This window comes from Vigna unguiculata, chromosome 5 (genome assembly GCF_004118075.2).
Source record: "Vigna unguiculata cultivar IT97K-499-35 chromosome 5, ASM411807v1, whole genome shotgun sequence".
Classification (NCBI taxonomy): Eukaryota; Viridiplantae; Streptophyta; class Magnoliopsida; order Fabales; family Fabaceae; genus Vigna; species Vigna unguiculata.
The window spans coordinates 12181370-12253458 of NC_040283.1; the positions used below are offsets into that span (position 1 = coordinate 12181370).

The window sequence follows — 72089 nt, forward strand, 5'->3', positions numbered from 1 at the left end:
TAAAATTCTACCTTATTTTACGTAATTACTCATTCTTCATTTTTGTTTGGTTATTCATATTGAATGTTATATTAAAAAAAATTTAACCAGATTTTATTCACAAAATTAAAAATATAGGTGTAGTAAAATTTATAAGTATTGATATTGATTATTTGTACATTTACATAAAAGATTTCATTGATATTACTTTTTATAGATTTTTACTCATAAAAATAAATATATAATATTGTCATTAGGCATTAATATTGGTTTTTTATGAATTATCTTTTAAAAAACAAATAATAGACTATTTTGAGGGAAGAATTTGTAGTTAACGAGTAATTTTTTAGTAGTGTGAAATTTTTTTGGTTCATAATTTTTTCCTTTATTTTCCATCGTTTTTTAAAATTAGAATAGATATCTAGTTGTCATGTTACGGGGAGTGGGCGTAAACATTAGAGACAAGACAACAAATTTAGCAACAAAAGAAGCAAACTCGTTCGAAGTTAACTTGAAATTGATAAACTGAACTTCATAATGAAATACATAACACTTAAAATATTGTACTTCAAACAATACTAATAATTGATGAGTTGTGGAGCTTCTGACAAACCAAATTGATGCGGAGATCTGTGTTTGGGGCAGTTTTTTATTTTATTTTATTTTATACCGGTAATAATCTTTTACATAACAGATTAAATTGTGTAACCCCAATCGATAGTTATAATTTGTCCAGTGATGTATGAAGCAGCTGGAAGGCAAAGGAAAGCAACCACGGTTGATACGTCCTTAGGTTCTCCAAGGCGACCAACTGGTGTTTGAGATATCATAGCTTCAACAATTTTATTCCCTCCCTCAACAGATTCCTGTAACAATTTACACATATTGGTCATGGTTGCTAAATTAACCACGCAAACGATACTATTATATCTCGTTGGAATGAGTGGTAAGAGAAATTTCGCTGAAAGTAGTAAGGTTTGTTAGGTAAATTTAAATGTCGGTAGTTGGAAGTTACTATATTAATTGTCTAGGAGATCGTAAAAAGTTGAAAGTGGGTCTAGTTATGATTAAGCATGCAATAGAGTTCATTAATTGTGAGTTAGGTAGTAGTTATATTTAATAAATATAGTTGAAGAGTCATGTCCAAAAGTCTATAAAAGGATCATGGAATGCTTCATTTTAACAAAAACAACAAATCTGAATATAATGAGTGTTTATGTAAAGAGACGTGATTGTCAACCAGGTTTTTCAGTTAACATACCACTGCAGAATCCAGAAGTTTTGTCTTAATACATCCAGGTGCTACAGAATTTGCACGAATATTATCCTTTGCCCATTCCAATGCTACGTTCTTGGTGAATATATCAATAGCGCCTGAATTATATTTATATACAGATATTAATTATCTTCTGAAACTCTAATTTGTTTTTAAGATAAAAGGATTGAAAGAGGGAAAAATACCGTGAGAGGATGCATACACAGCACTATAAGGCAAAGCTTTAAAACCTGCAGTGGAGGATATGAATACTATGCTCCCATATCCAGATGCTTTGAGAAGGGGATGTGCTAGTTGACATAGGTGGAAACTAGACTCAAAATTAGTTCCCATTAGGTTGCTTACATCTTCTGCAGTATAATCTATGATGTTCTTAGATGTAGTTGTTCCAGCATTGTTTATCTACACAAAACCATTTACCAAGTAATTCTAGCTGGAGGAAAATTCATACCAGAAAAAAGAAAAAGGAATTGAGGTACTGTATATCATACCAGAATGTTGAGTTTTCCGTTAAAGATGGAAGAAACATTTTTCATTAAATTTTCGCGTTGGTCACGGAATAATACATCACATGGCGATCCTGTTACACGAAAACCTTTTCTTTTCCATTCTTCTAAGCATTTCTCAATATCTTTCGGATTACGAGCACATATATGCACAGATGCTCCAAATTCTGCTAGTTCTTCAGCTATAGCGTATCTAAATGTGGCAACAGAATACAAAATTGTAGCAGTAACAGAGAAAAGAATGTTAAAATAAGAAATGTAGCAGACATTATAGAAGTGAACAAACCCTATGCCTCGGGTGCCTCCTGTAACTAGAGCTGTCATGCCATGGAGGGACCATTTTTGGTCTTTGAAGCCGCTCAACTTTGTTTCTGCCATTTCTCTGCTTACTGGTTTGTGATATTGTTTTGGCTTTGTCTTTTGCAGAAATGATTCCGACAGTTTTAGTGGTTATCGCTCTCTTTCACTTTCACATATTTATAAGGGGTGATATGCTAAAATGAGTGTTACAAAAGTTCAAAACCTGTCATAGTGGGTTCCCGTAACTACCCCATTCAATTATAACCTTATCAACTTTCATTTTCCTTTCATGTCATGACCCCGGTATTATAATTGCTGAATTTTATGTAATTTCAAAAAGATAAGATTTTCAATTAATTAATTTTATAAAGTTCTTTCATAACCGTATAATTATTTGTATTCTAAACGAATATGAGCTATATATATATATATATATATATATATATATATATATATATATATATATATATATATATATATATATATATATATATGTATATATGAGATGGAGAATTTGATTTTGTTAAGATTATTATTAAATATCTGGAAAAAAAAATCTCTCATCTTGTATATTTGTCTTTCTAATTTTATTCATCTTAATTTTTTTTATTTTAAAAAATGGTTAGATTAAAACCTAAATAATTTTTAATTGTTTCAGTGATTTAAGGTCTTATATTCCGTATTAATTTTGTAAAAATCAGTAGAGATCCTCTTTTAGTATTTAAAAGACTTTGTATTATGGAAAATTTTTCAAATCTCTTTTATTATTTCTTTTCAAGATTCTTCATTTAAAAATTTATATTATTCATTTTATATCTATATAAAGATAGGTAAATGTCAAAATATGAAAATATGACAATATACTTTTCTAGTATTTGTCAATTGGGTGACAAAATACTAAGCATAAGTCATATCCATATATACTTGTGTGAAAATTAAATAATTCAAATATAATTTATAAAATAAAAGAATTTGAATAATATGATAACCAGAAAAATCATTAAAGTAACCAATGTGCTTTTATTAAAAATCAAGATTTTAGCGATGACCAATCATCTTACCTTGTCCATAGCTATAGAAATAATTGTTTATCTTTTCCAGAATATAACTCAAAATAATTTCACTTCACAGTTTCAATTATATAAAATAGTAGAAATGATTTAATTTATAAGAAAAACAATCATGAACTAAATGAATAATAACAAGCATAAAACTACTTAAATCATATCTAATTACTTTAAATTCCAACGAAAAAACTCAACTAATCATAACCATGTGTGAATAATCCACTTATGAAATTTTTTTAAGCACATGTAATTGCTAGTTAGATTAATTAGAATTAATCGTTCTAGTTAGGGATGGTAACAGGTCGGGTCGAGCATAGAAAGTACCTACTCGCAATCCGACCGGTGACAAAAACATTCATCCACTACCCACGCGAGTATCCATTTAAAAAATATTCGCGGGTATTTTAAAAAGGTACCCGTAGATACCCACAAATATTAAAAATAATATATTTTATAAACATTTAAAATTAAATTAAAATAAAATTACAAACAAAATGTAAAATAAAATATAAATTATATTAAATATACATTAAATTTAAATTTAAATTTAATTTAATCCAATAAAATATAAATTAAAATTTAATTTTCATAAATTTAACTTAATAAAACATAAATTTATTTTAATTTTAATTTTTTTACTGGTAATGGGTACCCGCAGATACGGATAGTATGATATTGAACCCAACCTATTTATAAACGCATATTAAAATACTCGCTACCCATGAGTAATAAATACCCGCAGATACCAAATATTCATCACGGATTTTATCCGCGGATACCCATGATCACGGGTATTTTTGTCGTCCCCAATTCTAATCTAAGCTTTATTGAAGTCATCCTAATTTAGTTCCACTTATATTATTTTAATAATTACTTACATCAATATCATTTAATTAAAATCTATGTTTTCTTTCTTTCAAAGCTTCGAGTTTGATTACAAAGGTCATTAATAAATCAATTTTTAATTTTATGATTATTGGAAATTATTGATTACGTAACTAATTTCATTAAATTATTTTAGCCACTCCTTTCAATATTATTCTAAAAGAAAATCATTTCAATTTATAAATGTAATAATTTAGTAAAATATGTTGAATATTTAATATGTTATTAAAAATATAACTAATTAATTTAAGTTATTAAATACCAGTGAAACACATGCATTTCGCATTCACTTGTTCTGTAACAATAAAAAATAATAAAATTATTATTATTATAATTATAAAAATAAATATAAATAATTTTTACAATTTTATTATGAATAATTTGTATTTATAATTTGTATTTATTTGGTAAGTTTTTTATTATAAAGAATTCTTTTACTTTTAAAAAATGATAAGATTTAAAAAAACGATCAAATAAGAAAACTGTTTAAATTCAAAAAAAAATAATAATCTTCAAATATAAAAATGTGTAAACCAAAATAAGGAATTCTCATTTATATAATACTAGATAAAATTAGGGTTAAAAATGTTTTTTAAGTCTTGATGTTAGGTGGAAATTGGAAATGGTTCATCCTCGAAACTTTAAACTAATTTAGTCTTTTAACTTTGGAAATGTATGTATTTAGTTTTTTTAACTAAATTTTTTTAAATTTATTTAACGTTTGAAATGCATTTCATGATAGTATTTGAATTGTTTACATCGTTTAACTCATTTTCGCTTCAATGTTTACTTAGAAACGCGTTTAAAACGTCAAATAAACTTAATAACTTAACAAAATTTGATTAAAATGACTAAATTCACCCATTTATTAAAGATGAGAGACTAAATTAGTTTAAAGATTCGAAGAGGGACTAATTCCAATTTTCACTAAAAGTTAAGGGACCACAAATATATTTAACCCATCATTATAGTTATTAAAACAAATATAGATAATTTTTATTTATTTCGTAAGTAAATTTTTTATTATAAAAGTTATTTTAGTTTTAGAAAATGATTAGATTAAAAAAAACCGTAAAATTAGAAAAAACAGTCAAATTAAAAGAAAAATGCTAAAATTGGAAATAAAATCTAAACACCAAAGTGAGGAATCTCATTATATAATAATATATAAGTTTATATTTATATCACCTCTTATATTATGTATATATATATGTGTTGAGAAAAGATGTTAAAAATGTTTAAAAATAATAAATAATTAATGAAATTATAGAAAAAAAATACAAATTTTAAGAGCTACAAAATTATAACACATAAAGTTAGATAAAATTTGGTACCTATATAAAATAGTTTTTTAATATTTTTGTACCTATTTGAATGTAAAAGTTTTACATTAAAAAATAAGTAAATTATAAAGGTCCAAAAATTTGTGAGTTACGCTAATATTACCAAATGAAATATAAAAAAGAGATGCTAAAAATATTTAAAAATAATGAATAATTAATTAAATTATTAGAGAAAAAAATACAAATTGTTGAAGTTACAAAATTATGAAGTCATAAAAATAAAATAGAAAAAAGTTATTAAAAATATTTAAAAAAAGTGAATATTATTAGGGAAAAAATAAATTTTTTTAGAGATACAAAATTATAAACACATGAAAATAGATGTAATTTTGTAGCTAAATGTTTTGTAAATAGTTTTTACCTGTTTCAATGTTGGTTAAGTTTTAAATTACTAAATGTAACTAAATTATATTACTAAGGATAAAATAGGAAAATGAAATGTGTATACCAATATTATAAGAAAAAAAATATTATTAACAGTCAAAATTTATCAATTAATCAAAATTATCAAAAGTTTATCGATAGTCAAAAACTCGTTAATAACATCTCATTGGTAAATTTTAGTGATTGATAAGGAATTATTTTAGTAATTATCAATGATAAAATTTGTCGATAAAATTCGTTAGTAAAATCTGTTGGTAAATATCACAATCTAATTCATCTTTTTCATCCTGCCTCCTCCTACTCCTTCCTTTTAGCTTTCAATTTTTTTCTTCTTCTAGTACTTCCTCCTTTTTCTTTAATGTCGCCACCACCATCCTTCACCACTGTCCAATCATCGCCTCTTCCTTCTCCTCCTCCCCTTCTCTCACTTTTTCTTCTCTCCTCCTCTTTCACTTTCTCCTCCTCCATCATTGTTGCATTACGCGCCACTGTAGCACTATCGCTGCTCTACCATGCCATTGCCATGCCTACATCGCGTCGTCGTTATGCCTTTGACATCTCCTCCATCTCTTTCTCCTTCTCTTATTTTTATTTTTCTTCTTCTCACCCATCCACTTAATTTATCGTATATTTATTGATGAACTCTTTTCACCAAAGGTTTTATCGATGAATTTTAAGGTATGTAATCAAAATCTATTGGTAATAAAATTTTGAAATTATCAACAAATTTTAAAGTATGTAATTTTCGATGGATTTTATCAATGAAGGCAAAATCTATTGATAATTGAAAATTGAAAATTTGTTAATAATATTTGTCGTTAATTCAATTTTTCTAACAAAATTATTTTTGTCGATAATTCCAAGAATTTTTATAGTGCAAAGAGGTGTATTCTCTTTAAAGTATTAGAGAAAAAAAAGTTTAAGCTACAAACAAATGAACACATGTGATTGAATTAGAGAAAAAAATTCAATGGCAAATAGGTATATTTCCCTCCATTGTATTTAATGTAAAGTTTAATTAATAATGTTACAGTTACTATGCAGAAAATGAATTTTAAAAAGGGTCAGGATTTTGTTGCTGAATTTAAGAAAAATGATTTAGGTGGAAGTTATAACTCCTACTAAATATCGGATAATTTATTCTTTAAATTAATTTATAGATGATTAGAACCCACTTTAATCTATAATCTATAATAATAATATATAAAGGGGATTCTCCTTTTTGTGTCCACTTTTCAAAATACTAATTTTATCCTTTAAATATAACAATTTATTAAATTTTTAAAAATTGACCGTTATTTTTACAAACTTTTTATAAAATCAAATGTCTCTACTTCTTCTCTTCTTCTTTATTTATCAATGATTATTCTTTTATTTGTTCTGATATATTTCACTTTATTTTTAATAAATATAATTTTAATATATATATATATATTAACTTAATAACATTATAATATTATCACCTACTAATATAATATCACGCATATTTAAAAAATGCATAAACACAGGCGCGATAGCGCCTGTGTTACACTAGTAATTTTAATGGTGATTATTATAGCGGTTGTATAAAATTGACGTTATTATTCCCTTATGGCGATAAATTCGGTACCAGAGATTAAATGATGAAATAAAAATAATAATGGTTAAAATCACGACTAAACGACAAACTTAACTCAAAATCAATTCTTTAATAGTGGGTTAAAACTGAAAGATAACTAATTATGAAGTAATTAATTTATAAAATTAAAAATTATATTTAGATTTATTTTAGTATTAACGTTCCATAAAATTCCATGAATTTGTAAAAATAAATTTTTAATAAATTTTTTATATTTATTCTTTTTTTTTAATTGAGTTTCTATTTTTTCTAAAATGGACACAAATCTGACCTTTCGTTAAATTGACATTAATGTCCTCTTTGTAAGTGTTATGTGTTGGTTCATAGTATTTTTGTTCTTTTATTTATTTTTATGTTTTTTTGTTTTGCTTTTGTATTGTTTTTTTTTCAAGTGTTAGTTTCAATATTGTGTTACATGATAATGTTAGTGTCACTTGTTAGTGTCTTCTATTTAATTTAATTCCAATATTTAATTTTTGACTCATTTAAGTTTTAATTTTGTTTTAAATCCGACAATGTTGTCTTTGTCTAAAATAAAAACCTTGTTTAATTTGTTCAAGTCCATCGTGTAATAACTTACTTAGAAATTAGTTGAATTCACTTTACTTATAAAAAAATAATTAAATTATAAAACTTGTTCTAGTTTATGAAAAATTGTAAAAAAAATATTTTATTTTAAAATATTGGTGTAAGTTTACAAATTAAGTTAAGAGATGTAAATTATATTAACAACATAGTTCAAATTTCATGTGAATATTTTTTTTAGAGGAATTAAATTTATAAATAAGCAAAGAAAGAAAATTAATTTTTTTTAACTTTTTAAATATTAAAATTTAAAAATTACAATAAGAACTTTACATTTATATTTTTAATATTTTGTTTCTTTTTCCTTTAGAGTGTGACTTAGTTGTCGTAATCAATAGTCAACTTGATTACCACATTACACAAGATGGACATAGAACTTTTATAAAATATTTTATAAATTTTATAAATTTAAAATAAATATATTTAAATTTAAATTCAAAAATAGAATTAATTTCAATATACAGGTGGAGTGATTTGATATATAAATTATAGAAAATTATTTTAATTTAGATATATAAATTATAATCAAACTTAATTACTACTTTAGTTCAATTTTGGATAGAGATAAGAATGTTCAATTTTATACAAAATTGGAATTCAATTGATTGATATACTAGATTAAAAAATATGTTTTAATAGAATTATTAGTGAGATTACCATTTTGTCCTTATTTTACTAAGTAGTATGAATTGATATTTGTATGAATAAATTACATAGAGAACGAATCCTAAGCAGCATATCCGATCCAATGAGATGTGGATCGAATCCTATGTCCCATATCTGATCCTTTGAAATGGGATTGAATCCCTTGCCACAGATTTGATCCACTGCAACGGGATCGAATCCCTTCTTCTTCTCCATGTTCACCTGCCACATACCATGAGTGATGGGTTTCAACTTTGCATCACAAGTTTCGCAAATTGGGAGGGGTTAAAATTGTCATTAAATTTATCAATCCACGCAAATCAACGCATAAATGGTGAGATAGGTAATCTTCTGCATCCCGCTAATCATTAGTGTATTTTCTTCTTAAAAACTCATAAACAAATAGATAAAAAATCTATCAATCTATCTTCAATAAATCACTTTCTCCAAATAAACACAGCGTAAATGTTTAGGACTTCAATTATCATAGAAGAGTGTGAAAGACGAGTTTCAATTTGTAATAATTTTGATTGTTATTACTTTATTTTATATATTATAAAGTATTTAATATTGGATCTTTCAAAGATAATTTTAATATGTGAGTGTAATACTATTATAGAGAGAGAGGCAGAAGAAATCCCAGATAACCGATTATTGAATTCTAAAGAAACGATTATGGTTGGAGACAGAGGCGGAGCTCTGTGGGGGCAGGGAGGGGCCCCGGCCCCCCCAAAATTTTGATTTTTTTTTATTTACATATATATATATATATATATATATATATATATATATATATATATATATATATATATATATATAATATAAAAATATATTTAAAATTTATTAAAATTTTTAAATTGAAGATAATATATATTTGAAATTAATAAAAATTAAATTTTTTAATTCTTTTATTTAAACATAACATTTAATGTAAATATATAATAAAATATAAAATTAAATATAATAAAAAATAAAAATAGTTTAATTTTTCTTTTGGTTTCTGTTTTTATTTAAAAATTAACACTGGGATTAGGTTAATTACACCAACAAAGCAAATCATTCCTATTAAGAATCTCAATTTTAATAAAAAGATCATTGATCTGTTTCGAGAAATTTAACGAAACTTATCGTAAAAGACCGAATTACATCCGTTTTTCAAAAATCGAGACCAAATTGAGACTAAAAAGAATTGGAGGACCAACTTAACATTTTTAAATGAAAACATGAATAAAAAGAGTAATTAAACCAAATATTTATTAACATAATTTTTATTTTCCTTTTCATTGTCTTTTTAGTTTTTTCACAAATTGTAATAATCTCTCACTCTCATATGTCTTCTTTTTGTTTTTAAAGAAAAAAAGTTAGAGATAAACTCATTATATTTCTCATTTATCCTCTTTTTTTCCCGTCTTTTGTCTTACTTGATAATGAAAACGTTATTTTTTTTACTCTCATGAGCTTTTTGTATATTCTTTTTTTTATGAATATGGAAAAAAATAATAGTGTATTATGTATTAATAATAATGAATATATATATATTTTTTTAATAATTATGTGTCTTAATTTTTTATTAGATTATGATCAATTATTTTTTGGTATTATTTACAAGAAAGGTATATTGATAAAGAATGAAAGAATAAATTAATCGTTTAAGAATGATGAAAAAGAAATTAATTATTGACTAAAACAAGATATATTCAACTTCACATATTTTAAAGCATTATACTAATGATAAAAAATGTTCAGTTAAAGAAATTATCTTTTGAAGCATTATACTAATGATTGAATCTAATGATCTCAAAATTATATTACTTTGGCCCCTCCTACGTTTTTGTCAAGATCCGCCACTAGTTGGAGAGAACTAATTCTTCTCTCGTTCCATTGTGTTGGAACTTCATAAGGTTCTTCAATGGTAATAATAAGAATTATAATAGTAATATTAGTTTTAACTAACTGTATTTTATTTTGCATTAACTTTAACTGATTATATTTTATTTTATATTAATTTTAATTATATAAACATAATTTTACGTTTTAATTTATTATAATATTTACCTTATATCTTCCAAATTATTCATAAATTTTCAAAAACTTTTATTTAAATTTTTTATTTTAATCTCTTAAAAAACACTACTTTTCTGCGTCTTTCTTTTCGTACCATCCATTTATTTTCCATCAAATCGTCGCCTAAAAACAAACAAAAGTATCGATCAAATTGAAAGAAAGAAAGAGACATACGATGACCATAAAATCAACTCTGTGTCCTTTTGATTCGGGTGAGAAGAGCTGTCAGTCAGGTGTTACCATTTATTATCCTTTTCAATGCTCGCTATAATAAATGTTAAGAGAGAGAGAGAGAGTTGGAATATGTAAAATTTAATCAAAAGATTATGTTGAAAATTCAGGTGAAAGATCAAATCAAATTATGTTTGATTTTATTTTTTCTCAAACAATACCATTTCGTTCTGGAGCGTTGAGAACCACAAGACTCGGACCAAAATTAATACCTTATATTATTTATTATTTATTCGATTGTCTAATATTTATTAGTCCACTGAAAGACCGATGAACCAGACAAAACTTGTATCTTTATCAACTTTTCTGAGTGGACAAGTCCTCCTTCAGTAATTCTTATTTGTCCTTTGAGTTATAAAAAATTAAGTTAAACATGCCATAGTAAATAAGTTCAATAATTTCTATAATTTTAGAATGGATATAATAAATGGTCATCTTTTTATATTGAAAAAATTGCAAGCTGAACTTTATAGTGCGTAATAATTCTTTTTTCAAAAGACTGTTTTTAAACAGAATAATAATAATAATAATAATAATAATAAATATTATAAATGAGATATTAATTTTAATAATTATAAACAAAAGATAATTTTATTAATAGTTAACAAATATTATAATCATCATACTTTATATTCTATTTGTGATGATGACAGGTTAATGGGTGTAGAGCTTCTGAGAGGAAGAAAACTCTAGAAAAGAAATGATGAATATTATTTGATGATCATGGTGTTAGGTTTATTGTGGATTGATTTGAAGTCCAGATATTGATTAGTGTAGTAGTTTGAAGACACTTTATCTAGTCTCTAGTTTTTTTAGAAAACTAAGGTTAGAGGGTTATTGTCCTACTCGTGACCAAGGTAATCTACAAGATACACAGTTTAATCAAGTACATATGTCGGTCCTTCAAGACAATGTGTACTAGAATTGCATCAAGAGATCAATTTAAATAATTATCACCCATAATAATTAAATTCAAAGTTAACTATTTTAATTTAATTATCAGATAATTAGGTCAGTTAAACTAAAGTTCAATTAGAGAAGAAACATGTTTTACGAAATATATTAATTTTGTAATCATTCATATTATCAGAATGTATTTTGTAGGTATCTTTTTCAGTTTGTAATTTTAGAGGATGAATATCTCTTGGAACCGAATTCATGACCCTTTAAAAAATTTTAGAATAATTTGTATATTATACTTTAATCTTATAATTTATTGAAGAAGATTAATGAATTCAAGCAAAAATTTTAAAATAATAATAGATTTATGAATTTTTTTTATGAGATGTTTACTTTTTTATTTTTATAATATTTAAATTTTTCAAAAAAAAAAGTACACACACAAGAAGATAATTTTAAAAGAAGGAAAAGACAGTGATGTTTTCGGTTTTACTTCGTCTTACAGAAAAAAATATCAACGACAATGAGACTAGAATATTCGAGATTCATGTTCTAGTGAACTCGGATTTTATAGAATTTTTTACTGTTTTTAAATCTTTGATAAGCAATGTTATTCATCCAAACTATTTTACCATCGTAATAAACACAACTGTTTGTTGACTACTGCGAGCGCTTCACCAATTTTTGTTGTTAATTAATTACCTTTAAAGGAAAGTCATTTGTGGAAAATTTATAAATTATTTTAATCTTATCGCCAAATACAGTGCGGCACTGCTGGCAGTGCCAATTTTTCCTTTTCATCAGATTCAAGCACGTGGTTCTGCCTACACGAGACATTCATTATTCTGACAATGATGATCTTATTTATTTTATTAAATAATTTTCTTATATTAAAATTTTGAGAGAAAATATATTAGAAAGATAAAATAATAAATTTAAGAATTTCTAAAGGTTATTTGTTAACCTTTTTATTGGTGAAGGTTGAGATCTAATATATCCATGAAGGATATTTAAAAAATATTTTAAATGTTAAAATTGATCAAATCTTTAAAAGTATAAAATATGTTAAATTTTAAATGAATAATTTTTATTTATATATTCAGTTATTTATATGAAAAAAAATTTGGAAAATAAATGCGAGAAATGTCCAATTTTAATTGTTTTGTCAAATTATTGTAGTAGCATAGTATGCTGTTGACGCCTACTCAAATTCTATTTTTTTTCTAAGAATGTTGCTCAAATGTTGTTCGAAGGTCCTTATGATATATATTTTATGCCTAATGTCCAAGGGAGTCTTAACTTTTGTACGTGAAAGTTTTATCGTTGTTTTGAGAGGTTTTGAACTACATCTTTTTTGTAAATGGGTTAGAACACCCCTCAAGAATTCTATTATTAATTTAATTTAATTCTTTGCCGATAAAAAAAATGCGAAAAATGTCGTGGGATTGGTGCAGGGGTGGGTGGTGCATCATAATTCTGTATGCACCGACATATTTTCAACCAGAGTTTTGGAGTGAAAAAAATTTGGTTAAATTAATTTTTTTTAAAATGTCAAGTTGGTTCTCTAATTATTTTGTCTTAATATTTTTTTCTGATTTTTAAAAATTTAAGCAATTTGATTGTTTATGTTAAATTTTTTGAAGTGGAGCAAAGATTTTTTATCAAAATTGACACTAAGATTATGTCAATTATACCAACAAAACAAACCATCCTTATTCACAACTTTAATTTTGATGAAAAAACCTTGATCTGATTCAAGAAATTCAACGAAAAATAACCAAAGTACATCATTTTCTAAAAAATCAGGACTAAATTGAGACAAAAAAAATCATTATAAGATCAACTTGATATTTTTGAAAAAAATAGGAATTGAAAGAGTATATCCAAATTTTGTTATATAAACAAGTAAAATTATTGTATTTACTTTTTTTATGATAATAAAATAAATTAATTATAATTTTTGTTATTATTATAATTATAAAATTAAATATAAATAATTTTTATAATTTTATAATAATTAATTTTCATTTATAATGATTAAGCTTAGAAAAATAGTCAAATAAAAAATTGTTAAATTAAACAAATGATACTTAAAAGATAATATTAATAAAATAATTATTTTTATTTAAAAAATATTTAAAAGGTAAAATTGAAGAATATAATGTGGACAACAACACGTATTATCGTCATTGTCACATCATACTGTTACTGTCATTGTCACGTGATATGACGTCAACTTGACACATGACACATTTTTTAATTTAAAAAAGAAGTAAATAAATCAAAAAATGAGAAAAATCCAAGAACTTACACATTTCACCTCTTTAACATTGTTATTACACCACTAACGAAAATGATATGATTGTATCAAATTTCTCAAAATAAAGATCAATTGATATAAAATAAAAATAGAGAGATCAAATCGATATTTTACTAAGAAAATGGGAAAAAATATAATTTAACCTTATAATTATTATAAAAGCTAGATTATAACTGGAGTATTTGGATAAATTATTAAATAATTGATGTAATAAAAAAATGGGTAAATTTGGAATTACATCTCATTTCTCAATTTAATAGATGTAAAGTCCTTTTTAATATAGTGTTATTTTGAAACGTAACCTTTTTCTCCATAAAATTTGATAACGATTTTTTATTTTAGTTATGTATTTTTTTTAAATTATTTTTGTTATTAAAGTACAGTACAAGAAAATTCTTGAATAGTGATAATTGTATAGAAAAGTTAATTAGTTACTACAATGACAAATTTGACAAATTTAGATATCAATTTATAAATTAAAAATTATTAATTAACAAAATATTTTCAAAAAATTATAATTGTCTACAAATTAATAACTAAAATAATTTTTATTATAAATTAGTTACTAACATTAGCTACTAAGATTTTAACTAAAAAAAAAAGTTGATTTCTAGTTAGAAAATAATTTAAAGATCAATTTTCTAATTTAGAGATCCATTTTCTAAACATGTTTAGAAAATAATTGCCACCTATACAAAAAATATGCTTAGAAAATAATTTGGTGATAAATTTTCTAATTGGGTAAATTAGCTTAACTTCTAATTTAGAGACATTTAACACCCTATTTAATTTAATAAACGAAATTAAAGGAAGCCTCACACTAAATAATATCTTAGCGCAGTCTCGGAGTTTAAACACCCCTCCTTACAACCCAAGGCACACCACGATGCCCAAAAAGAAACAAGTTATAAGGTTTAATAGAATCATATAGAAATCTAAAAGACAAACTAGTACATGGGCCATAGCCCTAAAGAAAAACCCAATAAGAACATGAAGTCTAGTCTAAGTAGACTATGCAGCAGAATCATCTCTCCCTTGTTGACCACGAGTACCTCTCGCATCTGCTCCCATCAATAAATTGATGATCATCGCAAGAGTAGAAGAACAACATACAGAGCAATCAAGCAAGCAAAGGGTAAGCTAGAGCCATAAAGATTTTATCATGCAATCAGATATACTTTCACAGTCCAATATACATATATCATCCAAGCATGTTATGACTTTCCAATCAATACACTAGGACTCGACTCGACTCATCCAGATACATATAATCTGGTCGGATTCAGCGGATATTTGCACTTGTGGTGGATTACTCTGCTCACCCCCGAGCTATGTGTTACAAGTGTTACAATGATTCAATCCCCCACACACAAGGTTAGCCCTTAATGAGTTTCAGGCCTCCTACTACCCTCACCACAAGAGTCAGTCCGCTCTAAGTGAGACTAATTGACTCCTTAAAGTGTCAGGATACAACCTTACCTTGAATCCTTACCAAATTATATAGATGGGGCACCACCATGGACACCCACTAGTAGGGGCCATGGAATTACGTCCCGACCACTAAAGCACTACCCTGAAATCTCACCTAGAGATTTTAAGGAATTACGCACTGACACAGACCAAACATACTCGATCAATAAAGTAATACATATCATACACATAACCTCATGCAAACCATCTTCAACCCATCCTCATTCGTTTCCAAACATTGAATCATACCAACTCATCTTTAGTATTTCATATCAATACCATGTCTCTTTGATACCATCCTTCTCATTTAAATTACATGCTAAGTCCATACCAAACCCATCATTCACCATCCATGAATCACAACACTCACACATAACCATTCATCTCATATTTTTAACATAACAATTACACCCAAGCAAGTGCCAATCATCCAAGAACAAAGAAACAACCAAACACCACACTGCCCTCGCCCAACTCCTCGCTCAGGCTGAAGGGTCTCGCTCAAGCGAGAGACTCTCGCTCAGGCGATCCCCCTTCGCCTAGGCGAGGGATCGAAAAGGGGGAATAGTAACTTCACGCGTGATCTCGCTTAGGCGAGAACCCTCTCGCTTGAGCGAGACGTTCACTCGCTAAAAAAGAACGTGGGTCGCATGAGCGACTACTTGCGTGAAGTAGTTTGGGCGAGCCTCTATTAATCTCGCCAAGGAGAGACATGCTCGCTTGGGCGAGAAAACCAATGCTCACCACTGTTGTCTCGTGCACAAACACACAACAGATCACCAATAGTTCAATAATGCCATTCATAGGTTCATATCAACACATCAAGCATGTTATAACGATAAAACAATAGCACAAGCAGAACACACACGATAAAAAGGGTGAACCCTAGCTTCCCGTACTTGGAAAAGGGCTAGTAGTTGGGTTCTTGGGTACGAACAGAGAAGCACAACAGCTCCTAGAGCAGTTTAGCGAGCTGGAAACATAAAGAACAATATGAAACGAAGCTACCCAGAACGACCTTAGTTGGGACTCGAAGCAACAGTGCTAAACAAAAGAGGTATGGGATGGGAGGCAACTTACGTGAAACAGAATTGGCTCGAACAAGTGCGACGGAGGCCAAAGACTGAACCGTAGCGGAGAGGGGGACGACTACAGCTCTAAGGTTTTTTGAAAGAGTAGAATGAGTGAGTTAGGGCAGACTTAGGGTTGGGTTTTATCCTTTGGGCCAGCCCTAGGCCCATCTGATTGGAAAAGCCCTTTAAAATAAGTCATAAAAATAAGTCATAAATATAAGTGGGCCTTACAAACATCTTACATAACATTACGAGTAGGATTTGCTTAACGGGGCATTATGTTGATTCAAATTGGAAGTTGAGTACCAAAATTCTCAACTTTTGCCATTTTCCTCCATCTCACATTGGATTTGAGTTGTCCAAGAAGATAAATGAATGTTTGCATATCAATGAGGAATTGAAAAGAAAATTTTTTTTATCATCTTGGATAATGCTTCTACCAATGATGTATTGGTGAAAAGTTTAAAAAGTCAGTTGGTTTTTCAAAATTCATTGATTTGTGGTGGAGAGTTCTTTCATGTGCATTATTGTGCATATATTTCAAATTTGATTGTACAAGAAAGGTTGAAGGTACTTGGTGATGCTCTAGATCAAATTAGAGAGAACATCAAGTAGATTAGGGGTTATGAAGGTAGAATGATTAAATTTAAAGAATGCCTTCAACAAATAGGGGATATTGATGCATCATGTGGATTGTGTCTAGATGTTTCTACAAGGTGAAACTCAACTTATTTGATGCTTTAAAATGTTGTTAGATACCAACGAGTTTTTGCAAATTCATGCCTAGTTGATGAGAACTGCAAGTATTACCCATCAAAGGAGGCATGAAAAAGAGTAGAAAAAATAATTGTTTTCTTATTGACCTTTTTTGAAATTATAAATTTGATTCTGGCTCAAGATATCCTACATCCAATTTGTACTTTTTCCAAGTTTGGAAAATTCAATGCCTTTTAATGGAAAATGTATAAGATGGAGATGAAGTTATAAGAAATATGGCTGAAAAGATGGTGGTGAAATTTGACAAATATTGAGATGAATATAGTATTATTCTTGCATTTGGGGAAATTTTAGACCCACGAATGAAATTAGTTACATTGGATTTCTGCTTTAAAAAGGTTGATCCTCTTTGTTGGGAACAAAAGGTGGGGAAGATAAAGGAAAACCTCTACATGCTATTCTCTCAATATTCTTCAAAGACTTCAACTTCAAATGCTCTTAAGCGTAACATAAGTGATGTCTTTTCCTCATCTTCTATGCAACCAAACCTATTTGATGGAAGTTATTTACTGTCTTCTAATTAGTTAATTATTATTATTCATATAAATATACGTTTTTTTTTTGGTTTATCATGTTAGGAACTATGACAACATAAACTTCAACTAGTAACTAAAATGGGAAAGAATCAACTCAATACATATTTGGATGAGCCTACATTGGATGTTCATTTTTCAATAGCTATAGATGTTCTTAAATGGTGGAAAAGTACCAATGATCGTTTTCTAGGTCTTGCATTGATGGCTAAGGACTTGCTAAGATCCCCATTGCTATAGTCGCATCTGAATCAACATTCAACATTGGTTTCAAGATTTTTAACAAGTATAGAAATTGTTTATTGTCAACAAGTGTGGAAGCAATTATTTATACTTCTAGTTGGAAGCATGATTTTTGTGATGATAAATTGTCTACTATAGATGTCATTAATTTCTTTTTATTCTTGTACACAAATTTTTATATCCTAATTTTTTCTTCATTTTATTTAAAAATGATGAAGACAATGACTAAGATAAAAAAAGTAGAGGAGATTTGTTCTAATGCTGCCTCTAACGATCCTGAAAATGATAAAGAATGACATTTGGTATTTGTTTAGGTGGTGGAAGATTCTACAAAAGAATGGGTTGGATGAAACTCAAGAAGAAATTCATTAACTTTTCTATTTGATATAATAAACTTTTAGTAACTTGTGGTATTTTTCTGTTTGGCATTTTTCTTGTTTGAGAAGCTGCTACGTGGAGGCTTTCCAATTGAGACAATGAGATAATTAGAAGCAGAAAAATTGATGTACTCCATATTATGATATATTATTTCGTAGAATTGTTTTAACAGGTTATATAGTAGTAGACATTGGTGTCACTTATATATGTTTGATGACAAAACAACATGACCGGCACTATAAGAAAATGTCTTATTAGTGACCAATTTTAGTGATAAAAAATAATCAATTATTATAGTGATCAATTTAGATACTAATTTATTAACTAAAAATTATTAGTAACTAAAAAGTTTTTAATTGGTCACTATAGTGAATTAGTATCTAATTAAATTGGTCACTAACATTAGCTATCAAAATTTTAGCTACTAAGAAAATTGGTTTCTAAATTTGTATCTAAATTGGTCACTAATGAAACAAATTTAGAAACCAATTTTTTTGGTAATTAAAATCTTGGTAGTTAATGTTAGTAACCAATTTATGGACCAATTCACTATAGTGACCAATTTAGAAACTATTTTAGTTACCAATAATTTTTAGTTTATAAATTAACATCTAAATTGGTCACTATAGAGTGATTAATTCTTTTTTTATCCTTAATATGAGATTTTCTTGTAGTTCAAATTGTACTTGTGTGAAAAAGAAACTTGTCCTTTTCAAAAAGACAACCCATACGGACTGGCCTGTTAGCATGTTAGTCTATCACGGGATGAGATGAGTTAAAGTTTTTGGCCCGTGTTTTGTAAACAGGCTGGCCAGTCTAAACATGTTCTCAACGGGTAAAAAATGAACAGACCAACACGAACACCTTATATTTTTTGTTAATAAAGTTGATCATTGTTTAAGAATTTTCTTATAATATATTAATAAAATTTTATTTTATAAATTATTTTGACTAATATAACATCTATGTTAACATGTCAATATTATAGTTTTTTAATTGATAATGAGAGAAATTATTCTTTTTTAATACTATTACAATTATTTTTTCATTAATATAAATCAATATTAGTCAAAGATACTTTGTCTAAATGTAAAAACTGTATCTTAAATTTAAAAAAACAAAAGAAAACCTTATTTAATGTTAATAAAAATAATTATAACATTAATTAAAGATAAGTTTGATCAACATTAATAAAAAGATTTACTCATTGACATGAATTTTAAAAGCATTGCAACTTTGAAAAAAAAAGAACAACTTTATTTAATATCGATATATTAAAATTAAAATTTAATAAATTTATATTAATTTATTAAAATAAAATTATTCGAAAATTAAGGTTTAAATTTAATGTATTTTAATTTCTTAAAAGCTATGGAATTTATTTTGGAACCACGATTTCCGAGTTAAGTGTAGATTCAAACAAAAGGTTCCCGGTTAGTAAATTGTCTGTTCAGAATCATGTTGTAAATAATTTTTTTTAAGCGAAAACATATATACAAATAAATAGAGTATAGTATAAAATTTAATTAAAAATACATAAAAATTTTAAAGTAATTCGAGCACCTCAAAATCTAATTTCTTGTATACTTCATAAAAATATGATTATTTAACATGATTTTTTTTTTAACAAAAGATTACAAACCTTCACATAATGTTTTTGATAAAAACTATATACCTTCTCATACCATTTTTTTTTTTTGAAAATTGCAAATCTTACCAAAATATATATATATATATATATATATATATATATATATATATATATATATATATATATATATATATATATATATATATTTAAATTACAAATCCTCCATTCACCAACTAGACTTACTAAATTGCAATACCAACACTTAAATCCACTTTTCATGTTGATAGTATCTTCTTCCTTTGTTTTGTTTTTCTTCTTTTTATTATTCCATGTGAAAATTTAGTGAATGCTCATTTGATAACCAAAATTATCGTTGAGTAAAGACCTATTATTGAGCCACTAGTGCAAAAACTTAAAATAATGATAAAGATAGGTAATGGTTTTATTTAAACATGTCATCTATTATTAGCGAATAATAGACTATGGTTAAATTATAATGTCGCCAATAGCAATTCAGACAACAATTTCTTGAAGGAAGTGTCCCTTATACTGAGATAAACAACGATTTTAATTTAACCGTTACCTATTCTTAACTGAACAGGTTTTACTACTGAGATAAACCTTATTCAAGCTCAAAATGAAGTACAAGAAAGAGTTTCTTCTATGTGAATTATTGTCAAACACCTTGCATGCATTGCAATATTGTCAAACACCTTACACTGGTAGCTTCCTTCTCTGCGACCTCCTATTCTAGGTAAAACATAAATTTGCTAAATCTAGGTTCTACATGATTTTAAGATTTACGATAGATTGTGGATGCATAATGATTGCGTGCATATTAGACATTTGACAAAGTACTAAATATATGTTTAGATTGATTGTGTTATAAAGAATATTATACTCTTTTAGGTTGATGAATGATGAGACGATGAGTTTAAGAAAGGGAGGGAAAAAGGGAACATATGATTTTAAATATTATGTTGAGTTGTTTTAGAAATTGAATAAGTATGGTTAATGTTATAATTTTTGGAAATGCTTCAAAACTTTTCATTTTCAAATTCTACACCATGATCACTTTAGATGACAACAATTGAGAAACCTTTTTTTTTTTTTGAGTGTTTTTAAAGAATTTACATAAAACTTTGAAAGTCTCATCCTTTGCTTCAAGAATTTCACTCATGTGTTCTTCTAATGTAATTATTTGCTATGAGTAAACCATATTGATAACCACCTATAAGCAAAGTAGGATTTATTTTGGACATTCCACTAAAACAACTTTCTCAATAGGAGGTAAATGTTTCATATTTATTAGACCAACTCCAATTTTCTTTTGTGTTGGTTTTCTCTAAATATGACCTTAATTACCTATAAGAGCATGACCATCAAGATCAAAGTCCCCTTGCTGCCACTAAGAATATATATAAGAGGAATTATTTTTACGTGTCCATAGAATGATGGGTCCTTTCTTATTAGTAAGTCTTTTTGGTTCCATTTAGGATTCCCTTTGGATGATGTAGCATTACTAACTCTATTGATGCAATATATGAATACATAGGAGTTTTATTAAGATTTTCCTTCGTATCCTATCTCAAATTTATCATGGGACCTTGATTTTATTTTTCAGAACTTCCAAAGTTTTTTTTACCTAAATGGTAAATTTGAATAGGAACTTTCTCTGTGAAGCATTTTTAGGGAGTGGATCATTTAAGGTCACACTTTCTTCATTTACTTTAGGTCATGAAATAGTCCTTAATACATTCTTTAATGTTGTATTTGGATTGAAGTGTGGATCGGAGGGAGTGAATTTGTGTTAATTTGAGCTGATTTGTAAGTAAAGATGAGGTTGTTTGGATTAATGTTGTGTTTGGATCAGCATGAGTACCGTTTATGTAGATGAAAAGTGAGTTGCATACATATTTGGTTCTATTGATTTGCATTAATTTAAGATGATGAGTTTGCACATGAGTTACATATTTTAATACTCTCTAGAACGAAGAGGAATACAAGAAAAGACAACTCATGACATTAAAATTACTTCATTGTCCATGTATTTAACAATTTAATTTACTTATATTTGTTACTTTCTTTTGTATATATATATATATAATAATTATAGATATATATATATATATATATTTAATTACTATTTTTTAAATATTAATAATAATAATAATATTTATTATTATAACAATTAGTATTATATAATAATAATAATATTATTATTATTTCAATAAACATTTTTTTAATGAATTAATTATATAAAATAAAATAAATTTAAATAAATGAGAAGTTATAAATTAAATAGTCTATATTATAAATTATTTTAAGTTATCATTGAGAATAGTAATAATTTATTTTATATTATTAATGATAATATCAATAAATTATATTTTTCTAATTTTAAATAACATTTTTAATCTTATTTTAACATCATTTCTTCTATTTACATTAAAGGATAAAAGAATAATCATACAATTTACTTTATTAAAAATTATAATTTATTTAATTTTATCCATTATACACAAAATTTCATCAACTTTTTACTCATGTACACTCAAATCATATCATCTTTTTCTTAATCCAAACATTCAGATCAACATAAATTCAATCTCTCAAATTCACGACCCCAATATCTTCTATGTTCACGTTCGAAGCACCCCAGTCATGGCCAGACATTCTTTTCTCCCATCGGTGCCGCCTCAATTACAGACATTGTCGACAGCGGCACCACCTCCTTTCTCCTCTTCAATTCTTTTCTCTTAAACGCTGGAAAGAGAGTTGCGAGATAAGGACTTCGATTCTTTTCTCCTGAACGCCTGAAAGGAAGTTGCGAGATAGGACTCCGATTCTTTTCTCCTCTATACATTATTTTGGTACATAAATTCTTCGAGCCTCTAGAAATTAGAGAGCATGTGCGCAAACAACCATACCCAACGTCGGCGCCAACCGTTGACAATGGTCGCTTGAGCGAGGCGGCAAGTGGAGCTAGGATTGTGACTAATATATGAAGTCACATACTGATTGTAACTTTAACCAATATAAAAAATGAAAACTTTCTATGTTATGTAAAGTTTTTTTATTCGGTATAAAAAGTTTCCGGTGTACTCTTCATTTTGGTGACAATATTGACGGCAGAAATACTAGAAGGAGGAAGTGTTGTTCTATTAATTACCAATGATAACATGTGGGAGAAGGTACCTTGTTAAATGGAAAAAAAAAACAAAAAACAGATGAACAAAATGATACACATGGATATGTTTAAGACCAGGACCCAAATACAAGCAATAGTACATATCATATCAACCATGATTGGGTTATTGGAGACATGACTTGTGGAGCAATTACTAGACTGTGTAACCCCCATCTGCAACTATAACCTGTCCAGTGATGTACGATGCAGCCGGAAGGCAAAGAAAAGCTACCAATGCTGATATCTCCTTTGGCTCACCCATACGACCAACAAATGTTCGAGACGCTGCCTCGGTAACAATCTTGTACCCTTCATCCGAAGAATCCTGTTGGACCGACCAATCATTGTTAATTCCACATAGCCCATGTCTTATTATTATTATATTTTATCAAAACTAATGATTTTCTTAGAAGATTAAGAGAAAATAGTTAAAACAAGTTTCGTAAATTGTTAATCAACCTTGATTATATGCCTACTGGATAAGAAACTTGAATGCAAAAAACGAATATATATACCATGAGAGACTTCGAAAGAACAGTCATCACAGGACCAGGTGCCACAGCATTGGCACGGATATTATCCTTTGCCCATTCCAATGCCAAGTTTCTGGTGAATTGATTCATGGCTCCTGGGCAAAATGAATACATGGTCTCATTCTCAAATTGCATTCAATGGAAAATTAAGAAAATGAAAAGATACCTTTAGAAGCTGCATAAATAGAAAGAACGGGAACAGCTTTTACACCTGCAACGGACGAAATAAACACTACGCTCCCGTACCCAGATTGCTTTAGAAAAGGGTGTGCAAGTTGACACAAATGATAAGAGGACTCAAAGTTGGTGCCCATTACGGTTGATATATCTTCTGCAGTGTAATCTATTATTTTCTTTGATATACTTATGGCAGCATTGTTCACCTGAAACACAAGAAGAACAAATTAAGAGTAATATAGTAACTTTATATTTCCTTCACAAGAGAAACAGATTAAGTATAGAATCTTACAAGAATATTGAGTTTTCCGTGAAAGATGGAGGCAACAGTTTCCATCAATCTTTTACGTTGGTCAGGATATAGCAAATCACATACTGAACCAGTTACATTAAGTCCCTTGCTTTTCCACTGCTCCAAACATTTATCAATGTCTTCTTGGCTACGAGCACACACATGAACAGCTGCTCCAAATTCGGCCAATTCTTCAACAATGGCGTGTCTAAAATGAAAAAGAAAAAAGAAGAATTAGTGGAGTTAGTGAAAGCTGATTAAACCACATATACTCCATTTAACTAGAAATATGGTTGATGTAAGAGCTATAAGAAACAAAACCCAAGGCCTCGAGTTCCTCCTGTGACTAGAGCAGTCATCGCATGCAGTGACCATTTTTTTTCTTTTAAGCTCAACTTTGTTTCCGCCATTACTTTTGTTGTAATGAGCTCCAGAAGAAAAGGTAGAACGACTTCTGATAAATATGACAACACAAGAGTACAAAACCTTCTTTTATCTTCCACCGTGGCGGAATAATGTATTTTAACCGTTGGATCAATATACTTTGATGTAGATGGATGATTTTGTTTCTCAGTTATTTTTTTCATAATGATACCTGATTATTAAATTTTAATAATTTTTTCATAAGATATCATCTTTTAAATAGTTTTTAAATATTAAAAATAAAAAATCACTTAAAATATATTATCTTTTAAATAGTTTTAAAATATTAAAAATAAAAAACATAAAAATAAAAAATCACTTAAAATATAACACATAAAATTGTAAAAGAAAATTTTCAAAATTTAATAATAAAAGAATATTTTTCCTTTTTTATTCATTATTGGTCTCCCTACCACGTTCAATAATTCTGTCCTTTAAGAGGAAAAAAGAAAGATCTTTTCTAAAAGGAAAATAATTCCTTTCTAAAAACAGAATCATAACAAATATCTCTCTTACTTTTAAATAGTTAAGTTTCTTTTTCAACAAAGAATTATTAAATATAATAATATTCGATTTGAGTTAAGTTTTCTTTAAAATGATATTAAAGTCTATCAAATGATTAATATATAATCTTTGCAGGAGATATCACTGGAACCCACGAAACCCATCATCACCGCCGACACACCTGGTATCATCGCAAAAGACCACGAATTTCACCATTAAACACTATTGTGAAAGGCACTGCAAGCGGCCATGAGAATTCAACTCAACCCATTACAAAGTACCACCACGGAACTATGAAGCACAAAGACGACTCTGCAATGGCATGTAACACCCACTCGTATACCACACATTGGATAAGTGTCACACACCACATTAAAATGTTCGACTAAACCATTACATACGCTGACGTACCATTTGGAATTGTCGGGTGTCAGAGATCTGAACGCGTGATAAAAAACATCAGCCACACATGTTCTATCATAATAATTTTGATAATATATATATAAAATAAATAATTAAATGGGTTAAAGTTACCGTATTTTATTAGCTAATTTATTAAAATATTTGATTAATTAGATATATTTATTATGAAAATATTAACTATGATAATGTTATAATATTTTAATTTGATGAAAAAGAAAAATTAGAAATATTATCTTTAAAAAATATTAACGAATTATCTTAAAATGGTTATAATCTCCATCTGATAGTATGTTCAAATTTATTTTATTTATTTTTCTTTTTTGTTACAGAAGAGTGCATCAAAAGAAAATTTAGAGGGCTGTATAGTTGAAAGATAAGATATCAAAATTATCACCATTCCAGTTAATCTAAGTACTTCCACTTTTCGTTCTTTAAAATATAGGAACTATTTAATTATTTTTAGGATTTATTGCTTTCAGAAACTAATACTCTTAAGAGCTGAATTTTCAAAAAGTATTTAAAAATGAAAAATTTATTATACAAAACTTGTTATGTCCGGTTATTTGATTGTGAACGACCTTCGACTGTTTCTTCTACCTTAGCAGGCACCGATTTCCATTTCGCATCAAGATGGGATAGAGGCCGGTGAAGGAAAGAAAGAGAAAATTTTGATACCAAAACATTATTAAGATGCAGAGGGGTTAAAGGAGTTAACATGGATTAACTATTTAATCAAAGTTACAAAAATTTATGACAGTTAAATAAAATTAACAGAAATAAAAATATTTCAGACAGTTTATTTTACTGGTACAGAAATTCATTTTTACCTCGTCCTATATGTCTCGGTTGTCCAGGAACCGAAGTATATAATGGCGCTGTGGCATTTTTGCAATTTCAGACAACTTTTATAGATCGGTTCAGCTTAACCCAAAGCAAAAGAGGCTCATATGCTTCGGTTCGCCAAAAACCGGTGCCAAAGGAGGCTCATATGCTTTGGTTACACAGACCTGAAGTTAAAAACCCACTAGTCGTTACCTCTTTGGCCTCGGGTGGGTCTGAACCGGTGCCAAATAGGGCTATATGCCTCGGTTCAATTAATAACCGAGGCCATATGGTTTAATTAGGGCACCAAATTCGCGAGCCCCCTTTCTCTTCTTCTTTCCTGCGCCCCTCTCTGCAACAACACTTTTTCTCTTCTCCCTCTGGCATGGCTATTCCAGGCGCGGTGGTGATGTCGTCGACGTTCCAGATGTAGCAATGGTGGCTCTAGTGGCGCAGATTCGCTGCTGCTCCGATCTGTTCGAAGGTGGTGGTGGCGTTGCGTTGTTGCAGTGGTGGTTCGCTGCCTTCGTTCGCGGTGGCGCAGCCTTCATTCGCGGTGGCGCTGCTCTCTGCATCTGGTGTGTCGTTCATGGTGGCGTGATGATGGTGGTCCGCATCTGGATGTGTGTTCGCGTTTCGCGCAGGTTGTGGATCTGTGTTTCTATTGGCTGTAGGTTGTGGATCTGTGTTTTTGTTGGCTGCAGGTTTTCGCACAATGGTGCATTGCAGAGAAGAAGACGAAACTGTGGTACGGTGCGTTGCTTCCGACAAGGGTGGCGGCTGCCATGGTGATGGAAAGAGATGATGAAAATTAGGGTTGCTCGAGCATGGTGTAGATGCATGGAAGAAGATGGTCGTGGTTGTTGCGTTTCGCCGACGAGGATGATTGGCTTCGGTTCTATTTTGACCTGAGGCAAAAATGGAACTATATGGCTTCGGGTAACAACCGAGGCCAAAAGGGGTGCCTTTTGGTCTCACCCCAATATGCCTCGGTTCTAGACCCGAAGCAAAATGAGGAAAATAACCGGGGCAAAAAGCCTTTACTGTAGTAGTGTTTAACTGTTACACAATAATTGTTACTAAAATATTGTTTTTAATACTTGAACCCCTTATGTGCTCGTTTATTAATTATTTCAAATATTAATTAAATTATCTTACAAAAGAAAGTAAACATCACAACAGATAAAACATAATATTATTAATTATTTAATGTAAAAAAAATACATATTTTTTATATCAAATGTAAAAAAAAATCTAATTATAAAAATACCAAATATGAGTATTAAATAACAATTGAATAAATATTAAAATAATTATAAGAAAAATTTAGGAAGGATAAAATAAGCACCCTAGAATAAGTCATAAAAATTAAGGACTAACAAAAGGTTAATATCTTAGATTTCTTGTTTTAATAATTTAAAATTGTTGGTGTATGGTCGGGAACGTTCTGGTCTCGGCCTAGTAAGGGAAAAATGGTCGGGATCATCCCGGCCCGAGTGTGGGGAGCTCTCGCGCTCTGGCCCAATTGTTGGGACATTTCTCCAGTATGACGCAAACGGCCCATTAAGAGTGATAGCTGGGTATATCCCGACCCTTTTGGCCGGCCGTGTATATCCCAGCCCAATGGAGTGACATATGGAAAATAGGATTATGGCGCAGAGGTGCAGAGGAGCAGCGCGCAATCTCAGCCAAGAAGGAAAGAGTTGATATTTGGGGGTACAGATAGACAAATTTCAGCCAAGAAGGAAAGAATTGATATTTGGAGGGGTACAGACGGACAAATCTCAGTCAAAAAGGAAAGAGTTGATATTTGGAGAAGTACAGACGAGCGAATCTCAGCCAAAAAGGAAAGAGCTGATTAGTGACAAAGTGGCAACATGCAATCTCAGCCAGTAAGAAAAGAACCAACGCGTATAAACTTAGTTAGAAAGGAAAGAATGGATCCTCGAACACAAACAACCCACAAATAACAATAATAGATCCGTTAAGAGACTAGTATAAATTAAGACCTAGTGAACATGTAAATGTATGCTTTTCTCACTTTACCATTTACACCTCATATCGAATCACTATTTGACTTGAGCATCGGAGTGCCTGCAGGTACCCCCGCCCTCGGAGTGCAGACAATAAGGAGATGCAGAAGGAGTCCAAAGAGGAACAAAAGGAGGTTCGACACAGACAGTTCTTGAGATCGTCTAGTTTCGCACTAAAATAGTATCGATCAAGTACACTTGGCGCCCACCGTGGGGCCAGACTATTCTCAAGAAAGATGGTGTCGACAAGAGCAGCAGTCGATCAAAGTACAATGGCAGTGGAGATGCAGCGAGAAATGAATCGTCAGTTGAAGGAATTGAGACGCAAGAACAAGGAAGAACTAAATGCCCTAAGAGAGGAGAACCAACGGATGTGAAGGCAAATTGAGCGAAATTCCCAACAAAGGGAAGAATCCCATAGTAATGAAGATGGAGAGGATGACACGGGGCGAGACGAGTCCCGAGTACAGACCATCACCAACCAAACAGGCGCGAGACCTATAACAGCCAAACGCCATCCCTTCATGGACGGGATCATGGAGGTGGAAGTTCTCGCACGTTGGAAGGGGTTGACTATGAGCCAGTACGATGGCACTACTGAACCGGAGGAGTACATGGACGTCTTCACCACCCAAACAGGGTTGTATACTTCACATGACGCAATCCTCTATCGTGTTTTCCCAACATCCTTGAAGGGGCCTACACTCAACTGGTTCACACGATTACCACCCAACTCCATCGATTGTTTCGATACATTGGCTACCCGTTTTGGCATTTAGTTTGCCACTAGTAAGCCACATCATCTCACTTCTCTGGCATTGGTGAATATACGAAAGGAAAAAGGAGAGTCTCTACGGAAATTTATGGAGCGATTTGGGAAGATATCCTTGAATATCTCTAATCTAAATCCTAAGGTTGCATTGCACCACCTTATAACAGCATTGAAGCCTGGCCCCTTCGTTGACAGTCTATGCAAGAAACTCGTGAGCAATCTAGACGAGCTTCAGACCAAGGCAACGACATTTATGCAGATGAAGGAACTGAAAGAGTTTCGTAGTACAACTTTACCAGACACTCAGGAAAAGAGGCACAATGATAGGGAAAGGATGCTAGCGCCCCGACCTGGCAATAGGTTCAAAGACTCCAGGTAGCCAAAATACAGCAGATACACACCCTTCATGTCCAACAGAGCCAGAATTCTATAGGAAGCCCTGAACACTGACCTAATAACAGTCCCTCGAAGGGTTCTGACTCCTCCAAATGCAGATTCCACTAAGCATTGTCGGTATCATCGAAATTATGGGCACACAACGAAAGATTGCTTTACATTGAAAGACAAAATCGAGGAACTTATACAAGTGAGACACCTAAGAAGATTTGTGAAGTGAGAAGGAGGGGGATTCTCTTCCAGGGGAGAGCGAGAGAGGCGTTATGGGAAGCAACCATGAAGGGCATCAGGATACCGGGAGAGGGAAGGAGAAGGTACCCGAAGTAGGATGGAACCCAATAAAGATGATGAGTGAGATACAAAAGAAAAACTGCTAAGAGAGGTAATCAATTATATTTCAAGAGGCTTTACAGGAGGTGGAGCCAATATGTCCGCAAGAAAGATGTACGTACAAGCCATCCAAAGTGTTAGTGTCGTATCCGTATGTCCCAGGCGGCACATGCCACCCAACACGTTTCGAGACGATGATTTCCAAGCTTGATCTCCAGCAAAATGACCCAATGGTGATATCAGTAAAAATTGAGGACTTTGTAGTAAGGAAAACCTTGGCAGACCCAGGCAGTTCGGTGGACATCTTGTACTGGGGCACATTCAGAAAACTAAAAATTCTAGATGAAGAAATCCAACAGTACTCAAAGTCGATCGTAGGCTTTTTAGGAGAGCGAGTGCATACGAAGGGCTACATTGATTTGTTCACCAAGTTTGGGACATGGGGCATGACACGAACAATAAATATTCGATACCTTATTATTGACGCTTACACCTCTTATAATATTTTGCTAGGGATACCCTCGTTGAATACGCTTGGTGCGGTGATATTCACATATCACTTGACCATGAAGTTTCCGTCAGCTTCAGGAGACATAATCACTATGCATGTAGACCAGTCGACTGAGTGCGGATGCTATGCAGATAGCTTGAAAGAAAGACGCAGGTTGCCTCCCCGACGAATAGTGAATAATGTCGAGAAAGTCCCAGGGGAAGAGGGAGTAGACTTGACATGCGAAGTCCGACCAACATCAAGGATATATTGAGATTGGTGGGAAGGTTGACTACATTATCACGTTTCATGGCTAAGTTAGCTGAAAGAATCCATCCAATGCTTAGGCTCATGAAGAAAGCACAAAAGTTTGTATGGGATGAAGTTTGCGAGCAATCTTTTCAAGCGTTGAAGGAATACCTGTCTTCTCCCCCGGTATTGCAGAAGCCTAGCAAGGGAAAATCCCTCTTAGTATATCTAGCCATTTCCACCAATGCTATTAGTGGAGCCATTGTACAAGATCAGGAGGGGTACCAGCGACCTGTGTATTTTATTAGCAAGGTGATCCTGACAATAGAAAAGGTGATCCTGACACTCGTAATAACAACTACACTTGATCGCCCCATTGTAACTTTAATGGATATCAATACTACCGAGGTAGTCGTACCAGAGGACGAGAAATGGATGGCTACCATTATGCTATACAGCATGGCGATAGAAGTGGAGAAGACAACCCTATCATGCATAAAAAGGCTTCTCAATTCATGTTGATTGGCGAAGAATTGTATAGACGAGGCTTTTCCAACCCTTTATTAAAATACGTGACAAACCGTCAAGCTCAGTATATTATGATGGAGTTGCACACGAGAATTTGTGGCTTACATTCGGGATCTCGAACCATGGCAGCCCGGGTACTACGAACGGGATACTATTGGTCAACTGTAAAAGAGGTCTGCGAGAAGTACGTTAGGAAGTGTGCCCAATGCCAACAACATGGTAACATGATACACCTCCAGTCAGAGGAATTACATGGCATTACCTCTCATTGGCCATTCGTTAAGTGGGGCATGGATATCCTAGGGCCTTTTTGCCCAGGGAAAGGTCAGGTGAAATTTTTGCTGGTGGCCATAGACTACTTCACCAAGTGGGTTGAGGTAGAGCGACTTGCCCTTATCACGGCCCAACAAGTGCAGAAGTTTGTCTGGAAGAATGTAGTGTGCAGTTTTGGTGTACCAAGCATCATCATAGCAGATAATGGTAGACAATTTGTCGACAAGGGGCTAGCCGAGTTTTATAAGGGACTCCATATCCAGCATATTACCAGCTCGGTCGAGCATCCACAAACAAATGGGCAAGTCGAAGCAGCAAACAAAGTCATATTGCGAGAGCTTAAGAAAAGGTTGGGATATGCCAAAGGTAGGTGGGCTAACGAATTATTAGAGGTTTTGTTGGCATATCGTTGCACCCCATAGTCTACAACGCAAAAGACACCCTATAGCCTAGCCTATGGAGTAGACGCGATGATCCCAGTCGAGATTGGGGAACCCTCTTTGGAAGCATTTGTTCAATACACACCTTAACGAAGAAAGTATGTTGACAAGACTAAACCTGGTTCAAGAACTTCGAGATCAAGTACGCATTCGGGAGGAGGCATCCAAGCTCAGATCCTAGTGCCGCTACAATACCAAAGTCAAACCGTGATCCTTCCACCAGAGAGATCTAGTGTGGCACATGGCAAGTGTTGTCCGAAAGTATGAGGGGAAGTTTTCACGCAATTGGGAAGGGCGATTCTGAATCAAAGAAGCTGTGGGAAACATCGCATACAGATTGGAGCACCTACCAGGTGCCCCTGTCCCAGCCACCTAGAACACCTCACATCTCAAGTTTTATTATAGTTAGTTTGAACAATTTGTGAGTTGATTGCGTAATAAATGATGTACTCTTTCCTACCTTGATCTTTTTTTCCTAAGGAAGGTTTTTGATCAAGAAGGTTTTAACGAGGCATCATAGCAATAAATAAAGCATAATTATTTCATTATTATTATTATCCTATGATTACATTATCTATTACCAAAGCACTCATACATTTCAATCAAGCACAACAATTAGTTAGTATTTTGCACTCTTCTATGGGAAAGGAAGCTTCATCAATTTAGATGATCCTTGTAACATCCCTAAGGAATATTACATGAAAATAAATAAATAAAAACGGAAATACAATAACGTCCACATTTAATACAAACCATTTCCCAAAACCACGGGAAATTTAATTTCCAATCCATAAATCCAGGAGTTCATAATTCATAAACCAAATAAAAAACTCAAAAACTCCCAAAGGGATTACATAATTTTATCAAAGCTAAAAATGTACAATTATATACATATACAATATTATTCCCCGGCTAGGCCTCGCTCCGCGTCTAAGTGTCACCTGACCCACCTGTCACATCATCTGCTCCCGAATAACAAGTTATCCGATCATCGCCACACACACACACAGAAAGGGTGAGCTATGCACAAAATACATATACAAAACATGATATAAATATGTTTCCCAACCCAAAATAACATAACTAGATTTATAATTTCCAAATCACCCAACCATGACCTCATAGTCCTTCATGAGTCATATGCATGAACTAGGTCTTGGGACTTCCCTGTGCTCCCACGAAATTAACTCAATCGTGGTCCAACCCTATGAGCCTATCCTGCTCATAGTCCTGCCCTACAGACTCCTCGCCTGTAGTATAAACATCCAAGTCTCACACTTGGACCCTGGCACGCACGCAATCACCATACTATGGATTCCTCGCCCAATAGTAGCCGACGGGAACATCGCAGTTCCTTGCCCATCGTGCGCCCGACACATGCAATCACCATACTAAGGACTCCTTGTCCATTAGTAGCCGACGGGAACTCAACCAGTTCCATGCCCATCATGTGTCCAACCACTGAGCACATCCCAAACCCCTAATGGACTTAGTTCTTCAAGCCTAATCATCACACCACATGCATATACAATTTATCCTCATGCTGGACAACCAAAACACACACTCACAAGCACAAGAAACATAGTAACTCGCATAAACTCGCTTAAGCTATGGACCTCTCGCCCAAGCTAAACTCCCAGCCTCGCTGAGGCTAGCCCACCTCGCCTGAGCGAGCTTAAAACAACAACAACACCAAGTTATCTCGCTTAGGCGAGTTCATCTCTCGCCCAAAAACACAATTCAACTCACCTGAGCTGAAAAACACGCGAAACACCAAACATGACCAAGACATCTCACTTAGGCGAGGCCATCTCGCTTGGGCGAGACCCTGGTTCGCTCAAAAACCACAAACCCTCACCTAGACGAGAAGTCGCGCTCAACACGTGCAACTTCCACACTATCTCGCTTAGGCGAACTTATCTCGCCTGAGCGAGCGTACATATCGCTCAAACCCAATCCTCGTTGCCTGAGCGAGACGCTCGTGTGGCAATAGAGTTTACATCTCTGCTAATCTCACCTAGGCGAGCCTGGCTCGTCTGAGCGAGAATAGCAGGTCTCTACACTGATTATGCACACAACAGTAGTGACACAAACATCAATTTACATTCCAATTCATACCAATTTAGTTTACCCGTATTTCAACAACACATATACGTATTTTAGACTACCTTTAGTTCCCAAAACTCCAAGCACACTCAATTACATCATATCCAATGCATAATCTCATTATATTCATACAATTGAGTCATAATTCCATTACAACAGTACCAAACCCACAATCCCAAAATTCATCTGATATCAGCACGAAATTCATCACACAAAATCTGAACGATCAACAATCATGACCTAACACATACAATTTCAGGTTCAGCTCCCCTAACCTGGAATTAGTGACCAAAATTGAAAAAGTAGAAGCCTTGATTCGTAGTCCCCGCTTGGTCCAACCCTTGCACACTCACAACTCCACTCTCTCTCTCTCAAATTCGTTCTCCTCTCTATAGGCACAATAACCAATTGCAGAAACCCTATTCTCTCTTCAATTTAGCTTTTTATAAGTGGCTCATGGTAGGTTAATGCAAAAAAAAAAAAACGAATTGGACTTAAGTGTGGGCTTAATAGCTATTCAAGTCACTTAGTGGAAATATTTTTCAGCAGCTAATGGTTATCCTTCTGCTAGGTTTTCTTTACCCCTTCACATTCATACCACTACTAATAGTTAGCAAAAATAAAGCCTACTTTATGCCCAACAAGATTTGAACCCATGACCTTCCACCCATAAGGCCATAGCACAACCACTATACCAAATCCCATTTGGTGATACTCATAAATCAACAATATCTTACAATAATAATCACATACTCATACATATCCTTAAAAATCAATAACAAAACAATTACACATAATTGACATACATAGGACTCGAACCCAAGCCTTTTCACACAAACCAAGTACTCTCAACCATTTGAGCTAGTACTTTTCCACGTCATATTAAACAACAATTAATGCCATAAAGGCAACTTCTACCCGTATTTATTAATTAATTAATTATTTAATTAATTAATTTTCCCGGGTCTTACAATCCTCCCATATCCATATCAATAGGAAAGGAAGCTTCAACGCCCTAGATGATCCCCTCATACCAACAAAAATTAAAATAACACAACAATACACAAAGGAAAATCCAAAAAAAAAAAAAAACAGAAGTGGTCGGGTACACCTCGTACTTGCCTTCACCTACAAACGAAATTGGCCAGTGACATACAAAATGGCAGACACAGCAATTGTAAACACAAAATTCTAAAGGAAGCAAGTAAAAGAGCCTTCATACACATCTTTGTCAATGTCAAAATACACATCGTCCGTGTTGAAGTTAAACAAATGTGAAGTTTGGCGTAGGGCCTTGTAGAAACCCTCATAATGTTGGGACATCACGTACCCTTCCAATTGATAAATTCGACCAGCTTTCTCAGCGTTCTTCTTCTTTGTTGTTGTCAACTCCTCCTCTAAATGTTCCAAGGCTGTTTGGGACTCCTTATCTTTTTCCTCAAAGTCCCTACAACGCACTTTCAAGGCGTTACGTTTCGCCAGCCGTTGTGATCATTCATTTTTCATATTTCTCAACTAAAGGGAAACCTTCTGTCTCCTGTTGTTGGCCTCAACCAACTCCCTCTACAAATTCTCTATCTCAGCAGTCAGCTTGCTTGTCTCTAGTAGTTGGCTTAGCACCGTGTCCAGATGGCGACCCATCACCATTGCTCTGGCATAGAATTCATTCAGCGCATACATCACAGTCTCAGGACGCATGGCTGAAACAATCTCAGCCTCCTCTGACGATAGGGAAACCTCTATGCCTTGGTTAATTTTAAGTTGTGAATCTAACAACGCTGCTAAAGAGTCAGTCGCACTATCAACAGAGGAAGTACCTCGAGACTTCTTTAGAGAAGATGGTCGGGGAGTACTCGGCCTTGCAGCGTGATCCTTATGTTTGCTTCTTTTTTTCTCCGCAGCAGGAGGCATCAAGTTGCTCTTCTGAGAAGGCATCTCTATGGGAGCATGACGGGCACTCTCACCACCTTTCCTTTTCTCCTCTTCCAGCTTTTTCCTCCTCAGTTCCAGAAACACTTCCTTACCAAAGGGACCAGCAGCAACCATGATATCTGCAAATAAAATAAGTGTTAGTCAAAACATAACAAATAGATATCTACGAGTAGTCAAACGAACGTACATACCAAAAAGATCATCGTACGGATGGGAGGACCTAAACACACCAATAATTTTTTTAGAGGAGAGTTTCTTGGGCAATTGGTCCAAATAAGACAGCACATACAAGTCCTCCTGGGTGAGGGATGCTCTCGGAAAAACCCGATACGGGGTGGGATTTTTAGTCTAGAAGAAAGGGAATTTGGGTTCACCATCGTCAAAATAAAAATATTCAGCCCCAGCTGATCAGATGCGTACCTTAAAGAACCCAGACTTAAACCTTTTAAAAGACTAAGTATAGGACGCAAGCAAGCACTAATGGTTTTGACCCACTAGGGACAACCAGTTGAGCAACTCCCCAGGACGTGTACAATAATACTGCAAAAACACTTGCGGGGTGGGTTTCAAATGAAACACTCGACAGATCAGTCGAAACACTTGAAGGGACGCCCAACTGTTAGGATGCAGTTGACTAGGTGCTACGTTCAACACCCTTAACACTCCCATTGTAAAGTCATCAAAAGGGAGACAAACATGCAAATCAGAAATCAAGGCCGAGTACATAAAGAAAAAAATCATGTGAATGACCTTCTCTACTGAGACAAACACTGTCCCCACTCTTGGCTCGCTCTATACTAACAATACGCTCGTCTACTGTATTAGCTACAATGTCACATTTCTTACGGAAAGCAACTATGGTCGCAAAGTTACTAAACCTAGACAAAGGGAGTTTCACCTAGGGATCTACCCATTCATACCCCGGATGACGCTGGGTCGAGAACTCCTCAGCACCTACAGAGTCGTCATCACCCCTTTGAGAACTATCACTACACGGTGAGTTGGACACGGTCCACTCCTCCTCTGAATCACTATGCCTACTGGAAAGATAATAAGCAGAGGAGGATGACATACCTGGAGTAGTGCAAACAGGATACACTCGGCTGAAGGTTAGCACACTTCTTAAGTGGATCCTTTGCTCCAACACCAAGACCCCACCCCTATTTATAGAGGAGCCCCTCCACAAGGACAAACCTCTTATAACTGTGAGATCTAGCTCCATCCAACGGTTGTCGGCACATTTCCTTTAACTCCCCACCTACTAAATCTCATCTGACAAGACAGCCTCGAACAACGAGCTGAATTAATACTTTCTCTTTCCCCACAATTAAAGCAAGTCTCATAAATGCAAGTGGTTGGGAACACCCCGACCACATTTCCAAGGCAGCGCGTCATAGCCTCTTGTGAACTTTGTTCACTACGAGCCTAGGGGGCTGGTGTTGGTGTATGGTCGGGTACGTACCAACCTAGTAAGGGAAAAATGGTTGGGATCATGCCGACCCGAGTGTGGGGAGCTCTCGCGATCTGGCCCAATTGTTGGGGCATTTCTCTAGCACGACGCAGACGACCCATTAAGAGTGATGGCCGGGTATATCCCGACCCTTTTGGCCGTGTATATCCTGGCCCAATAGAGTGACATATGGAAAATGGGATTATGGCGTAGAGGTGTAGAGGAGCAACGCGCAATCTCAGCCAAGAAGGAAAGAGTTGATATTTAAAGGCGTATACAGAGACAAATCTCAGTCAAAAAGGAAAAAGTTGATATTTGGAGGGGTACAGATAGACAAATCTCAGTCAAAAAGGAAAGAGCATGATATTTTGAGAAGTACAGACAAGCGAATCTCAGCCAAAAAGGAAAGAGCTGATCAATGACAAAGTGGCAACATGCAATCTCAACCAGTAAGGAAGGAACCGATGTGTATAAACTTAGTCAGAAAGGAAATAGTGGATCCTCGAACACAAATGGCCCACAAATAACAATAACAGGTCCATTAAGACACTAGTAGAAATTAAGACCTAGTGAACACGTAAAGGTATGCTTTTCTCACTTTATACCAATTACACCTCATATCGAATCACTATTTGACTTGAGCGTCGGAGTGCCAGCAGGTATCCCCGCCCTCGGAGTGCAGACGGCAGGGAGATCCAAGAGGAGTTCAGAGAGGAACAAAAGGAGGTTCGACACAGAGGGTTCTTGAGATCGTCTGGTTCCGCACTAAAATAATATCAATCAGGTACAAAAACGATGATAGATATAAGGACAAAGACAGAGGATTAATATATATATATATATATATATATATATATATATATATATATATATTCTAATTTCCATTTTTAATTTAAAAATTTAAATATTACTCATACTTGTATCCAGTAAATATAAAAGTTTCTCATTAGAATCAAGATAAATTTGATCGACGAATTCATTTGTTATCACTAATTGAAAATATCACTTCTCCCTCATAAAAACATTCACCAACATTAAAAAACAGACACTTAAAAATAGCTTGCTGATTATTAAAATCACAAGTACAAAAGTTACAAATTTTCTTACACACGCCTTCATCTTCAAACATGCACATTTCAAGTCAAACTACAAATTTGTAGATGGTCCGATATCGATCAAATAATGAGTTATACGATAAGTCCAATAAACATTATTATAGTAAATTTTATATGATTCTAAAAATATATTAAAATATGAATTTTAAGCTTAACTCTATCTTACAAATTAATAAAGTGTGTAAATTTGTCTCATTTTTTGTTTATGTAATATCACCAACAACATCAAGCAAATATTTGGGCATAAGATACATACGAGCCAAATATACTACGCTAGACAATGCTTAATAAGAACTTAAGATATAAATGGAAAAATGGCCAACCAATTATACTAAACAAGTTTCAAAGGATATATGAAACATGGAAATACAAATTGAACACTAGAATTAATCGAACGAAGTGACTCTTAATTAATTGTAAAGTCACTAATTGAAATTTAAGATGTGAAACCGCCATCAACATAGAAAATTTGTCCAGTGATGTATGATGCAGCCGGAAGACAAAGAAAAGCAACGAGTGGTGATACTTCGTTGGTTTCTCCTACACGACCCGAAAATATCGTAGATGTAACAAAAGCATCAATCTCTTTCGGTCCAATTTTTTCCTATAAGAATAGCAATGACCATGATATATCAACATATGAGCAAACAAAAACATAATGGTGTGTCAAATTTGAAAGGATAATGATATTTTGACTACTAAATTTTGACAACTTTTTTTTACAATATGAAATATCATCTTCTAAGTGGTTTTGAAATATTAAAAATGAGATAATGAAAAAATAAAAAACTGATAACACATAAAGTTGTAAGTGAAAGTTGTCAAAATATAATAGTAATAAAAATCATTTTCCAATTCGAAATTACACGTAACAGAGTTTCACAAGTACCCTAATACTCCAATGACCGATGTTCCATAATATACGAAGTTTGATTATATAAGCATGAACTGAGGAAGGAATATACTAATAAATAAAGGGTATAAACACGATAAAGAAGGTGCAATTTACTCCAATGTTGTAAACCAAGCTCTTCTATAATTGCTTATAATTGCTTATTTACTAGGAATTCTTGAAGGGGACGTTTTTTATCATTTTAAAAATCATTTAAATACTTTTTTAAACATTAAAAATCATATTGAGTATTAAGATTTCAAATATGAATTTGGTTTTATATTAAATAAAAACAATTAAGATAAACAAATATATAAGAAAGAAAAATAATAAATACGTTATTTTAAAAGTTTGGATTGAATGTAATATTTTATATGATTTTATTCATAGATTATGGTGTCAAATCTACGTCACGTTTTCATATCTCCAACATACCCTGAAAGATTCAAGGATTGAAGTCCAAATTGGTCCAGGTGCTACAGCATTTGTACGAATGTTATCCTTTGCCCACTCCAATACTACGTTCTTGGTGAATATATCCATAGCTCCTGAATTAAATTATGGAAAATATTTTTGACTACTAAATTTTGACAATTTTTTTTTATAATTTTAGGTGGCATCTTCTAAATGATTCTCCATTCCAAATGATTCTCCATTTCTCCATTTTTTCATTTTCAATATTTCAAAACTACTTAAAAGATGACACATCGTTATAAGAGAAAGTTATCAAAATTTAGTAGATAAAATATCATTGTCCTTAAATTATATATTTTGTTTCTATAAACAAGTTATATTAATATATGTGGAAAATTAGAAAAAGAAATTAGTATGTATACCTTTAGCGGCTGAATAAGCGGATAAAGATGCAATAGCTTTTGCACCAGCAATGGATGAAATAAATACTATGCTCCCATATCCAGATTGTTTAAGAAGTGGGTGTGCAAGTTGAGTCAAATGAAACACAGACTCAAAATTTATAGCCATTATAGTTGATACATCTTCAGCAGTGTGATCTGATATGTCCTTTGTTATTTCTATCGCTGCATTGTTCACCTAATACAACCACATAACAAATAAACAAATCTTAATTATATTCTTAATCTTGCTTCAGAGTTTTTGCAGGGAGTAGATGAATTTAAGATGGGTGGTTGAATAATGTTACCATAATGTTAAGCTTTCCGTGGAAGATTGAGGAAACAGTTTCCATAAGCTTCTGTCGTTGGTGGCTATGTTTGACATCACAGACTGAACCAGAGACGTTGAATCCCTTCTTCTTCCACTCTTCCAAACACTTATCAATATCATCTTGCTTTCGTGAACATATATGAATAGCTGCACCAAATTCTGCCAGTTCCTCTACGATGGCATGTCTAAGACATTCAAAAGGAAGAAGAAAGATTAGAATATAAAAGGAAAAATGAATGCGAAGAGAGAAGAAGATTAAAGCATATGATGAGATGACGAACCCAATGCCTCGGGTGCCTCCTGTCACAAGTGCTGTCTTGCCATGGAGTGACCACCTATTGTCCTTTATGCTGCTCAGCTTTGGTTCCGCCATTTTTGCTTCTGATCGATCCTCCAGAAAACAGAAAACACAGTGCTCTCTCTCTACACGTTTTCACTGAATAGTTGTGATGTGAAGCAGAAGCAAGAGCTGCAAGATAGCTCTCTTTTCATATACATGTCGAAGTTCTGAAACATTTGTGGCTGTGAATGATTTTAATCTTATCGCCAAATAAAATGAACCTGAAGTGGGTCCTCAGAAAACAAAACTCGTTGGCCCATAACTATGCATCTAGGAAACATGAGTTTTTTTTAGTAGTATGCGTACATTGTCTTTCGACATATTTGGTTTAATAAATATATTCCGAAATTAAACTTTGTATGTTAAGTTTATTATATTGATCTCATTGAGATAAAGTACTAATGGAAAAATAAACATGTACAAGTCATTTTAACGGAATATTTCACGCTGCAGTTCTTATAATGAGTCCATGTCATTTAGTTATGTCAGCATTAGTGTTTAGTTGGGATTAATGCAATTAAAATTGTTTTGATTCTATATGCGGATATAATCAATGGACAAGATGTTTTGGATATACTCAAGGTATATAACGACAATTTTAAGTCCATAAAATCTATCACATTTATAAGAATATATAGTGAGAGATTGTTAACAATTTGGGTCATATATATATATATAAATATATATATATATATGATAAATAATTAGATGTGTCAGAGTCGTCATATTTTATTAGTCAATTTATTGAAGTGATCTGATTAATTATATTTATAGTTAAGAGTATAAACATTATAAAAAAATTATTATTTAGTGGGAGTTAATTTATGGACGTTATAAAAACCCTCCGCAAAATCATAATATTTAAAATGGTTGTGTTAAGTTGTCTAAGTGTTAAGATCAGTGGGGATTTTAATTGTTTTTTGAAGAGTTCTATAACCTACGTAGATTTCTACACCTTTAATTCCCTTATTTTTTTAACCTTTCCCTCCAAAGTTTTACATTCTCGCTCTACTCAAGGTTTTTCCATACATTTCCAAACCCACATTCTCATTTTCATTCAGAATGCTTCCTCAAGCTCGATTTGGATTCATCAAACTGGCATTCATCCTCTCATCTCCGTCCAAGGTTTTACACTCACTTTACTCATGCATTTTCTCCAAAATTTCCAAACACTAGCATTTTCGTTTTTGTTCAGAAAGCTCGTCATCAAATCGGTGTTCTGAAAGCTCGTTCTGGAAGTTCGATTTGGATTCATTAAACCGACGTTCATCTCCATCCTCGCTCGTCCGCCAGTGCTCGTCCTCTCCATCGTCGCTCATCGGCCAGTGGTCCTCGATTAATGTTCGTTGGCCATTGCTCATCTCTCAGTGATCGTCTCTTAGTGAGTGTGAGTTTGACCCTAATTTTTTAACCCTCTTTGATATGCAGAGAGATGTAAATCAATTGCTAGTTCTTTAATTCTCCATTTTTTACTCACAAGTGGACTTCGGATAAATTGAATGGTTCATGTTCCTGTTGTCTACATAATCGGAGCATTTATCCCAGCGACCATGATTGTTGTTCTTTATTTCTTTGTGTTCCCTCCTTGCTTAACTTTAATTTGTCGTATATTAATACTTAATGGATAAACTCTCATTCAATCACTATTTAAAAGACTAAATAACGACTTCTAATTGGTTGCCAGTATAAAATCACATTCTAGATTTAATTGGATAATTATTCTTGTAAAGGCTTTTTTTTTTCTGCATGGAAGACGTTAATGTGTGGCCATATTGAAATTCCTCCAACAAATGCAGTCATACTACATTCTCCAATGCACACAAAGAGTTTGGCAACACTGAAATACCAGGTAATTGATTATGTGTTTTTGTCAATTTCTCCCTAATTAATTTATAATTTTAAGCACTAAATCAACAAGTCTCATTAAAAAACAACAATGGTGGTAAAGTTTCTTTGGAACAAATAATGTGCATAGTTAAGTCCCTTTCATTTGATTGCATAACTTGCATATGTATGTAACTATAATTGAGTTATGCTTCTTCAGCTTTATTATTCTAACTTATAGAAAAGGTTTATGCTTGTTTTCATTCATTATTTGTCTTCTAACTTGTATGATTTACTTTTCTTAGGTGCTTAAGCATTGATGCAAGTTTTGCTTGGTGGTTTTGATTTTTTTTCCCTTTTTATTCAAGTTGGTTAGTAATGAATATTTACTATTCTGTTTTATAAAGGCTACGTACCATCGTAAATTTTAATAGTTCATTTGGACTTTGTTGAAGTGCTTTATTTTGTCACTAATAATTTGGTATATTTTACTATTATCATTTGCTTAGATAGAGATTTTTCTTAATGTAGTGAAATTGAAAGATATGAGCAATTATGTCATGGGCCGCTTTGGGATGATTGTGGACAACTTTAAAGTCGTCAAAGATCCAAACATTGGTTCCTATTCTATCTCATTCCAAAACTACTTTGTGTATAGAAAAGTCATAGCATCAATGATGTTTGAAACTTTTTTAACTCTATTTGCTAATATTTGGTTAGGTCTCGGTTTCATTAACTTTCATCTTCTTGGTTAGGGTTTTCTTGTCATCATGGTTGGGTTCATCTGTCATGGGCCTTGGGGAGTGGCTTATCAAGCGAATGTCACTTGTTCGTCTTATTAGATTGGAAAAGAATAGGTTCTTTTTATATATGTCCTTTTCTTCATTCTATCTCTAATTTCTATTTCCCATTTCTAACTTCTTCTCCAAACAGTGACATCATCCACATGGTTAGTTATGCACCTCTCTTCGTAAACGCCAACGACAAAATGTAATTTTTCTATCCTTTTTCATTTCACCACTATTAATTATTTTTTGTATTCATGCTATTTGATTTGAAATTGTGTAGGTGGACACCGGATGCAGTTGCATTTGACTTTCACCAGCGTTATGGAACTCCCAGCTATTGGATTCAACAGCTTTTTAGCACTTCAAGTGGAGCCACTTTGCTTGATTCAACTCTTGAAACCACTTCGGAGTACATTGTGGCATCAACAATTGAGTATAGAAATCCTGTAGACAAGAACAAGTACTAGAGAATAAAGGTTGTAAACTTTGAGTATGATCCTAATGACTTTAGGTTTTTTATTAGTTTTTATATTTAGAACATTATGTATACTTTTTTCAACATTAGGTATTTTCTTTTTCAATATTTACATGGTAATTGTTAACACTTTACCAAATCATCAATAAAATTAATTTTAGTTAATTTTTGTGTACTTCAGGAATTTATATATTTTATTTATTTTTTATTATAAAAATAATTTTATTAAATTAATAAATAATAAATGTAGGTGGGTAATTGCAAATAAAGGAGGTTTCAAACCTCCAGAAAATAATAGTCACTAATAGAAGAGGTTAAAACCCTCCACAAAACAACCTTCGCAATATAACTTGGAAATAGAAGAGGTTAAAACTCTCCACAAAACAACCTCCGCAATATAACTCGAATACCAGGGGTCATTCAAAACCTACGCAAATAGTTTGTGGCAACTCTAACTATGGAGGTTTAGAAAACCTCCACAAATTAATTTGCAGAGGGTGAAAACCCCCACAGATTGAAAAAATAACCTCCACTAAATAATATTTTTTTTGTAGTGAAATATCTATCAGGAAAATATTAACTGTGTAGATATCCGTGATATTCTAATTTCATGAAGGGGGCAAATTAGGAATATTATCTTTAGAAAATAGTAACCAGAAGTTACATAAAGGGGCTATGATCCCCATCTAAGAACATGTTCAAATTTATTTTGTTCCTTTCTCATTCTCCCCATCAGAAAAATAAATCAAGAGGAATGATGCTCTACAATTGGAAGATCAGATACCAAAATTATCACCATTTCCAATGACACATCCAGTACACTTGCTTCCGCTTTTAGTTCTTTAGAATATGAAAAGTGTTTAATTATCTGTAGAATTTATTGCTCTTTATGTCTCGTAAACTACAGAGCTGAATTTTCTAAGACTATTTAGAAATGTACAAGTTATTATACAAAACTTGTTATGTCTGTTTGTTTGATAGTGAACAACCTTCGACTATTTCTTCTACCTTTAGTGGGCCTCGATTTCCATTTCGCATCAAGATTGGGTAAAGGCCGGTGAAGGAAAGAAAGAGAAAAATTTGATACAAAAAGATTAGGTATAATTACTGATTTGGTATCCCAACTATTTGGTTAAGTTCAATTTGGTATCCATACTTTTGGTTTGTTCAATTTAGTACCCCAATTATCTAAAGAGATTCAATTTGGTCATCTCCGTTAAGTTGGAGTTAACACTGTGTCCGTACAGGGCACGTGTCAAGCCATGGAATTTTTATTTTTATTTTTAATTTTTTTTAAATTATTTTTTTTTGAAAAAAAAAATTTAAAAACTGTCACGTGTCAGTTTATCATAGTGTCACGTGGCAGCTTACAATCATGATATGTGACAGTGGTAATAATTGTTTTCAATTTAGTACCGAATTTTTTAAAATGATCCAATTTCGTTCTTTCCAATTTCCAACCAAATTAGTAACTAAGTTTAATTATAATTTATATATACATGTTAAAATAATTGTTTTGAATTTATACATCAAATCACTACACCTAAATATTCAAATTATTTTATTTTTTACAAGTGTAAAAAATTACAAAGACTAAAATGTAAAAAGTAAAATAATTTAAGTATTTAGGTGAAATGATTTGATGTATATATTAGAAAAAATTATTATAACATGTATATATGAGTTGTAATTAAGCTTATTTACTGATTTGGTCTCAAATTGGAGAGGACGAAATTGGATCCTTTCAAAAAATTGGAGTACTAAATTGAACAAAAAATTTAAATTGGGATACTAAATTGAAAAACAACTATTACCACTACCACGTGTCATGATTGTAAGTTGCCACGTGGCACGATGATAAACTGACACGTGACAGTTTTTAAATTTTTTGAAAAAAAATAATTTTTTTTAAAAGAAAAAAATTTCATTGCTTGACACGTGTCCAGTACGGATACAGTGTTAACTCCAACTTAACGGAGATGACCAAATTGAATCTCTTTAAATAATTGGGGTACTAAATTGAACAAACCAAATGTTTGGGTACTAAATTGAACTTAACCAAAAAGTTGAAGTACCAAATCAGTAATTATACCAAAAGGTTATTAGGGTGCAAATTAAAGGTTTGAAGGAGTCATACCGTAGATTAACTATTTAATAAAAATTGTACAAAAATTTATGACAGTTAAATAAAATTAACATAAATAAAAATATTTCAGACAGTTTATTTAACTCTTACAAAATAATTGTTACTAAAATATTTTTTTTAATACTTGTACTATGTGCTCGTTTATTAATTATTTCAAATATTAATTAAATTATCTTAAATAAACAACACAACAAATAAACCAGGATATTATTAAATATTTAATGTAAAAAAGATACATATGTTTTTAAATTGAATGTAAAAAAATCTAGTAATAGAAATGTTAAATAAGAATATCAAATAACAATTTAGTAAATATTAAAATAATTATAAGAAAAAGTAGAAAGAATAAAATGTGCACCCTAGAATATGTCATAAAAATTAAGGACCAAAAAAGGTTAATATTTTAAATTTCTTGTTTTAATAATTTAAAATGATGATAGATACGAGGACGAAGAGAGAAAATTGATATGTATATATTTATTCCCTCTCTATATTTAATTTTAAAATTCAAATATTACTTATATTTGTATCTAGTAAATGTAAAAGTTTCTCATTAGAATTGAGATAAGTTCTATCGACGAATTTATTTATTATTCCTAATTGAAAATATCAATCGTATCTCATAAAAACATTCATCAACATTAAATCTATAAATAGTTTGTTGATTATTAAAATCACGAGTACAAAAATTATAAATTTTCACTTATACACGCCTTCATATTCAAATATACATTTCAAGTGTGAAATTATAAATTTGTAGGTGGTCCAATACCGGCCAAATAATGAATCACACAATAAGTCCAATAAACATTATTATAACATATTCTATATGATTCCAAAACCATATTAGAACGTAAATTTTAAGTTTAATTCAATCTTACAAGTTAATAAAATGTGTAAATTTGTCTCATCGTTTAATTCATGTAATATCACCGACATCTATATAATTATTAAGCAAAAAATTGGGCATAAGATACATACGGGTCAAATACATGCATGATGTTAGACGATGCTTATAATAAGAAAGTTAAAATATTTTATTGGTCTACGTTTTTGTACCAAAATCTCAAATAAGTTTTAAGAATTTTTTTAGTCTCAATGAGGTCCATAATTTTGAAAATTTAAGACCTATGAACATAATTGACACTAAAAAAATGTGGATCCATTTGAAGCTAAAAAAAAAATCTTAAAACCTATTTGAGATTTTGGTATAAAAAGGTGGACCAATAGAGTATTTTAACCTAATAAAAACTTAAGATATAAATGGAGAAGATGGCCGACCAATGATAGTAAGCAATTCAAAGGATAGAAGTGAGTCTTAATTAATTGCGAAGTCACTAATTGAAATTTAAGATGTCAAACCGCCATCAGCATAGAAAATTTGGCCAGTGATGTATGATGCAACTGGAAGACAAAGGAAAGCAACGAGTGGTGATACTTCCCTGGTTTCTCCTACACGACCCAAAAATACCGTGGATGTAATAGCATCACGCTCTTTCGGTTCAAGATTTTCCTGTAAGAATACCATGATATCATGTATGAGCAAACAAAAACATAATGCTAACATATGTGTCAAATTCGAAATTACACAGTTAATGCCATTTTCACACGTAACAGAGTTCCACAAGTACCCTAATGATCCATGCTCCATAATATACGAAGTTTGATTATATAAGCATTAACTAAGCAAGGAATATACTAATAAATAAAGGTAAAAAATAAGTGTCTTGGTCTCTAATCCCATGGATATATTTAGTTTAGTTACCTAATGAATAAATCACTAGCATAAGGGTATAAACACGTTGAAGAAGATGCAATTTACTCCAATGTTGTAAACCAAGCTCTTCTATAATTGCTTATTTACTAGGAATTCTTGAAAGGGGGCATTTTAATCATTTTGAAAAGGGTTAAATAGGTTTTTGTCCCTCAATTTTAAGTGAAAATTGGAATTAATCCCTCTTTGGAACTCTGGTCCAATTTAGTTCCCCAATTTTAGGATTGTATGAATTTAGTTCTCTTAACCAAATTTTGTTAAATTTATTTGACGTTTTAAATGCGTTTCATTATAATTTTTTAACAAATATTGAAGCAAAAATATGTCAAACGGTATAAACAACTCAAATGCTATTATAAGATGGGTTTAAAATGTTAAATAAACTTAACAAAATTTGGTTGAAAGAACTAAATCCATACAATGTTAAAGTTGGGAGACATAATTAAGCCAAAGTCTCGAAAAAAAACTAATTCCAAAGTACATAAACCAAAAATATATTTAATCCTTTTAAAAATCATTTAATACTTTTTTAAATATTAAAAATCAAATTAAGTATTAAGATTTCAAATATGAATTTGGTTCTATATTAAATAAAAACAATTAAGATAAATAATATATAAGAAAGAAAATTAATAAATACGTAGTTTGGATTGAATGTAATATTTCATATTATTTTACTCATATTAAATAATTATTTCTCCAACATACCCTGAAAGATTCAAAGAGTGGAGTCCAAATTGGTCCAGGTGCTACAGCATTTGCGCGAATGTTATCCTTTGCCCACTCCAATGCTACACTCTTAGTGAATATATCCATAGCTCCTGAATTATATTATGTATTTTGTTTAGATCAACAAGTTATATTAATATATGTGGAAAATTAGAAAAAAAATTAGTCTGTGTACCTTTAGTGGCTGAATAAGCAGATAAAGCTGGAAGAGCTTTTGAACCAGCAATGGATGAAATGAATACTATGCTCCCACATCCAGATTGTTTAAGAAGTGGGTGTGCAAGTTGAGTCAAATGAAACACAGACTCAAAATTTATAGCCATTATAGTTGATACATCTTCAGCAGTGTGATCTGATATGTCCTTTGTTATTTCTATCGCTGCATTGTTCACCTAATACAACCACATAACAAATAAACAAATCTTAATTATATTCTTAATCTTGCTTCAGAGTTTTTGCAGGGAGTAGATGAATTTAAGATGGGTGGTTGAATAATGTTACCATAATGTTAAGCTTTCCGTGGAAGATTGAGGAAACAGTTTCCATAAGCTTCTGTCGTTGGTGGCTATGTTTGACATCACAGACTGAACCAGAGACGTTGAATCCCTTCTTCTTCCACTCTTCCAAACACTTATCAATATCATCTTGCTTTCGTGAACATATATGAATAGCTGCACCAAATTCTGCCAGTTCCTCTACGATGGCATGTCTAAGACATTCAAAAGGAAGAAGAAAGATTAGAATATAAAAGGAAAAATGAATGCGAAGAGAGAAGAAGATTAAAGCATATGATGAGATGACGAACCCAATGCCTCGGGTGCCTCCTGTCACAAGTGCTGTCTTGCCATGGAGTGACCACCTATTGTCCTTTATGCTGCTCAGCTTTGGTTCCGCCATTTTTGCTTCTGATCGATCCTCCAGAAAACAGAAAACACAGTGCTCTCTCTCTACACGTTTTCACTGAATAGTTGTGATGTGAAGCAGAAGCAAGAGCTGCAAGATAGCTCTCTTTTCATATACATGTCGAAGTTCTGAAACATTTGTGGCTGTGAATGATTTTAATCTTATCGCCAAATAAAATGAACCTGAAGTACGTACTTTGGGTCTTCAGAAAACAAAACTCGTTGGCCCATAACCCAAAGATTTTGTGGGGGTTTGGATAGGATGAATGAGGATAAATAAAATTAAGTAATTAATAATAGTCGCTTTCGGAACGACCAGAAAACGGAAACGCAATGCTCTCTATTCGTCTTCACTTAACAGACCTGAGGTGAACAGAATCAAGAGATGCAAGTACTCTTCGTATGTACATGTTAAAGTTATAACAATTTAAAAAAAAAACATATTATTGACATAATTTTATCAACGTAGCAAAATTTGTATTAAAATAACATTTATTAGTAGAAAAGAAATTTAAAGATAACAAATTATTCACGAATTTTATCATTTTAATTATCAAAGAAAATATTTATCAGTAATGAATTTATCAATAACTTATAATTTTTATTATTGTAGAATATTTTTGTACTAAAATCATTTGGGAGCGTCAAAATCTTTAATTATGTTGTTGTAAAATCTGTTAATAAATTTGTTGGTAATGATTTTCTTTTAAAAATTGTACCTTTTTTAAATCATATATCTTATTTTGAATCTACTCACTACAAGAAAAGAAAAAATATTTTAGTCACTAATAAAATTAGTAGCAAACATTCCTAATTATCAAAAATAAATAGTAACAAAAATTTTAATCGTAAAACAGTTAGTCATCAATTTCAAAATTATGTGGCTAAACAGTCATCGAAATTATGGTTATTAATCGATCACTAAAAATTTGGTCACCTTGAAGTATTGGAGACCAATTTAGCCACCAAAATTTCAGTTGAAAATTTGTTTGCTAATACGAAAATTTTTTAATTTAACAAAATAGTTTTCGATCACTAATTTGGCCGCAAATATATACCTTTTTTTAATTTAATTAAAATAGTATTGCTGGATAAAATATAGTTAAATTGGTGACTAAATTGGTGACTAAAGTAGTCGTTAAATCAACCTATTTATATTCAATTTTCTAACATGCTTATGATTGTTGTATGTTTAATTATACTAAATAATAATAAACTCTAACATATAATATAGTAAAAAATAGTGTAATATATGATCCAACATAAAACCAAAATGAAACTAGTTCTAAATACATATGCAAATTTACTACATCATCTCCATTACTAGAATGGTTTACTAAATAATCTCGATTGATAGAAGCACTAAAAGGGTCTAACATAAGATTCTTCAACTATATGTTCCTTCTCTTACTCATAATCTTGCATTTGTAATTCTAAATTCAGGCCATAACCATTTGTAATTTCGTATTCCCTTTTTATAATGTTTCCTGTCAAAACATCCCAACTGAATTGTTCATAATTTATCCCAACGAAATTGTTCATAATTTTCAAAGTACCTGTACGGGTAACAAATAAAACTCTTGAAAAAGTTGATTTGTATACATATGCATGTATAAATAGAGGAATAACACTTCTATAACTTGGCAAACATTAACTACACTAATGAGTTTCCATCCTTAAATAATATGTTATAAAGGTTTATTTTTAGCAAGGCATACTTTGGAAACATCAAGAAAATCCCCTGTCTCAACATCCTTTTCCCTGAAAAGTCAAACGCATATCAGGCTAAAATAATTTCTGCATGTCTTGATAGATTTAAGTGTCGAGTGAGAAAAGGAATAAAAAAGGATTGTATAGGACTTTTTGGTGGCGTTGGAGTGGGTAAAACAATACTTATTATGGAATTTATCAATAACATTGTCAAAGCTCATGGAAGTGTGTCTGTATTTGGCAAAGTAGGTGAGCGTACTCGCAAGGAAATGATCTTTATATGGAAATGCAAGAATATGGGGTAATTAATGAACAAAATATTGCAGAATCCAAAATAGCTATAGTATATGGTCAAATGAATAAACCACCTAGAACTCGTATGAGAGTTGGTTTAACTACCCTAACTATGGCAAAATATTTTCGAGATGTCAATTAGCAAGATGTACTTCTATTTATCGAAAATATCTTTCGTTTCGTTCAAGAAGGATCTGAAGTATTTGCCTTATTAGGTCGAATGCCATCTGTTATGAGTTATTGATAATTGATATTATCATGTTTTTATTTTATTTATTTTTATATCTTATTTTTATTTTATTTTTGGATTTTATATAATATTTCAGGTTTTATTAAATAAAAGTGGAAAAGATAAATATGTGGATTATATTCTACAAAAAAGGAAATTTCAGAGATTTGGGAATATTATCAACAGAATGAGTGGAATATTGAATAGTCAAAGATTATCAACAGTATCATATATCCACAAAGTTGGTTACTCAAATTACAGGTCAGAATAATTGAAGAATAATTCAAAGATATGGAATCTCCAAAGATTAAAAAATATATTTCAAGAAATATCTCTTACAATTTATTCAAGTTCCCACAATCACACATATCACATTTCCTTACTTCAATTACAATCTCATTTACATCCTCATTTCACATTATATAACACATATATGTCCAATAATAAGAGAACACCATCAAATTTGATATTCACATCCCTCAAATTTGAGTACAATTAATCATATTTTTATCTTTGAATCAAGTGTTAACAGAAAATGCTCAATATATACATCAACACAGATTTTATCTTCTATCACTTATTCAATAAAGATTGGTATGATAATTAGAAAGAACGAGTGTGAGTTTTACTATGCGATTATCCATTTTCGGAGTAAAAGTTCATGTTCGCGTGCTATTCGGTGGCGCAGCAACGATCGATGATGGTGTTGTGGTGGACGGGGGCGTAGTGGTGCGATGGAGTGTGGTGGACAGTGGCAAAGCAATGGTGGTGTTCACGCAGAGAATTTGGAGAAGAGGAACAATGTTCGCGCAGAGGTTTTGGGACGAAGGTGAACAGTGGAAATTCACGAAATTGGGAACCTAAAAAAGGTATATGGCATCGGTTCAATTAGTAACCGAGACTCAAAGTGGATATTGCCTCGGTCCTACTCTACCTAAGGTCAAAGGCTCTGTTGACAATGACAATTTTGAAAAATTGGGGAATTCTGATGAGTTATAGGCTTCGGTTGACTTACAACTGAAAAATAAAAGTCCTTATAGGCTTCGGTTGGTTGGTGACCCAAGGTAGAAAAGTTCAAAAATTTCAAAAATGTCACCGCGTCCTTATAGGCTTCGGTTCCTCAATAACCGAGACTTATAAAGTGATGTAAAAACGCTAAACTGCACTAGTGCTAGTGTTACAAAAAAGTAAAAATCATCACAACAAATAAAACATTATATTATCAAGTATTTATTGTTGAAAGGATACACACTTTCTTTTTTTCTATATCAAATATCAAGAAAAAAATATTTATAGAAATATCAAATAAGAGTATTAAATAATAATTAAATAAATGTCAAAGTAATTATAAAAAGAGAAGAAAATATCATGCGTGTCTTTGAAATAAGTTATAAAAGTGAAGTATGAAAGGAAAGTTAATATTTCTATATTACTTGTTTTATTAGTTTAAAACAATGATAGATACGAGGATGGAAATGAATACTAGATTGAAAACAAGGTACATTTGTGCATATTTATTATGACTTTATATTTATTTCAAATATTCAGATATTATTCATACTTATACTTATAATTGTATCCAATTAGAGTAAAAAAAATTCATTATAATTAAAATAGGTTCGAACAACTTAAAGAATCAAATTCATTCGTCATCCTTAATATTAAATATCAATTCATTCTTATATAAAAACATTTATCAACATTAAAAATCAATCACCTTTAAGTAGTTTGTTGATTATTAAAATCATGAGTGCAAAAAGTATAAATTTTTTCCAATCGTACGTCTTCATCATATCAAGACATGAATATCTGAAGTATGAAATTATATATTTGTGGGTTGTCCATACTAGCCCAATAATGAGTCACATAATTTGCCAAACAAACATTATTTTACTAGACTCTAATGGCTCTTGAACCATATTGAAATGTAAATTTTTAGCTTAGCTAAATCTTATAAGCTAATAAAATGAGATTTATATTCATTATAAATTTGTCTCATCTAGTTAATCTGAGATATCCAACAATTACTTTTATAATTATTAAGCAAATATTTGGACACAACACATAGGGACCAAATACACAGGCTTAAGACGCTAGACAATACTTAAGAACTTAAGATAAATGGAAAAGATGGCTTACCAATTATCGTAAGCAAGATTCAGAGGATACATTACATATGAGAGATGGAAAATAAAAGTTGAACACTAGAGTTCATTCAGCGAAGTGACTCTTATTTAATTATGAAGTCACTAATTAAAATTTAAGATGTGAAACCGCCATCAACATAGAAAATCTGGCCAGTGATGTAGGATGCAGCTGGAAGACAAAGAAAAGCAACGAGTGGTGATACTTCGTTGGTTTCTCCGACACGACCCAAACATATTGTAGATGTAACAATAGCATCCCACTCTTTCGCTCCAGTGTTCTCCTGTAAGAAAACCAATTACTATGTATCAACGTATGAGCAAACAAACACATAATGGTAACATGTTTTTTCTCACAATAACCCATTGTTGTAAGCATGCAATCCACCATGAATATCTGAATCTTCCTCTTAATTTTAATTGTCCAACATTCTTGGGTGTTTCAAAAGAGGATCACCGGAGAGATACAACACCAATGAACATGAGTCTAACCCACATGTAAGGTGTTGACATCACTCTTAACCCAAAACCTTAACCTTAAGATAATGAGTTTATGAGTCTTTATTCTTATATAGTGCTCTATTTTCTTATTTTTACTCGGTGTGAAACTTAGACTCACACTTGAATTTCTTACAAACATATCTCAAACATACCCTGACAGATTCAAAGAGTGGAGTCCAAATTGGTCCAGGTCCTACAGCATTTGCACGAATGTTATCCTTTGCCCACTCCAATGCCACGTTCTTGGTGAATTGATTCATGGCTCCTAAATTAAATTATATATTTCGTTCAGATCAACAAGTTAGATTAGAAATAATATTAATATGTGAGGAAAAATAGAAAAAAAAAAATAGTCTGTATACCTTTAGTGGCTGAATAAGCAGATAAAGCTGGAAGAGCTTTGGCACCTGCAATGGATGAAATAAATACTATGCTCCCAGATCCAGATTGTTTAAGAAGTGGGTGTGCAAGTTGAGTCAAATGAAAAGCAGACTCAAAATTGGTAGCCATTATAGTTGATACATCTTCAGCAGTGTGATCTACTATGTTCTTTGTTATGTCTATCCCTGCATTGTTCACCTAAGTGACAACCACATAGCAAATCACCTCATACACAATAATGAAAAATGAATCACAAAATCAACAATAATGGAGACTTCACTACATTGTTAATCAAATTAAAAGCGACCTCGTTAGATGCATTGTCACTAAAAAAACTCTTAGAAATGACCAATTCTAGTAACATAAGTGATCATAAATACGTACATTTGGAGATCATTTAGAGATTAGTTTTTTAGTTAGAAATTTATTTATTTAATAATAAGTTTAGAAATCAATTTATAATCAAAATAATTTTTATTATTAATTTAAAGATAATTTATAATTTTCTAAAATTATTTTAATTATCAATAATTTTTTTAATTTATAAATTGATATTTAAATTAGTCACAATAATAATTAATTATTATTTATTATTAAAATGGATTATTATTTGAAAACTTTCGTGTAGTAATACATTAACCGAGATGAATTCCTCACAAATAGTTAATTATATATATTCCACTGTATTAAAATTTGATAGAATTAATTTTAGCATAATTATACTTTTATGAAAACAAAAACGCAAAGATTTTTCTTGTAATAATGCATTAACTGAATTGAATTCCTCACAAGTAATTTATGATATATTCCACTGTATTAAAATTTGATAGAATTAATTTTAGCGTAATCATACTTTTATGAAAAAAACACATAATTATAATTTTAAATGGTTAAATGTTGTTAATTTTCTTAAAAAAATATTCTCATGTAATATATTAAGCACAAATTTTTCGATTATAAGTTTGTAGAATAATGTCTCTAATAGTCTCATGTCTTTGTAAATAAATCACCATTTGTAGAGTAGCAATTAAAATAATCCAAGTTACTTCTAAGCTAAGATGCCAAGTAGACCATGCTTATTTACTTAAATTAATAAGGTAGGCTAGTCAAGGCTTTTCCCAAATCCTTCTCATTTTAAAACGTTAAACTCAAAGTCCTTAATGCCATACAACTACTGAAATAAATATAATAATACGTAAGATTAGGTTAATAATAATAATAATAATATTATTATTATTATTATTATTATATTAACATTTAATATAATACTTTGATATATTATAAATTTAAAATAATTGAAATCTTAATAACTTTGATTTAAGTTTTAATATAATGAAGCTCGATTTATCTGATAAAAATTTATAGTTAAATTTAATTAAGTTTTAATAGAGTATTTATTAAAAAAAATATTTAAATTTTATTATTATTATTAATTGTTAATTTTTTTTTTCTCTGTGTCGGTCACCTCATTCTTTTTCATTTTAAAAACTAATTAATCGATACAAAAATTGTAAGGAAAAGGAGTGCACTCATTCACAAGTTGGAAATTAACGAAAATAATAACTATATCATTTTGTTAATAACAAAATTAAATGTTAAAGTATTTAAACAAAAATAAAAATATTTATATTTATGAAATAATTAAACCTTAATTACATTATTATAATTTATTCAAAATATTTACACATAAAAATGTAATTTCTATTAAATTTTAGAAAGATTTATTAATATACATAAATCTAACTCAGTTTTATATGACAGATTAAAACGACTTAAGTTGATTTTTATATTATAATTTTATTTTATTAAATAATTTTATTTTGTCTTGAATAATAATATTTTAATACGTAAAAGTTTTTTACGTTCATTTAATATTATTTCTTTATATAAAAATAAAAAATTCACCTTTTATTATAACTATTTTAGTTTTACAATATGTTGTCATAAATATAATGTATATCACAATATTATTACTCTTTTGTTTTACCGCAAGTTCTTCTATTCAGACCTTCACAGTGAGAACTAGTGGGGAAGAAAAGAATTTATAGGTGATCTGATAAAAAAAAAAAAAGTAATTTCGATAAATCTGGTTAAAATAGAATTTTTTTTTTTTATATTATATTACTTAAAAAGAAATGAATTTAAGTCCAAGTACCACCTTTTTTATAGACTACAACTAAGATTTCCACCCTCATTATATATGTCAAACAAATAGACTAATCTTAATTATAATTCTTAATCTTGCTTCAGAGTTTTTGCAGAGTAGATGAATTTAAGATGGGTGGTTGAATGTTACCAGAATGTTAAGGTTTCCGTGGAAGATTTCGGAAACAGTTTCCATAAGCTTCTGGCGTTGGTGGCTATGTTTGACATCGCAGACTGAACCAGTGACGTTGAATCCCTTCTTCTTCCACTCTTCCACACACTTATCAATATCATCTTGCTTTCGTGAACAAACATGAATAGCTGCACCAAACTCTGCCAGCTCCTCTACGATGGCATGTCTAAGACATTCAAAAGGAAGAAGAAAGATGAGAATAAAAGGAAATGAAGGCGAAGAGAGAAGATAAAGCATGATGAGATGACGAACCCAATGCCTCGGGTGCCTCCTGTCACAAGTGCTGTCTTGCCATGGAGTGACCACCTATTGTCCTTTATGCTGCTCAGCTTTGGTTCCGCCATTTTTGCTTCTAATCAGTGAGCTCCAGAAAACAGAAAACACAGTGCTCTCTCTGTACAGGTTTTCACTGAATACATGTGATGTGAAGCACAAACAAGAGCTGCAGGGTACGTCTTTATATACACATCTTCAAGCAAGGGAGTGTTTCACGTCAATAGATTTTAACTTGTCTTTGTACTCGATAATGAATTTGGAAAAGTAGAAATTAATAGATTTGAAGGAAGAGAGATATAGAAGGATATTGGTTGGAGTAAGGGATAGAAAATAAGAAATCAAAAAATAAAAATGAGAAGAATTTGTAAAGACCAGGTTGGTTTGATAAATAAAAAAAAAAAAAAATAGGTGATTCTACCATGCCTAATAATTTTACACCGATTAAGATTTGACGCGTGATTAAAATATTTCTTTCTCATTTTATCTTTCTAAAACTTCCGAACAAAACCGAGATAGGATTCCAAGTTTCAAAACGGACAATACATCGATACATGATAATTGTCCCTAACGATGTCTTGAAGAACATGAAATGGAACATTGACATGTCCACCGTAGGCCATAACGAGATTCTAAAACAAACCATGAGGTCCTTTAAACTGATGGTTCGTCATTTTCCTTAGATCTCAACGAGGCTTATGTTTCTACCACGTCCAAAAAAAAAATGAGAGAAGAATCATATGAAAGTTGATGAGTGATGTGATTTGTTTGATAATTAAAAAGAAAAAATAGGTGTTTCTACCACGTCTAATAACCTTACATTCCTTAAGAGTCGAGTCCTAAGGCGATTTAAATATATTTTTTTCCTTTCACCCTTTGAAACATCTTTTAAAGACAAAACTATGACAAAATTCCAAACTCCAAAGCAAACAATAGCTCGAATGCATACCATCGTCCAATAGTAATCTTATAAAAAATGGATTTACAAAAATATTTTAATTATTAAAAAAAATTGGGACAAGATTGAATCAGGTACACATAAGTGTTAAAATGGATATGTCTAAACACCTTAACCACAAAGGGATCCGAATTGATTAATGAGTTTTTCACTTACTTAATGTGAATCTTGAAGGAGTCTTTAAGGTTTAAAACTCAATTAATCAATTTCGCAGTTCTGGGTTAATGGACTGTTTAAATCAATCAAGAAAGATTAAGAGAGAGAAGAAAGAATCAAGACACACAATTTATACTGGTTCGATTCAATGCGAATCTACATCCAGTCTTCTCCTAAGTAACACACTTAGGAGGATTCCACTAAACAAAAAGGTTCCAAGAATTACAAGCACACCTATGTAATTCTAACCCCCAAAACCCAAGAACTTGATTCAACAATCAAGAACTCCCCCTAGGAGCAATGCATCCACAAAATTGCACCTAGGTCCACACTTCAAACGCTGAAGCAACTGTAATCAGAAAATACAGAAAACAAAACAAGAAACGAATACACCTAAGCTGTGCAGATTTGACTTGATGCTCCTTGAATCAAGCAAGATCCATCATGGTAGAATCAACCATCAATTCTTCTTGGATCTGTACTTGAGTTATCTTGCAGAATCTTCTGAAACTTTGTGTCTCTCAGATGGCTCTATCTCAGATGAAGACTGCATGATCTTTCTAATTTTTCCAAACCCAAAACAGATTCCAAAACAGCTTTTATACAAAAGTTTTTGCTGTCACTAATTCGATTAACAATTTACCTAATCGATTATCGTGAGTATACTTTCACTTACTTTGTACCATACTCACAGCTAATCCATTAGTTAAAAAACTAATCATATGCAGAATTACACAGCAGGCCTGAAATACATTTGATAAAGAGAAGCTAATTGCCTAATGCATATCCTAACTGAACCAAGCTATGTTTTATCCTAGATCAGTAGACATCATCAAAATTGTTCTTCATTTATGGATGAAAGGCTCCCCCTTCCAACAATCTCCCCCTTTTTGATGATGTCCAAAACATGGACTGTGATAAGCCTACCTGCAGCACATTAAGCAAACAACAACAGCAGTACAGGCACACAAAGCAAACAACAGCATAGGCATATAACAGATATCATTTTCATTACATACTCCCCCTACCAATAAACCATCAATATATCAAATTCTCCCCCTTTTTGGACATTAGCAAAAAAATCAGACAGATTTAGGATGCAATACAGGACAGCAGGAAAATTGTATCTAAACAACGCAGCAATGTAAGAGATGCAGCATGAGATAATGCATAACAACCAGGATAACAACCAGGATAACAACCAGAATGCATAACAATTTCGCATAATGGATTAGCGGGTTCCTTTTGAGAAATTAAGTAGCAACTATGTGTGCAGAACTTAACACAGACTAAGCTTCAGACAGAACACGATAATGGATTAAGGCCAAGGTTAGGCAAGCAGCTACACAGTTTGAACACAGTAGGCATACCAAGTATGACAATACCAACAACGCAGCATGTGAAATCAGTAGCGCAGGTTAACATCAGAGTGAAAACAGCCATAAATCAAATCAACAATTAAGTATTGCAATATCAGTTTAAATCAGTTGCAATATCACAATAGAAGAGGAACTTTTCACCTTGGCAATGCCTAAAATTTGACCTTTGTTATTAACACCTCTTGTAACATGACCAATAATTGGCTTTGTAAGATATCCTGCAGAAGTTCTTCACATCTCCTTTCATGTGTCTTGAGCATCCATTATATAAAAGCTACATTGTTTTCCTTGCATCAAGACACACCTGAAACAAAGATTAAAGAGAAGATGCAGGTACCCAATTGAACTTGGGTCCTTTCATGTTAGTAGTTTGAGGTGTTCCTTTAGGTACCCATTTGTACTCTCCTTTAGGAACCCCACAATTTTTAAAGTAGCAGGAATTAGAAAAATGGCTAGGTTCAGAACAGTAAGTGCAGATAATAGAGGATGGTTTACCGATGTTGAGAAAATTTCTACACGATAATCGATTAGAGTTGCCACTGTAACCAATTCCCTCTTTATTCAGCACACTCCTTTGAGATCCTAGTACAGCATCTAGGTTGGATCTTCCTAGGGTAAATTTTGAGAGAGTTTTCATCAAATACTCTATCTTTTCTAGCTGTCCTGGGCAGTGCTCACATCTGGACCTAGGATGCTTTTCAGATTTTTCTAATTTCTCCAAGCAAGTTATTAGATTCTCATTTTCCTCTTCTAACTGTTTTATCCTACCCTCAAGCCATTTAATCTCTCCTTTACGCTTGCTATTTGACTTTTGCAGTTTTGTAGCTTCCTTATGCAGTTCATTAAATGCATCAAGCAGTTCATAGTAATTATTTTCCTCATGTTCAGATGTGAAACTACTCACACTGCTTTTGGATGATTCTGCTTTAGCCATCAGACACAGATTATTTTCCTCTTCAGTGCTGTCATCAGATTCACTGGATGTGCTGGAATCATTTTCTTCCCAGGCAATGTAGGCTTTCTTTTTCTTCAGGTGCTTCTCTGCCTCATTTTTCTCTTCCAGTTTCTGCTTCATCTTCAGCACAGGGCAATCTGCCTTGATGTGTCCTGTCTTGCCACACTCATAGCAGGTTTGAGTTCCAGATCTAGACTGCTTCTTGTTTCCTGCATGACTGTTATTAGTTTTATTCTTATACTTCAGAAATTTTGAGAACTTTTTCACCATTAGTCTCAAGGCTTCACTGTCAGAGTTGTAATCATCATTAGAGTCATCTACAGTTTTTGCTTTCTTCAGTTTTGCTGCAGATTTTACAGCACTCTTCAAGGCTATTGTGTGCCTCTTTTCTCCATCCTCTTCTTCCTTGAGTCTTCCAAGCTCTAATTCATGTTCCCTCAATTTTCCAAAGAGAGTGGCTATGCTCATGCTAGTGAGATCTCTAGATTCAGAAATTGTTGTCACTTTGGGCTGCCATGTCCTATTTAAGCTCTTCAAAATTTTGATATTGAGTTCCTCTTTGTCAAAGGTCTTGCCAAGAGCTAGGAGGTGATTTACTATATGTGTAAATCTTTTCTGCACATCACAAATGCTTTCTCCAGCCTTCATTCTGAACATCTCATACTCTTGAATGAGAGTATTCTTCCTTGCCCTTTTGACTTCATTCATGCCCTCATGGGTTACTTCCAAGACATCCCACATTTCTTTGGTTGATTCACACACAGATACCCTGTAAAATTCATCCAAAGTTAGTGCAGAAGATATAATATTTTTGGCTCTAACATCATAGTGTGCCCTCTTATTCTCATCAGGGGTCCATTGTGAGAATTCTTTAGGAAAAGTCTCTCCATCCACTATTTTAATTGGTTTAAAAGGTCCATTTACCACTGCATCCCATACCCCTTTGTCTACTGATTCAAGAAAGATTTTCATTCGAATTTTCCAGAAGGGATAGTTTTCCCCAGCAAACAGAGAGGGCCTGTTAATGGATGCCCCTTCAGCAAAGGTTTGAGATGTATTAGACATAACAGGATCTTTCTAATCGATTAGCGTGCGATTAACCAGCTCTGATACCAATTGTTAAAATGAATATGTCTAAACACCTTAACCACAAAGGGATCCGAATTGATTAATGAGTTTTTCACTTACTTAATGTGAATCTTGAAGGAGTCTTTAAGGTTTAAAACTCAATTAATCAATTTCGCAGTTCTGGGTTAATGGACTGTTTAAATCAATCAAGAAAGATTAAGAGAGAGAAGAAAGAATCAAGACACACAATTTATACTGGTTCGATTCAATGCGAATCTACATCCAGTCTTCTCCTAAGTAACACACTTAGGAGGATTCCACTAAACAGAAAGGTTCCAATAATTACAAGCACACCTATGTGATTCTAACCCCCAAAACCCAAGAACTTGATTCAACAATCAAGAACTCCCCCTAGGAGCAATGCATCCACACAATTGCACCTAGGTCCACACTTCAAACACTGAAGCAACTGTAATCAGAAAATACAGAAAACAAAACAAGAAACAAATACACCTAAGCTGTGCAGATTTGACTTGATGCTCCTTGAATCAAGCAAGATCCATCATGGTAGAATCAACCATCAATTCTTCTTGGATCTGTACTTGAGTTATCTTGCAGAATCTTCTGAAACTTTGTGTCTCTCAGATGGCTCTATCTCAGATGAAGACTGCGTGATCTTTCTAATTTTTCCATACCCAAAACAGATTCCAAAACAGCTTTTATACAAAGGTTTTTGCTGTCACTAATTCGATTAACAATTTACCTAATCGATTATCGTGAGTATACTTTCACTTACTTTGTACCATACTCACAGCTAATCCATTAGTTAAAAAACTAATCATATGCAGAATTACACAGCAGGCCTGAAATACATTTGATAAAGAGAAGCTAATTGCCTAATGCATATCCTAACTGAACCAAGCTATGTTTTATCCTAGATCAGTAGACATCATCAAAATTGTTCTTCATTTATGGATGAAAGGCTCCCCCTTCCAACAATAAGTAGGTAGTAAATTGAATAAAAAAAACATATATGGGAACTAAATCGAAATCAACACAATGACATATGATAATGACACTGACACGATGCCACATGTCACACACAAAGACATGACACGTGCCATTTTTTTTTCAAAAAATTAAAAAAAAAATTAAAAAAATTAAAAAAATTAAAAAAAACCATAGACTCACACGTGGCACGTCGTTAACGACGTTAGTCAACTCCGTCTGGAAGAGACCTAATTGAAGCATTTTTTTCAAAAGTTGGGATGCAATTGACACTTTTTAAAAAACGGGTACCAGATTGACACACCTTTACCAAAATGGTTACCATACAAGTAATTAAACCTTTTAAAAAATATAATTAAAATATATTTAAAGAAAATTTATATACTTTGAATTATTTATTGGATTATAATAAATATTAAGTATTATAATAGTTAATTGAATTAATACATTATATATAATTTATAATTAACTTTTTCGCTTATGTTTTTCAAAATAAGTTTTTTTTTATCGTGTTTTTAGTATTTCTTACTTTGATTTTTCAAATTTCACTTGAATGTAAGTGTGGCAAAGTGGATCGTGACCTGCGAGATGGTTTGATAATCCACTCAAAATAAGGTGAGCTAGGTTGACATTTTCAACCCACTAACTTGTTTTGGTCGAATCTGTCTAACTTGTGAAATTAATATGCCAAAAACGTGACAAGCGAGCTTACACATCTTTTTAAATTAAAAGTAAAAAAAAACATTTAAAAGGTTAGTTTTTCAATGTTATATTCTTTTTTAGGATGTAAATGAGTAATAATATTGTAACTTAATATATTAACACTTACAACTTAAGTTTTAATTATTAGTTATAAGTACTTTAACATGTAAATTTAATAATCATTTTAATTGTATCCGCATAAAAAATTGAAAGTTTAGAAAAATATTTACATGACTAAATATGTTTTTAAAATAAAAAATTAAAAAATTAAAACTAAAAAAATAATGCGAGTCACATCACCGGTCTACCCTTTGGTTGGACGCATTACAAATTTGACTCGTCTTGTTGTGGCGGTCAACAATGGCAGATCTTCACCAAAATTGTTGGGGGGTCAAAATAATATACTCAAAGTTTATATATTTAATATTATTGTGACTAATTCAATAAAAATGAATACATAATCTAGTATATTTATAACTATCAAATAAATTACACATATATAAAGGTATGTATATCATTTTTTCATATTTTTTAACTTATGTTAATTGAATCATAATTAAATTTTTCAATTAAATTTTTTTGATGTAAATAACCATATTATCTGTAAAATATTCATCCTCCATTTTATTATCGTTCATTTGATTCAAAATGCCTTCACAAGCTTTCATTTTATTGTTATGCGATGGGTAACCATATTATCATGTTTTCATTTTCACCGGCAGTTTCTCTATCAATTTTAAAAAATAAATTTATTCTTTTGTTTTTCATCAATATACCTATTAAAAAAATAAGTTTAAGACTAAAAAATAATTTATCATAATCTAATCAAAAGTTGAGAGACATGATTACTAAAAAACTATGATAATCAAGTTACAATTAAAAATTGACTATGAAAAATCACATAGTACATTATTTCTTCTTCTATATTAATAAAAATGAATATAAAAAAGGGCATGAGATAAAAAATAATGTTAAATGTTAAACAAATAGTTCACTATCAAGTGAGACAAGAGAAAAATATTTTTTCTTATTAATGGAAGAGAAGATATGAAAAAATGATGACAGAATGATGAGTTTCTGTCTAACTTTTTCTTAGTAACAAAAAAAATAAATAAACATGCAAAAAAATACAATATATGAGAAACTCAAAAGACAATGAAAGAGAAAATAAAAAATATCTTAATAATTTTGTTTCTTTATATATTTGATTTTATATTTTATTATTTATTGTTATACCTTATAAAATAAATAAAAAATATTTAATAAAATACTTAATTTAATTTTTATTATAATATTATTTAATTTAAAGAGATACATACAATTTAGAAAAATTTAAAAATTTATATAATTTAAAAAAATTTAAAATATAAAAAAATTTGGGGAGGGGAGGTCATGACCCCGCCTATCCCTTCTAACCTCTACCACTAGCGGTCATTTAGACCTAACCCATTTTTGATAAACAAAACGAGGTTAGATTGATTCATTTTGTCATCTTTATTCATATTTAAATGCATCTTCTCTGTTTGTAAAAACAAATACACACTTAATTTGTGTTTGTTTTGGTGCATCTACTGTAAATGTTGATAGAAGAACAATGATTGATTGTGTTTCAACCAATTTAGTCTATGTGTGAATGATGAAATGAGGGATGGGAACGGGTGGAGTTCGTCACTATGATGAAGAGAGACATTGAAAAAGACAACTCATTACCTGTGAGATTACAGAATTGCACCTCACATGTTTTTTCACTTTGTGATGTTTTTGTTATCTTGTCTTTAATTAGTTTGTTAAAAATTGGGTGTCTGTAGACTCTCTATAGGTGTATAAAGTTGTGTGAAGCAGTGAGAGTTCGATTTTTCTGCTAAGTTTTTTTTTAACATTGAAAATATTAAAGATAATTTTAATATATTTTAAAATTAGTAATTATCGATATATTTTGAAAGTAAAAAAAATATACAAAGAAAAACAAAAAAAATCCAAACTTAAAAAGTGTGAAGGTGTGGAAAACTTTGGAACAAAGTGAAGGTATGTGAAAGTGGTGTTGATGTTAGAGATGAGATTTCATAAGGTAATAACCATGAGAGAGAATGAATTATCGTAGGCCATAATTGAGTGGATAATCCATCCTCTTTACTGTTCTTTCCCATATAATTGAGTCTTAGAGGTGTATGTGTGTAAAGAATTAATTCTCCTCACTGGTGCTGTAATATCTACAATAGTATCTTCCTTTATTGCAATCTCTCTACTGAAAAAGAAGTCAATAAAACCTATATTGCGATCCCTAAACCGAAGAAGTTAATAATAATAATAATAATCTCATTTTATTTTAATATAATTTCATCAATTATTTTTTTATTTTAAATAATAATTCATATTTCATTATAACATTACACCAATAACATTTTATTTTAAACTACATTTTAAATATAAAAATAAAATTATAATGTTACAATTTTATCAATTAAAACATATTTTTAATTTACCAAACAAATCACTTAATCACCAACTTTTTTTTATTTATTTTTCTTTATTTCTCACCGTTTTTTCTTTAATATAAATAATCTGTCTTTTCTTTCTCTAATCTATTTATTTGTATTCCTTTAAATTCATCTTCAAACCCTACAAAGTAAGTTATGGAAAGAGAGTTGGCAATAGATTAAAAAAAACGAAATTGTCGTAATGAGATGAGTACGTTTTTGGTGTGTGTACAGGTGAGGTGCAGTGTAAAGTCGGTTTTTTTTGTTTGTATTGAGATACGTACAGAGTGAACCAAAGAAAGAAACAGTACAGAGATAGGAAATTAGGATAACATATTTTAAATTATTTTTAACCAATTAGATTTTGTTTTATTAAAAAGATACACGTATAAGTTTATAATTATAATTAAATTTTGTATTCATCATATTTATAAAATCATTGATAAAAGTTTTTTATGGCTTTTTTATTTTGTTATTTTCCATCTTTCGATTCAAATAATTTTATTTTTCGCTATATCATTTACTTCAAAGGAAAACAAGTACAATAATTTTGATCTCAACGTCAGTAGCATGCGCAACCACCCCTGCCTACCATTTTCTACTGGTCCAGAGGAAACAGAACTCGTTGGTCCATATCCCAACAAATTTGTGGCAGATTTGGATGCACTATCATTTTTGGTATAAATTATATAACTAAGTAAACAAATACAAAGGGAAAATATTTAAGTTTTTTAAGTAAATGCCCGTTGTTAATATTTTAAGTTTTTTTTTTCATTCCACACATTGATTCGACAAATTAAAATTATACTCTTTGTTGGTTTTGTTGTCTATAAACTAGTGTGTGGTTCAATTGTTTTTTCATTTCCCACGCAACTATGTCCTCTGATGTCATTCTCTCCATTTATACATTATATCTTAAAATCTAAGGTAGTTTCTTTCATTATGAATCGTGTTAAGTTTTTTAGATTGTCCTGGATTTTCAGGTTTTCAATATCCTATGGACTTTAGTTTTGTTGAATGTTAAGGTAAAATGGTGAATTCCTTCTCGTTCTCTCTGTTTTTCTCGTCTTCTCCTTCTTCAATATTTTTCCATTTTTTGTTGTTTTTCTTATTGTTGTATGACCTTTTTGTTTAACATGATACAGTGTGTTTATTCTTTTTTTGTTTTTTTTTCTTCTTTGATTTCTTCATCCACGGTTTTTAGAATGATTTGATTTTTTAAAAGGTTTAATTTTTATCATTTTTCTATATTTGTTTTTGAAAGGATTAAATATAATTTTTGTCATTAATTCTTAATTTTCAGTAAAAGTTAGACATTAGTTTCTGAAAATTTAGTTTAATATAGTCTTCCGATTTTAAAAATATATAAATTTAATTTTTTAAACCAAATTTTTTAAAATTTTTTAATATTTTAAATATTTTTTTCTGTCAATATTAAAATAAAAATATGTTAAATAAGATAAAAAAATTTAAATAATACTCTAAAATATATTAGAAACATGAAATAAATTTAATAAAATTTTATTAAAATAATTAAATTCTCATATTTTTAAAATTAAGATACTAAATTTAATTAAATTTAAAAAAATCAAATTTTATTTAAAGTTATAAAAAAACATATTAAATTTTTTAAAATAAAATAAAATTGTATCAATTTTTTTTGTCTCTGCGCAATAATCTTTTACATTTGTCGTGTTTCGATATATCTTCTGCAGTGTAACATTATTTTATTTATTCTGAGTGATGTTGATCTATAAGGGAAAAACTCAGTGAAGTGACAGAAAAAAGAAAATGAGAAGGTGAATAATACATCGGCTTAATAATTGGACATATGAGATCACACGAGCTTTACGCTATTATCATTGAGTGTGTATCAGATCGTCTGTGCACTGTGCACGGAAGAGTGTGTGAACTAAGATAATGAATGTGTGTGTACCCATTACATAACTGATGCAGTGTAATGTCTGAGTATGCACTGTATATGTAATCGGTACTGTGTGTTACATTAATTACATAACCAGGGTCGTGTGTATGCGTTTTTTTAATTTTATTAAAATTTTTAAAAAATTCATTCAATTCATATTATTTAATTTTAATATTTTTATCACAGCAAATTATCATTTCATTCTACTTTTACTATCAATGATATTTTGCGGTAAACTTCAAATTCTATCTAGTTTCACAATCTTTTTTATTTATTATATTAATCAAATTATTCACTAATTTTTACAAAATTTATCTCCAAATCCACTTATTTTAATGTCTAAATGTACTAAAAAACCACACATATTCATCTATTCAAATTCACACAAATTCATCTTCACACTCTCCTCTAAATTTATCATATAAAAAAACATATCCTTAAGAAGTAAAATTATCTTGTGCCATTTTAGTAGTTTTTTTTTACCAATAATTAAACATGTCTTTCAAAATAAAAAACACCTAACCTCTGTTCGTTTCAACAAATTTATTATTGAGAAGCGAGTGAGAGCGAGTGAATCTTTGTTTGTTTCAGCCAATTTGCATGGAGATGAGGGTGTGGATTTGGAAGAATGAGCTAAATATGCATTTTTGCAGATTAGAGAAGATCTGCGCCACTGAACATTAAAATTACTAGATGATCCTTCTTTTTCCCATTTTATAGCTTTTATGAGAAGTGTGTGAGATTCGTGTATTTCACTAATTTTAAATAATTTATTTATTTTATTAATTTTTATAATTTATTTTTTTAAAGTGTAGTATTAAATAAAAAAATTAAAAATAATTATAATGCATACAAATATTAATTTATATTACTTATTAATTATAGGGTAAAATGGTAATCTCATTTTTTTATATACTAAAATATTTTTTATCTATCACGTCAATTATATCACTCACAAACTTTACTTTCAAATTCACTCACATTTAATTCTAAATTTTTTTAAAAAAACAAAATTTTCTCTAAATTCATCAAATTCATCTTCTCTTTCCCACAAATCTATCTACCTAAATCAACAAATTTATCTACCAAAATAAACAAAGTCGTAATCTTAATTGAGTTTGACGTGAAAGGTAGAGAGTCAAACATTTCCATTTATCACTAAATTGTAGATGTCGGACACCGAAGCTGTCACATTAGTTTTTCCAGAATTGTAAACAGTTATCAATCTCAAATTGGTTTGATGATCATATTTTCACAAAAACAAATCAACCAAATTATATATATATATATATATATATATATATATATATATATATATATATATATATATATATATGAGAAGAGGAATTAATGAATAAGGTTATATTCACTTATCATTTTTTTTGAAAAAATTATCTAATTGGATACATCAAAAACAAAAATATTCGTAACTATGTTATATTTAAAGAAATATCCGAACAAATTACGTGAAAATATATGTTTATTTCATAATGGTGCAACTACAAATTTAAAAGCTTTTTAATTATATAACATAAAGTAGAATAAATTTTGATTCAATTGTTCACATATTTTACCTTTAGTATAATAAGAAAAAAATTATAATTTTAGAATAAAGGTTTTAATTTTATTAATTATCATACGTATTTATTAAAATAAAAATAATATCAATATATGAAATTAATTTTAAAGAAATCTTTATTTTTTGTTTTGTAAATTTAAAATTCATAGAGTTTTTGTTTTAATAACACACGTCACCATGTTATTAAAGATTAAACATGTGTTCAATTCTCTAATTATTAATGGATTTTAAATAATACTAACAAAATTAAAGCTTTTGTTCTAAAATTGTAAGTTCTTTTTTTCTTATTGTACTATAATTAAAATATATCAACTTCTTGTACTCGACTCAACCGATTATTTATCCTATATGTTGGAACGGGATTTTAACATTTCTACGAAATTGAAATACTTAGTAATTGAATTATGTGTAATTGTAATCTCTTCATTTATTAAATAATTAGTTTCAATGAAGTAATTAAAATATTTTAAATTTCAATATTTTTTGTTTGGATAAAATATATTAATTTCTATTTTATGGCGAACACAACTCTATTTTTGAGTCTAACTTAACTCCACTTTTAATTCGATACGACTCGTCTTGACTTTTGGTTCAAGTCAACCTTTGACCTGACTTAACCTTCAGCTTGACCTGGGCCAACCCGACTTGACCTTTGGCCTGATTTGACCTGGCTTGACCTTCGACATAACTCGACCTTTGACCCGAATCGACTCGTCTCGACCTTCTGTTTGTCCCAACTCAATTTTTTGGACTTGTGGACTTTTTTTGTCCTAACCACGATTTCACAACTTGGGAAATCTCAATTTCCTTCTTTTTTGAGTGAATTTAAAATTCTACTATTTTAGTTATTTGAAATACTTTCTTAAAATTTCTCAATTTCAATTTTTTTTAATTTCCTCATCCAAACATATTATTTTTCTTGAAAGAATTTCAAATTCTACAAATAAATGAATTACTCTATTAATCTGCCTTGTCTAAACTCACCAATAAGGCATAAGAAAAATTGATTCAACAAGAAAATCTTTATAAAATTCTTAAATTGTCTCATATAGTAAATGGTTTGATAGTTGAAGTATTTGGTGGTATGAGACAACTTGGTTACACTGGTTCATCTATCTTTTACAATATCTTTGTCTTTATAGAATTTTATGGTATGAGGCTATTTACCTTACAACAAATTATAACTAATTTTTCAGTGTCTGAATCCACCTTCTCGACATTTTTGGCTCAAATATGGAAGCATTATTTAAGTGACCTATCCACCAATTTAAGTGACGCAGCTTTTCGTTGTCACTGTCATGGTTGACATTAGCATTGGTAATCGTCAATCAGATCCATAATTGTTGGTACTCCCCCACTACACCACCTTGTCACTGGATGTGTCAAAGGAAATCACCAGCGTTGTCAGAACCATTGTTTTCCCAAACACATTTCTCCTCCATTCGAAAACCCAAGATAAATTTGGCATGTAAATGAGTTATTTCTAATGGAGAGTGAAGTGTGATTGAATGATGAAAATGGATTGGGGATGAAGTGTTTGGTTACGAAGATGAACTGAATTGGTGGGGAATGATTGAGAAGTTGTGATTGATGTTGTTGGCAAAGGCATGAGTTGGAAGAAAATTAAAGAAGTTATAGGGAATTTTTTTTTTTGGTAATTATCGACAAATTTTATTGACGAATTTTTTTGTTGCTAATAACCAACAAATGTTTTTGTCGATAATTTCCGATGGATTCTTATTCCATCAGTAAAATTTACCGATGAGAATTTTATCAATGAATTTTTTGTCATCGATAATCTATTGGTAATTTTGATTTACCAAAGAATTTAATGCATTACCAACAGATTTTGGTCACACATAACATCAAATTTTCTTTTAGTGTAAAGAAATGGGATGAACTATCTCGATAATGGTTAATTGAAGTTATTTGAGAATTACTTGGTTGAATTTCGTGAAAGAGTTTTTGGTCTTAAGTTTTCAACCTAAATGTCATGGATGGACCATTATGTGTCATTCTTATTTTTCTAAGTTTAATTTGCTTATGTTTTATTCATACTCTAATTTTAGTCTGATTTTTTGTTTTTACAATGAAGGTAAACGTGCATAATTAGATATTAATTTACTTGTAGCCCCATTTAACCTTAAACTTCTTATCCTTATTTTAAGCCCATCATAAAGCTTTAAAAAGAAAAAAAAATCATGTTCTCCCATTCCTTATGAAGAAAGAAGGAGTTAATAGATAATATTAGAAAGAGTTGATGAATAAAGTGTGGAAGTGTGTTCCTCAACCATGGAAATAAAAAGAAAAAA

General features: G+C 31.0%; 4 protein-coding genes across 7 annotated transcripts; all 4 read right to left on the reverse strand.

Annotated features, from left to right (window-relative positions):
* Positions 1 to 475: 475 nt before the first annotated feature.
* LOC114184063 (tropinone reductase homolog) lies at positions 476 to 2251 on the reverse strand. Its single transcript, XM_028071300.1, has 5 exons — positions 2048 to 2251; positions 1747 to 1954; positions 1441 to 1657; positions 1241 to 1353; positions 476 to 845 (listed from the first exon to the last, which is right to left on the reverse strand). Exons 1-5 carry the CDS (start codon positions 2137 to 2139, stop codon positions 675 to 677), a joined length of 801 nt encoding a protein of 266 aa, XP_027927101.1. The 5' UTR covers positions 2140 to 2251; the 3' UTR covers positions 476 to 674.
* A 21055-nt stretch (positions 2252 to 23306) lies between these two features.
* LOC114183171 (tropinone reductase homolog) lies at positions 23307 to 49866 on the reverse strand. Of its 4 annotated transcripts, none has more exons than XM_028070087.1 (5): positions 49605 to 49866; positions 49301 to 49508; positions 48975 to 49191; positions 23874 to 23986; positions 23307 to 23683 (listed from the first exon to the last, which is right to left on the reverse strand). In XM_028070087.1, exons 1-5 carry the CDS (start codon positions 49694 to 49696, stop codon positions 23513 to 23515), a joined length of 801 nt encoding a protein of 266 aa, XP_027925888.1. In that variant the 5' UTR covers positions 49697 to 49866; the 3' UTR covers positions 23307 to 23512. The 4 variants fall into 4 exon arrangements, with proteins under 4 accessions (XP_027925888.1, XP_027925892.1, XP_027925890.1 ...); XM_028070091.1 differs by lacking the exons at positions 48975 to 49191; positions 49301 to 49508; positions 49605 to 49866 and adding exons at positions 24103 to 24274; positions 24361 to 24568; positions 24682 to 24803; XM_028070089.1 differs by lacking the exons at positions 48975 to 49191; positions 49301 to 49508; positions 49605 to 49866 and adding exons at positions 24058 to 24274; positions 24361 to 24568; positions 24682 to 24803.
* LOC114183172 (tropinone reductase homolog At5g06060-like) lies at positions 38820 to 41264 on the reverse strand. Its single transcript, XM_028070092.1, has 5 exons — positions 41005 to 41264; positions 40701 to 40908; positions 40375 to 40591; positions 39974 to 40086; positions 38820 to 39250 (listed from the first exon to the last, which is right to left on the reverse strand). The coding sequence occupies exons 1-5, from the start codon at positions 41094 to 41096 to the stop codon at positions 39083 to 39085; spliced, it is 798 nt and encodes a 265-aa protein (XP_027925893.1). The 5' UTR covers positions 41097 to 41264; the 3' UTR covers positions 38820 to 39082.
* A 4071-nt stretch (positions 49867 to 53937) lies between the features above and the next one.
* LOC114183605 (tropinone reductase homolog At5g06060-like) lies at positions 53938 to 57763 on the reverse strand. The gene is made up of 5 exons (XM_028070686.1): positions 57551 to 57763; positions 57257 to 57464; positions 54942 to 55158; positions 54732 to 54844; positions 53938 to 54362 (listed from the first exon to the last, which is right to left on the reverse strand). The coding sequence occupies exons 1-5, from the start codon at positions 57640 to 57642 to the stop codon at positions 54195 to 54197; spliced, it is 798 nt and encodes a 265-aa protein (XP_027926487.1). The 5' UTR covers positions 57643 to 57763; the 3' UTR covers positions 53938 to 54194.
* Between the last annotated feature and the right edge of the window lie 14326 nt (positions 57764 to 72089).

Coding starts and splice junctions, on each gene's coding strand:
- LOC114183605 (XM_028070686.1), bottom strand. CDS start 57,642: ATGGCGGAACCAAAGCTGAGCAGCATAAAGGACAATAGGTGGTCACTC. Junction 55,159..57,256: donor ACGGAAACCTTAACATTCTG/GTAACATTCAAC, acceptor GTTGTCACTTAG/GTGAACAATGCAGGGATAGA. Junction 54,363..54,731: donor CACTCTTTGAATCTGTCAGG/GTATGTTTGAGA, acceptor GTTTTCTTACAG/GAGAACACTGGAGCGAAAGA.
- LOC114183172 (XM_028070092.1), bottom strand. CDS start 41,096: ATGGCGGAACCAAAGCTGAGCAGCATAAAGGACAATAGGTGGTCACTC. Junction 40,592..40,700: donor ACGGAAAGCTTAACATTATG/GTAACATTATTC, acceptor TGGTTGTATTAG/GTGAACAATGCAGCGATAGA. Junction 40,087..40,374: donor CGCTTATTCAGCCGCTAAAG/GTATACATACTA, acceptor AATTTAATTCAG/GAGCTATGGATATATTCACC.
- LOC114184063 (XM_028071300.1), bottom strand. CDS start 2,139: ATGGCAGAAACAAAGTTGAGCGGCTTCAAAGACCAAAAATGGTCCCTC. Junction 1,658..1,746: donor ACGGAAAACTCAACATTCTG/GTATGATATACA, acceptor GGTTTTGTGTAG/ATAAACAATGCTGGAACAAC. Junction 1,354..1,440: donor TGTGTATGCATCCTCTCACG/GTATTTTTCCCT, acceptor AATATAATTCAG/GCGCTATTGATATATTCACC.
- LOC114183171 (XM_028070087.1), bottom strand. CDS start 49,696: ATGGCGGAACCAAAGCTGAGCAGCATAAAGGACAATAGGTGGTCACTC. Junction 23,987..48,974: donor TGCTTATTCAGCCACTAAAG/GTACACAGACTA, acceptor CATTTTGCCCAG/GAGCCATGAATCAATTCACC. Junction 23,684..23,873: donor TTCTTTCGAAGTCTCTCATG/GTATATATATTC, acceptor TCGGTCCAACAG/GATTCTTCGGATGAAGGGTA.